Source organism: Urocitellus parryii, chromosome 4 (genome assembly GCF_045843805.1).
Source record: "Urocitellus parryii isolate mUroPar1 chromosome 4, mUroPar1.hap1, whole genome shotgun sequence".
Taxonomy (NCBI): domain Eukaryota; kingdom Metazoa; phylum Chordata; class Mammalia; order Rodentia; family Sciuridae; genus Urocitellus; species Urocitellus parryii.
The window spans coordinates 60,879,507-60,951,595 of record NC_135534.1 but is presented as its reverse complement, the minus strand read 5'-3'; the positions used below and the strand labels follow the sequence as shown (position 1 = coordinate 60,951,595).

General features: G+C 38.3%; 7 protein-coding genes and 1 pseudogene across 7 annotated transcripts; 2 read left to right on the top strand and 6 right to left on the bottom strand.

The window, feature by feature from the left end:
• Positions 1-1,113: 1,113 nt before the first annotated feature.
• Positions 1,114-2,058, bottom strand: LOC113191333 (olfactory receptor 51I2-like). The gene has a single exon (XM_026401041.2). It carries the CDS (start codon positions 2,056-2,058, stop codon positions 1,114-1,116), a length of 945 nt encoding a protein of 314 aa, XP_026256826.2.
• Positions 2,059-16,487: 14,429 nt separating this feature from the next.
• Positions 16,488-17,432, bottom strand: LOC113191340 (olfactory receptor 51I2-like). The gene has a single exon (XM_026401051.2). It carries the CDS (start codon positions 17,430-17,432, stop codon positions 16,488-16,490), a length of 945 nt encoding a protein of 314 aa, XP_026256836.2.
• A 9,975-nt stretch (positions 17,433-27,407) lies between these two features.
• LOC144254280 (olfactory receptor 52D1-like) lies at positions 27,408-32,410 on the top strand. Its single transcript, XM_077797288.1, has 3 exons — positions 27,408-28,333; positions 31,086-31,177; positions 32,376-32,410. The coding sequence occupies exons 1-3, from the start codon at positions 27,408-27,410 to the stop codon at positions 32,408-32,410; spliced, it is 1,053 nt and encodes a 350-aa protein (XP_077653414.1).
• Positions 32,411-33,712: 1,302 nt separating this feature from the next.
• On the bottom strand, positions 33,713-34,657 carry LOC113191346 (olfactory receptor 51I2-like). The gene has a single exon (XM_026401057.2). The coding sequence runs from the start codon at positions 34,655-34,657 to the stop codon at positions 33,713-33,715; it is 945 nt and encodes a 314-aa protein (XP_026256842.2).
• Positions 34,658-44,808: 10,151 nt separating this feature from the next.
• On the bottom strand, positions 44,809-45,756 carry LOC113191343 (olfactory receptor 51I2-like). The gene has a single exon (XM_026401053.2). The coding sequence runs from the start codon at positions 45,754-45,756 to the stop codon at positions 44,809-44,811; it is 948 nt and encodes a 315-aa protein (XP_026256838.1).
• Positions 45,757-55,861: 10,105 nt separating this feature from the next.
• Positions 55,862-56,818, top strand: LOC113191317 (olfactory receptor 52D1). The gene has a single exon (XM_026401009.2). It carries the CDS (start codon positions 55,862-55,864, stop codon positions 56,816-56,818), a length of 957 nt encoding a protein of 318 aa, XP_026256794.1.
• Positions 56,819-63,336: 6,518 nt separating this feature from the next.
• On the bottom strand, positions 63,337-66,752 carry LOC113191243 (olfactory receptor 52D1-like; annotated as a pseudogene).
• A 1,889-nt stretch (positions 66,753-68,641) lies between these two features.
• On the bottom strand, positions 68,642-70,189 carry LOC113191242 (ubiquilin-1-like). Its single transcript, XM_026400918.1, has one exon. It carries the CDS (start codon positions 70,187-70,189, stop codon positions 68,642-68,644), a length of 1,548 nt encoding a protein of 515 aa, XP_026256703.1.
• Positions 70,190-72,089: the final 1,900 nt, after the last annotated feature.

The following is a 72,089-nucleotide window of genomic DNA, read 5'->3' as shown; positions in this document are numbered from 1 at the left end:
TCTTCCCTTTCCATGGCTGCTAGTCCCTTGAACTTCCTGACATTCTTCAGTGGCTCCCCTCTCTGCCCCAGCATGTGCTGAAATCTCAGAGTGAGCTGCTCAACCTAGTACAGAAGCCCATTTTTCCAGGCACGCTGCACTGCCACCTAGTGGATTTGTATTCCACTGATCACCCAACAACTGTGGCTTTCCATTTAGTGTGCTATTTAGTTCCCCAAAGAAAACTGAAACTTTCCTCTACTCATGCAGGAGGGATGACAGTATATGCCTCTTTTAAAAGATATTTTTCATGCTTAAAACTTCTAAATTTCAAAATTAATGTGTCTCATTTTATTTAGTAAATGAGAAAAGAATGTGTATTTCATTTTATAGGATGTAGAAATATTCATATTTCAAAATTTATCCTTTTTTTAAAAGTCCCTCTGTACAAATAATTTTGAAGATTAAAGATATTCAAGACTACTATTCTCTTAACAATTCATCGGTGACCCCTATGGACTCAAGTCACATGCTCCCCAATTATAACATGGTATATATGTATAACTCTATTTTAAATATTTTATTAGTTCATTAGTTGCATATAATTTAGTAATTCATTTTGATATAATCATCTGTGTATGCAATATAATTTGCTACATTTAAGTCCCCAATACTTCTGTTTTCCCTTCACACTATTCCTGATTCCCATCCTTGACTGACTTTCTTCTATTTATTTTTTCTTTTATAATTATCCAAAAAAGTGAAATTCACTGTTATATATGTATAGGTATATATCATACTCTGTTTATACCATTATTTTTTAGATTTATTTGAAAATATAGAGGTTAATACTATAATATTACAAAAGGTTAGAATTAAAGACCCTTTTCCATTAAAAAATGTATTTGTGAAACTTATAAGAATTAATTACAAGATAGAGCAGCCTGAAGTTTTGAGGTATGGCCTGTAATGGAAACATAATAGAGTTTATGGCCAGGTAATATCAGACACCCTATTATCTTTCCATGTTTAGAAGGACATTGACAATCTCCAAAGAATTAGTCTGATAAACACAAACACAGATAACAGAAAGAATCTCCAGTATGCATGGATTTTCTAGAACTATTTCCCCAATCAGAGCTTGGGTATAAAAAACATCTTGTGTAGCCTCTTGCGAATCTCCTTAGTTTTGATGGAATAGATAATTGGATTGAGCATTGGAGGCACAAAGAGATAGACCAAAGACATAAACTTGTGCACATACTCAGGGGCATGCTTCCCATATCGATGAACCATTGATACACTAACCATGGGCACATAGAAGATGAGCACAGCACAGATATGTGATACACATGTGTTAAGTGTCTTGAGCCTCTCTTCCTTGGAGGCAATGGCCAACACAGAGTGCAAAATGAGCACATAGGAGAGAAGAATGAGCACTGAATCTACACTAAAGGTAGAGATGACAACAAACAGGCCATATATGTTGTTGATGGTGGTATCTCCACAGGGCAGGCGGATCATGTCAGGATGCAAGCAGAAGGGGTGGATCAGGACATTGGCCCTGCAGAAGGGCAGCCTCTTCAGGAGGAAGGGAGATGGAAAGACCGTGCAAAAGCTGCGGATGACAATGGATATGCCTATGTAGGCTACACGGGCATCAGTGAGCACTGAGGAATAGCGCAAAGGGTTACAGATGGCCACATAGCGGTCAAAACTCATGGCCAGCAGGATCCCAGATTCTGTCCAGGAGAAAAAATGGATGAAGAACATTTGGGCCAGACAGGCATCAAAAGCAGTCTCTGGAGCATGAAAACACATAGAAGCCAGGACAGTGGGCAGTGTAGAAAAGGACACCCCCAGGTCAGTGACAGACAGAAGGGACAGGAAGTAGTACATTGGCTGGTGCAAGCTCTGCTCCTCCTTGATGATGAAGAGAATCAGGGAGTTGCCTAGGATGGAGACAGCATAAAGCAGCAGGAGGAGGGCGGCCAGCCAGTGCTCCAGGCTTTCCAACTCTGGGAAGCCCATGAGTGTGAAGCTGGTGGTACTTGAGAGGTTAGTCCCCAAACTTCTCATCGTAGTTTCTGAATGCCTTTGAGGGAAATACAACCATAGTGAATTGAGGACACATGGTGGAAAAAGTAACAATCAGAATCAACTAGTGTCTTAGAGAAAAAGGGACAATGACATGTAGATTCCAATACCGTGGACTGTGGGAAAGGTAGAAAGAAGCAAATTGCATTTCAGACCTCTACTCTCTGCAGTATCCCTATGTCTGCCATGGGTTCCAGCTTGTTCTCCAAAGAAATCCTTAGTCTCTTTTTTGAACATTGTCCCTGCTCTCCCTGTGTCTGTACTCTTTACACAGGATCTAATCTTTCCCTAATGATGGAGAATGACTTTTTCTTTCTACTTGTTCCTAGCTATCAGACTCTTCAGTAAACGAGGCACAATGCCTCTTAATACTCTGCACCTAATGACTCCTGCTCTTTCTTCCATATTCTCAGCTGCCTCTCCCCTCTTGTCTGCACACCACCATCACTCCAGGACCTCATCTTCTCTTCGTTGCTTGAGCCTCCCACTCATCCACCGAGTCCATCACCTCATACCCTTCCACTGCTGATTGCTCCCGGTGTTTCTGATCTATGTCACCACATGTTCTTTCTCTCTGTTCAGATGGAAGATTATCAAATTGTAATCTATGTTAGATTTACTTGAGTAGGTTTTTTATGGGTTCTTCTTACACATACATAACGGCAGACATTCTATGCTTGGTATAATTATACAAGCATAGAATGTCTCTTACTCTAGTTACCATCCCATTCTTATGAATGTGCATGATGGTGGGATTCACTGTGTTGTTATCATATATGTGCATGAGGAAATTATGTCAGATTCATTCTACTGTCTTTCCTTTTCCTACCCACCTCCATTTTCCATTGTCTAATCTACTGAACTTGCATTCTTTTCCTCACTCTGCCTCCCTTATTTTGTGTTAGCTTTCTCATACCAGAAAAAAAACATTTGACCTTTAGTTTTCAGGGTCTGGCTTATTTCACTTAGCATAATAGTCTCCAGATCCATATATTTGCTGGCAATTATCACAAATCATTCTTCTTTATGGCTGAGTGATACTCCATTGTGTATAGATACCACATTTTTTTTTTATCCTTTCACCTACTGAATGGCATATAGGTTGGATCCGAAATTTTGTTACTTAAAACCTCTTTCCTCATATCATACCCATACCAATTATATGTTTATGTGTGTTGTTCTCTTCACTCTCCCAAACAATTCCAATAGGAAGCTAAAGTTGATCTTCCTCACTGAAGATCAATTTTCACAACTACAATCAAAGGAAAGAACAGCAATAGCAATCTTATTTTCCTTTTATATCCCCCTAGTAATCACCCATTTTTATGCTGTCTTTCAGAATTAATATCCTCAAGTTATTTTCAACTTATAATGTACATCTATTTATTCATCTGTGTGTCAATGATCCCAAATGTATGATTCTAGTTCAGGCATTTATTCTAGCTATTAATTCATGCATCAATTCTCAATAAATTGTGAGAGCTTACTGTACATTGGTGTCTCAAACATAAAATAGGCAATATTTAACTAATTGCTGTCATACTTGATCGTCTTCAATATTTATCATCTCATAATTTTCTTACCGATCTATCCACCAAGTCCATGTTATAAAAAAAACAACAACATGTTAGGCATGCTTGATCTCTCTTACCCACTCCTACAGAGAAATCTAATCAATCTCTTGTCACTTTTATAGTACATACTTAAACCTGGCTTCTCATCTCCATCTCACTTCCAATGGAAACTCGTCCCTCTGCATCATTAAAACAGGATATTGGCAGAGCCTTCCTTCTTGACCACATGGCTTAAAACCAAACCCCTCTTTCAAATCGATTCTGCACAAAGTAGCCAAGTTACTTGTTTACAAATAATAAATTAAATGATGCTACAGCCCTGCTGAAAACTTTTCAGTGGCTTTACTTACCTTTTGAAGTAACTATTCAAATAACAACCTAAATCAGTACCATTGCTAACAGCAGGAGCAGCAGCCTCAGAGCCAGGAACTCATTACCTGCCAACTTTCCTAATCAGACACCAATGGCTACAGGTAGAGTATGAGTGAAGTAATAGAAGTAAACTTCAGAAAGCACATTCTCTAAAATCAGTTTCTTCTTCAACTCTTTGCACTACAGGGTGTTTATGAATTTGATAATAAGAATGAGGCTTCTGAGTATCGTGGTAAGGAAAGACCTGAATGAAGTTCCTTCCTTACCTCCACAGGGTGGCTCTTGTGAATGGTAGAAGATATGTAGCTAAGGTACTCAACAAGGGGAGACACAGCAAGGACTCCACATACTTTGTACACAGCCCTGCACAGAGCCCTACTGCCAGCCTCATCAGCTCCCTGCTCTGAGCTCTATAAAGCCACCTCTTAAGGGTCCCCTGAGTCTGATAAATCCAGGGCAAAAAGAAGTGGCTGGGGCTCCAGGGAGTAGGAAATATCTTGAGTGGATGATTCTTCTGTGCCCTGTCATTTCTCCCCCTTAGGTGTTTCAAAGAAATTAAGAGTCAAACTGGTTTATCCTAAAGTGATCAACATTATTCAACTCTTCATCTTCAAGAGCTGAGGCCCAGACAGAATTTATTCAGTAAATCATCAACAGAGCTAGTTTGAATCTCCTACCCATGGATTCTCACTGATTCCCAGATTATGGATCTTTTCATTCACCATGCCACGACTCAAATAGATTTCAAGAAGTAAAATCACTTAACCATACAAAATCTCACCATCTTGAGTCAGCAGATGGGGTGGCCATGTTGCTTTGCCTGGAATGTACTAGTTTTAGCACTGAACATCTCACACCAGGGGAAAATCCTCAGACTAGGTACACTGCAACAATTTTTCACCTTATAGTCTGACCTACATCGAAACCCAGCTCCTTCATTAAGAGCATTATTAGTAAAATTGTTTGACATGTTCAAATTTCAAACTCTTCAGTTTTAAATAGAATACCAGTTCCTACACGTATGGGCAAATGTGATTCAACATCACATAAAAAAGTACTTATGGAACAAAACCTATTGCAAAGACTTTCTAACTGTTCATGTGTCAGAGAGCAACTTGAATAAAAGGTAAGAAGTTCTTTTGACTTTCAGGGCTTTCAATTGCCAGACTTATTTTCCAAATACTAATTTAAGGATCATAAAACTAGAATAGCATGCACCATGTTGTTTAACATCCATACTTGGAATGAAGAAATGGAAACAAAAAGGTTTACAAGCTTATTTATGTGCACAGAAAAAGTATTCACAGAGTCATTATTTAATCATAATTATCCTGTTGCAGACCATAGTTATCCCCACTATCCATGCTACCTCTTATCACAAGGACTGTAGAATGAATAGGAGAAAGACAGATATATACTGAGCATCAACCAAGTGCCTGGGTAGGAGCAAACCTTATGAATTTCTTTCATTGTGTCTGAATTATATACTGATTATTCAATAGGCAAGATGAGTAAAAACATTCGAAAATAAAGACTTAATGTATACCCTTTATATCTTAGATTGTACCTAAATTAGTATTTTTTAAAACATCAAAGTTTCCCTTGCAGGAAGTCTAAAACATTTCTGAGCTTCTTTCCACTTGTTCTAGAGTTTAATTTTTAAATGTTTTAAAATTTATATGGAGGAAAACTGAAGCTATTCAGCACTTAGAGCTTCTAAAGTCTTTCATTAGTGTCTGCTGGTAGGTTCTGTGTTTGCATTGTTGTGTGTGTGAATGGTTGTAAATATGTGTATGAAGGTTGGGGAGGGCAAGGAAGTGGCTCCAATTACTTGGAAATAAAACAAAACAAGTCTTTCTTCTTAAATTAATTAGCATACATCACCAGAGGTCATAGCAGAGATTATAAAGAAACCCTTATAAAAATATCATGATTCTGAAATATTTAAGGTTTGAATCATTTAGTCATACTACAAAGATAGGATAGGCAGAACAGTAACCATTGACTGACAACCTGCTACATGACATAAGTTGACTAGAATCTTCACATACATTATTTAATATTCATACAAACCTTAAATCAGGATTTCTACCTGCCGTTTATTGATAAAATTCCTGAGATTCAAGAGATTATAAAAACTTCCATAAGATAAAATCACTGGTAAATCAAGATTCTGATCCATGATGAGAAACTATGGCAGTGCACTGATACCACAGACTGACACACTCACACACACCACACACGCACACACCAATCACCAATTGGAAGAGAGAACCCCATTGAAGGTAGTATGGGACACAGCAGTGATCAAGAGAAACCTTCTCTCCACTCCCACAGTAATCAGCACATCAAGAAAAACAAATAGTATCATGCACTGATGTGCTTCAGAGTTGAGCTTTAGGGTGTTATAAATGAAAACCACTTTAAAGGGAGAAACTTGGAGTAATTTGGAAGTTTAGTGTGGGATTGAGAACTGAAGGATGAATCAGAAATGGCCAAGGGAGAAAGGTGAGAACCTTGTAAATTAATGTTGGACTTATAAACTCTACTTGCAGAAATATTATTATGTCTTCTCAATTCTACCTCCTGGGTGTCTTCCTGATAGTAACTGACTCTTTTGAAGTCTCACAGTTCCTCTCTAGACCATCACATCAACATTTCAACCTTGGATTATAACAACAGCGTCTTGACTCATTTCCCCCACACTACTTAGCCCTCTTCTGATCCATTTTTCACACATTGAAGAAATACTAAATTAAATTTAGTCACATTTTTTCTATTTCCATTATGATAATTTCCAAGCTCCAGTGTCACCTATAGGGCATTGTGACATGGCCCCTACATTCCTTTCCAAATTCATGTTGAGTTTTTTTTTCCCTCTTGCTCTTTCTGTTACAGCCATAATGACTATTTTCAGGTCCTTGAATGTGCAAGGTCCACTGCTACCTGAAGGCCTTCCCCAATGTTGTTCTGGCACCTTGGTAGCTTTTCTTTGTTCTGTCATTTCATCTGATAGATATTGGCCTCAGAGTACCATCTTGCAAAATGACCCACACTTGGGACCTCACTTGACTTTTCACTTTAATGAAACTAGTTCCCTTGTTTGGGCTTCACCAATCCTCAGCTTAACCATTATTGCCCTATGGAGGATTCCCCTCACTCTCTGGCCTAGGTGACGTTATACTGATAGACACTGATCAAGACTGTGCACCCAATTTTTAGTCTTTTGTAGAATGGTGATTAATGGAGTTAGTGAAAATAATAAATTATTTAATGTCTCTCCACTACCTTAATATGTAAACTTTATCAAACGTGGTTTTATGTCTCTCTTATTCTTTAATTTATTCAAAGCTCACAACATGATATTTAGCAAATAGTAGACATACAATTAATAATTATGCCACAACCAGCACCATGATCATGGAAGTATAGCGTTCTTTCCATAGGTTTCTGTAAAATTGGATTTATCATGTGGTAAGATACATGTGATTTGCACACACTTACTTAACCTATGCTTTTCTGTCATTTTATCTAGATAAGTATTGGCCTCGCAGAACTACTTTGCAAAATAATCCACACTTGGGACTTTCCTTGATTTTTTTTTTTTAATGAAACTGGTTTCCAATCCAGAGCCTTTTTTAAAAGTCTGATATAAATTCCTTGACTCACTTTTATACCTTAGTTAATCTAAGCCAATGTGCACTAGCAAAATCTTGGCCCCTGAAGTCTGTATTACAGATGCATTTTCTGGGATACCACAAACAGTAAACACCACATCTTCTCTTTCTTCACTGTAACTCTATTTTCCCAATAATAACATCCACACATTCTTAATGAGAGCTTCGTGAGGTGATTAACTATATTGATTCATTTAAACATCACAAATACCTTTTTAAAAGGATGTTATCATTGTCTACATTGTTCATCTAAGGATACCAAGGTACAATGAGTTAAGTCGCTTTTCCACAGTCACAAAACGTGACAACTAACATTTAAAACCTAAGTACTATTTTTTTAAATGACAAAAGATTAGCAGATAACTAATTTTTCATTTATATACTGAAATATGTATAAATAAATCTAATTATATGATTTAGTGTAAAATAGAGTGGCCTGGAATTCAGAACACATGAATTAAGTTTAGAGGAGTGGGAATGAAGGGCAGGTGGAGGTTAGGAAAAGGAAAAAAAGTGGAATGAATCTGACATAATTTCTTTTTTTTTTGAATTTTTAATATTTATTTATTTTTTTTTTTTTAGTTTTCAGCAGACACAACATCTTTGTTTGTATGTGGTGCTGAGGATCGAACCCGGGCCACACGCATGCCAGGCGAGTGCGCTACTGCTTGAGCCACATCCCCAGCCAGAATCTGACATAATTTCTTATGTACATATATGAATCCCATTATTGTATATACCCACAAGAATGGGTCCTAATTAACATAATATGTATTATATGCTTGTATAATTATATCAAAATGGATTCTGTCATTTATAGATTTCAAGTTTAAGGAATCAATTTTTTAAAAAATAAGGTACTCTTAATTAGTATATTGAATGGTTAAAACTGCCAGTTCAGAGGTTAGTGTCAAAGGCTTCTTTATTCTCCAAGGATTCTTTTTCTGTCTAATGAGTGATCTGGCATATCATGATACTCAACAAATAGTTTCAGAATGAATGGATGAGCTCCTTTGTGATTTGGCATCTTGTAGGTGTCCAGCCTAAAGGAAGGCCATTAGTGTGAGACTTGTCTGGCTGTAGAGTTCAACAAGAGGACAGAAAAGAATTTCAAGTGTTTCCTCAGTGGGGTTATATTGCTATCTATCCTAACTGGCTATCTAATGTTCGGTTCACAAAATCTGACTATTCCAATAATTTAAGAAAACGGCAAAGAAAGCACACAAACACACAGAAGTACCTTTTCAAAATCTGTGACAGGGCTGGGGATGTGGCTCAAAGGGCTGGGGGTGGGGATGTGGCTCAGGCAGTAGCACGCTCGCCTGGCATGCGTGCGGCCCGGGTTCGATCCTCAGCACCACATACCAACAAAGATGTTGTGTCCGTCAAGAACTAAGGAAAAAATAAATAAATGTTAAAAAAAAAAATCTGTGACAGCTCTCTGAACTTAAGGGTCCTGGAAAGAGAGAGAGCTGCTGGAATTCTGTATACTTATATAGAGGACACACAGGGGGAGGTTCCATAGAATATTCTATCCCAAAAAGGGCAAAGGAGTAGGATTACAAAGGAACAGGTGAGTATAACTCAACCCCACTGGGTGACACCTACTCCTGAAGCCATGATTCATTTTCCCAGCAGAGGTAAAGCCCAAGTTATTGCAGGGTGCAACAATTGTTCAGTATCTCTTGCTCAAGACTTAAGGGTATGTATTTCCAGAGCAGCTCCTGACAGTGTTACCAACTCCAGCTTAGACTAGTCTTGGTCTGGGAGTCAGACTGTGTTAGTTCACCTCCTGCTTCTCCAACTATGGGCTGTGTTATTCTGAGCAAGTCCTTCAATCCATTCTGTGGCCTCATGACTTTACCTGTAACAGGATTAATAGTTCTGCCTATCTCATAGGCCTACTGATATGAGCTACAGATTATTTTTAAATAATAAGATAAATAAGAAAATAACCTATTAAATTCATCTGACACATACACAAAGCCACTGGGAAAATGAGGGGGTGTTGATCAAAGAGTATGAAGTTTCAGTTACATAGAAGAATGGTTGCTAGAGATCTACTATACTACACAGTGCCTCTATTACCAGAACTATTCGGAGACTTCAAACTTTACCAAGGGGATAGACTTTTTTGTTTGTTTGGGTCTGAGACTCTAACCCAGGATCCTGCACCTAGCAAACGAGTGCTCTGCCACTGGTCTACACTAGAGCCTTAGAAAGGTATACATTGTGTAGTGTTTTTATCTTCAAAAGATAAAAATAAAGAGGATAGAGGGAAATGCAGAGGTGAATCATTATTTTCTAGCTACAAACAATGAGTAAAGAGTCACTACTTGGGAATTACCCTTTGCAGGAGAAGAAGATTGTTGTTGAGCAAGCAGCAAATAAGCATGAATATCAGAACAAAGATTGGTATCATAGTTCTGTCACACTAAGGGTAGGCAGGTACAGATTTTGCTCATACTTAAAAAAGTGTTTTTCCCTTTTCTTTCATTACACATGGAAGGCTAGTTCATCAAATATATGTGAGAAAATAAAGGCATTGAATTATCTCTTTTTTAATTATTTAATTCTGTTCATTGATCTGATTTGTACATATGTAATTCTGACATCAGTTAACAACATCTAAACACTTAATATTTCACTCAAATTTGCATAAGTCTTTAATACTATTCAATGCAAACTACAGTCACTAGCTAATAGTTCCTATACTCTCTATAGGAATGTGTCAGTCACCAAAGAACTGGTACATGGCAAGTTTAGATGACAAACAGGTCTCAACTCATAGAAATTCAAAAATCAGAAATGGATATGAGACAACCTCTATCTTACCTAACTTACTGCCAAGCATGTTGCTCGGGAAATTCTCCCTAAGGTTTTTCATCATTGTCCTCTATTCAACTCCAGTTCTAAATCAGTGTGGAGATTTTTTGTTGGGGTGGGGAAGTAATTCTTGTGGTAAAAAACATTCCCTCCCAAAGAGTTTTACTCTGTAAGTATCATAACATCTCATTCATTTATGTATTCACTCAATAATATGCACAGAAACCTACAGTATACCAAAGATGGTACCAAGACTCATGATTATGGGATTTAGTCATGAGTGATTTTGAGAAAAAAACACCGGAAGTGATATGGGAGAAATATGTTATATTAACATCCCCTAGGATTGTTTACTGAATAGATATTCCCTTTTTTTCTTTTTAATTGCATTTACAAGTATTAATTGTACATAGTAAAGGAGCTCAGAATAGTATTTCAATAAATGCATAAAGTCTTCATTAAACAAATCCAGCTTCTCTTTTTCTAACCTCTCCTTCACAAACTCTAATAATCACTTTTCTACATTCAAGTCAAAATTTTTTTTATTCCACATATAAGAGAGAACAGGTAACACTTGTCTTCTGTATAGAATGCCTGCAGTGCGATGGAATGGGATGTGAAGTAAATGTTCTCTTGAATTGGCTGCCAAAGCAAAGTCTGAGAACCACCAGGCTACATGTTTAAAGCAAATACTAGATGGGGGAAATAAGTCTTTACTTGGAGATTTATATTTTGCCAGTGAAAGACAGATAACAAACAATACTGGTTGAAAATCCACTTTATTTTTTTTTCAACTTTTTTCCACATTTCACATATGAGAGAGAACACGTAGTCCTCAGTGCACTGAGCTGCATTCCCAGCCATTTTTATTTTTTATTTTGAGACAGGGTCTCAGAAAATTTATGAGGTTGGTTTTGATCTTGCGACCCTCCTGCTTCAGCCTCTGAGTTGCTGGATTGCAGGCATGCATTACCATGCCCAGCTCTTTATTAGTCTTAACAGCCAAGTTCAATATCTCTAAGATGAATTCTTCAGTAAATGTTGAACAAGTTAAACTTGACAAATTGCCAAGTAGCTTTTTCTGTAATTGACACAATATGAAATCAAAATATATTCTGTGATTTTTAACACAAAAGTTTGAGAACTAGCAATTTTGTAAACAAATTTCTGAGAATATAGAAAAGTTAAGTATAATAAATCTAAAACTCAAATAAATAAATAAATTATTGTTGAACAGACATATTCAAAACCTTATGTAGGAGATGGGAAATATTTCACACATCAATTATTCAACACAGAATGATTATTTATGATTACATTCAACAGGAAATACCACTCAACATTTACAAACTAAACATCTATAAAAATACTTCCACAAATAATATATAAATAAAAGTTTGTGACAATAAAGGGTGAAAGAGTTACTAAATATAATTCAGACTATTTGATTTGACCTTATATTTAAACAAATATCATTTTATTTTTGAGAAATTATTTAATGAAAACTCTCAGGCTTTGTACATACAAAAATGTTGTAAACAAATTTGACATGTATCATTTATTTTAAAGTCAATACATTTCATAAAATACTGTTTTACCACTTAATTTATCTCAGAAAGAAAAAGCTTTTTTTAACAAGTCTCTTATCTAGGGAAATCGCTTATATTTACTAAGCAGCAGCAAAACAAAATAAGTATATGTTTATATAAATGATCCCAATATCTTTCAGTGTTACGAGAGTACTCGTTCTTGCTATCCACATACCTTATGATGTGATTCTATTGTATGGTTGAGATTGAGATGCATTTTTTTAAAGCCTAAAAAAATACTGAACTCACTAACATGGTTTATAATTTCAGATACAGATACTGAAATGTTAGAATATAAAAAGCATCTTGAAAATGAGATTGTAGATTCCTAATGTCAGCATATCTCTGAGAGTCATGGATTCATTTTGTCCTTGATGATTTTCTTCCATTTTGCTTCCATTTTTTTTTTTTTTTTGCCCATACAAAAATAAGCTGGGTTGTGGCTCAGTAGTCAAGCACTTGCCTAGCATGTGTAAGACACTGGATTCTATTCTCAGCACTGCATATAAATAAGCTAATAAAATAAAGCTCCATCAACATGTAAAAAAATAAGAAGAAAGAAAGAAAGAAAGAAAGAAAGAAAGAAAGAAAGAAAGAAAGAAAGAAAGAAAGAAAGAAAGAAAGAAAAGAACAGATTGAGGTTATGGCTTAGTGGTAGAGTACTTGCACAGCATGGACAAGTTCCTGGGTTCATTCCTAGCACTACCCACATTCCAACCCAATTTTAGCTGTTCCTATAAATAAAGAAAGAATGATATTCCAAGGTCACTGGGAGGATGCTCCAGAGAAGAAGAGATGGCAGAATAGCTCCTCCAGTGACTTTGCTGTTGCTTCCTTTCTGTAGTTGGGCAAACAGCTCAAAGTTCCAACTGTCTCTGTTTTACCACTTAATTTATCTCAGAAAGAAAAAGCTTTTTTTAACAAGTCTCTTATCTAGGAAAATTGCTTATATTTACTAAGCAATTTACTAAATTGCTTATATTTACTAAGCTTGACACTGTGAGTCAAGCTGAGTCTGTTCGTGAGGATGTTCTGCCCTCTCCAGTTCCAACCTAGAACACCACAGACTTTGCTTCAAAGTTGTGCTCTCAGATTGAGAACTGTATTGAGTTGCTGCACTTCCTGTTCCTGCTTTATTTGAGCTATTTCCCTTATATCCTCAGAAACTTTTTTGTCTTTCACTCATATGAACTTTATTTATTTATTTTCCTTCAGGTTAAGGCTCTATCCTTTTGGAAGAGCTCATTTGCTGTATATTTCCGAGATTCTTCAATGCTTAACCATGACAGCACTGCTTGATCCTCTCATTTCTGTAAGCAATTGAGCCTGAAAGTATCATTCCCAGTCCCCAACCAATCTCAAAACCATCCACTCAGATTTTGGCTTGGGATTTAGGTCTCCCCAACTGGGGACAGTGTTCTTAGGGTTTCCCTATTTCATAGTTATGTTGAAGGTCTCATATGTAGGTTTTTATTTTGTTTTGTTTTGTTTTCTGGTTTCTCAGTTCAGCAAACAAGAGGATCTACTGTAAATTCAAGTTTTTACTGCTCTTACGTTTGATCAGGTAATTTTATCATGTTACTTGGTGGATATGATCTGATCTTTTAGGAAAGTTATCTGACTTCTCCCACCCCAGCCCCTGATTCTGGGAACTGAATTCAGGGCATCCTACAAGTTATCCTGCTGCAGTCCGGCTGCAGCAAAATAACTGTCCTACAATAAACGGCTCCCACTCCTGCTGTATCAATCTACACAAGTTGCTCGTCACCCCCCGGTTATTTTGCTGCAGCCGGACTTCGGCATTATCCAAGTGCTGTACAACTAAGCCACATCCCTAGGCTTTCGTGTTCTTAAGAGCAAAAATACAGTTAAAGAGATGTCAATTTACAAAGGCACCAAAAATGTACACTGGAGAAAAGATAGCCTCTTCAACAAATAGTGCTGGGAAAACTTGAAATCCACATGTAACAAAATGAAATTAAACTTCTATCTCTCACCATACACAAAACTCAATTCAAAGTGGATCAAGAACCTAGGAATTAAACCATAGACCTTGTACTTAATGAAAGAAAAAGTAGGCCCAAATCTCCATCATGTGGGATTAGGCCCCAGTATTCTTAATAAAACTCCTACAGTGCAAGAATTAAAATTAAAAATCAATAAATGGGATGGATTCAAACTAAAAAACTTCATCTCAGCAAAAGAAACAATCAGTGAGGTGAATAGAGAGCCTACAGAATGGGAGAAAATCTTTACCACAAGCATATCAGCTAGAGCACTAATCTTCAGAATATATAAAGCACTCAAAAAGCTTGACACCAAAAAACCAAATAACCCAATCAAAAAATGGGCCAAGGACCTGAACAGACACTTCTCAGAAGAGGATATACAATCAATCAACAAACATATGAAAAAATGTTCAACATCTCTAACAATTAGAGAAATGCAAATCAAAATTACTCTAAGATTTCATCTCACTACAGTCAGAATGGCAGCTATCAAGAATGCAACAATAAGTGTTGGCGAGGATGTGGGGGAAAAGGAACACTCATACATTGCTAGTGGGATTGTAAATTGGTGTAGCCAACATAGAAAGCAGTATGGAGATTCCTTAGAAAACTTGGAATGAAACCACCATTTGACCCAGCTATCCCACTCCTTGGTTTATACTCAAAGGACTTAAAAACAGCATACCACAGGGACACAGCCATATCAATGTTTATAGCAGCACAATTCACAATAGCAAAATTGTGGAACCAACACAGATGCCCTTCAGTAGATGAATGAATAGGGAAACTTTGGTATATATATATATATATATATATATATATATATATATATATATATATATATATATATATGCAATGGAACATTACTAACATTAAAAGAGAATAAAATCATGGCATTTTCAGGTAAATGGCCATTCATGGAGAATATAGAGCTAAATGAAGCAAACCAATGCCAAAAAAAAAAAAACAAAGGCTGAATGTTTTCTTTGATATGAGGATGCTGACTCATAATGGCGATGGGGTAGGGAGCTTGGAAGGAATGAAGGAACTTTAAGATAGGGCAAAAGGGAGGGAGGGGGAGGGAGGGGGTAAGGGGGTAGGAATGATGGTGGGATGAGTTAGACATCATTACCCTAAGTACATGTAGGAAGACACGAATGGTGTGAAAATACTTTGTGCCCAATCAGTGAATTGAAAAATTGTGCTATGTGTAATATGAAATGAATTGTATTCTGCCATCATGTATAACAAATTAGAATAAATAATTCAGTTAAAAGAGAGAGAGAGAGAGAGAGAGAGAGAGAGAGAGAGAGAGAGAGAGATGTTGATTTAAAGATTGAATTTTTGCCTAAACTCTGCTTTTTCGAATTGTCCCTCAGAGTTGAGTTTTGCCATGGTCTGTCTACTGCCCGGTGAACACCCCACCACAGCAGTAGCTCACTTCTCCCAAGGGTCCACATGCCTGTGTGGTGTGGGCTGTTTCATTAGCATGTATTTCAGACAATTCTTCCCTTTCCACAGCTGCTCTTTGTGAATTTCCTGACATCCTTCAACTTCTCCCCTCTCTGTCCCAGGATGTGCTGAAATCTCTGGGCTGGGTTGCTCAACCTAGGAAGGAAGCCCATGTTCCAGAAGACTGCCAAGCTGCACTGCTACTAGGGACTTGTCCTCCACTGATCACCAACATCTGTTGCTTTCCGTTTAGTGTGCCAGGTAGCTCCTCAGGGAAAGCTGAATTGTCTCTCTGCTCATGCGAGGATGAGAGCATATGCCTTTATCCTAAGATATTTCTCATTGTTTAAAACTTCTAAATGTCAGGTTTCATGTGGCTTATGTTACATGGTAATTGTGACAAGAATGTGTGCTGCATTTTAATGGATATATGAGTACTCATATTTCAAAATCGTAAGCTTGGTTTTAAAAAAGTCATTTATATCTATAATTTTAAGTTTAAAGATATTCAAAACTATTATTCTCTTAACAATTTGTGGGTGAAACATATGATCTCAAATCACATAGTCCCCAATTATAACATGGTATATATGCATACATTATTTTTTTAGATTTAATTGAAAGCATAGGGTTACTAAGATATTAAAACTAAGGATCTAATTCAAAACCCTCTTCCTGTTGAATCTCAAGAAAAAGTATTTGTGGCAACTTAGGATACTTTTTCCATCCTAGGGCAGCCTGATATTATAGACTGTATTTAAACTACAACCGGTAACAACAGCCAGGAACAAAATTGTCATTCCATGTTTAGAAGGAGATTGAAAGACTCCAAAGAATTAGCCTGATGAACTCAAACAGTAGCAATAGCAAGAATCTCTAACGTGCTTGATTTTCCAGAACCTTTCCCCCTAATCAGAGCTTGGGTACAAAAAACATCTTGTGTAGTCTCTTACGAATCTCCTTAGTCTTGATGGAATAGATAATTGGGTTGAGCATTGGAGGCACAAAGAGATAGACCAAGGACATGAACTTGTGCACATACTCAGGGGCATGCTTCCCAAATCGATGGACCATTGATACACTAACCATGGGCACATAGAAGATGAGCACAGCACAGATATGTGCTACACATGTGTTAAGTGTCTTGAGCCTCTCTTCCTTGGAGGCAATGACCAGCACAGAGTGCAAAATGAGCACATAGGAGAGGAGGATGAGCACTGAATCTACACCAAAGGCAGAGATGACAATGAACAGGCCATACATGCTGTTGATGGTGGTATCTCCACAGGGCAGGCGGATCATGTCAGGGTGCAAGCAGTACGAATGGATCAGAACATTGACCTTACAGAAGGGCAGCCTCTTCAGGAGGAAAGGAAGTGGAAAGACCATGCAAAAGCTGCGGATGATAATGGATATTCCCATTCTGGCTACATGGACATCAGTGAGCACTGAAGAATAGCGCAAAGGGTTACAGATGGCCACATAGCGGTCAAAACTCATGGCCAACAGGATCCCAGATTCTGTCCAAGAGAAAAAATGAATGAAGAACATTTGGGCCAGGCAGGCATCAAAAGCAGTCTCTGGAGCATGAAAACACATAGAAGCCAGGACAGTGGGCAGAGTAGAAAAGGACACCCCCAGGTCAGTGACAGACAGAAGGGACAGGAAGTAGTACATTGGCTGGTGCAAGCTCTGCTCCTCCTTGATGATGAAGAGAATCAGGGTGTTGCCTAGGATGGAGACAGCATAAAGCAGCAGGAGGAGGGCGGCCAGCCAGTGCTCCAGGCTTTCCAACTCTGGGAAGCCCATGAGTATGAAGCTGGTGGTACTTGAGAGGTTAGTCCCCAAACTTCTCATCGTAGTTTCTGAATGCCTTTGAGGGAAATACAACCATAGTGAATTGAGGACACATGGAGGAAAAAATAACAATTAGAATCAGCTAGTGTCTTGGGAAAATGAGGGACAGTGACATGTAGCTTCCAATACCATAGACCATGGGGATGCCAGAAAGAAGGAGATTACATTTCAGACCCTCCACTGTCTGCAGGATCTTTATATCTGTCATGGGCTCCAGCTTGTTCTCCAAAGAAATCCTTAGTCTCCTTTTTCTATATTCTCCTATTTTCTCCCTGCATTTGTCAGAGGATCTAATGTTTCCCCACTTATGAAGAATGACTTTTTCTTTGTACTTATTCCTAGCTATCAGCTTCTTCAGTAAATGAGGCACAATGCCTCAATAATCTGCAGCTAATGATTCGTGCTCTTTCTTCCATCTTCTCAGCTGCTTCTCCTCTCCTGCCTGCACACCGCCATCACTCCAGGACCTCATCTTCTCTTCACTGCTTGCATCTCTTATTCATCCACCAAGTATCCATCACCCCACACTCCTCCACTACTGATTGCTCTTGGTGTTTTCTGCCCTATATGTTCCCAAGTTTGTTCTCACTTTAAGTCAGATTCTCAAACTGCAATGTGTGCTAGATGCACTTGAGGAACTTTCAAAAACCCCTTTCCTCAGACCACACCTATACCAATTAAATGTGAAACTCTGTAGAGAGAACTGAGGAATCAGGTTTCGGTTGTTATTGCTGCTCTCATTCATTATTTATCTCTCAAGCTATTCCAATAGGTAGGCTAAGTTGAGAGTCTGGATAGATCACTCCATTCAACATTCAGATATACCCCTATTCTCTACCAACTTCTTCCTTACTGAAGATCAATTTCAAGAGCTACAATCATAGGAAACAAAAAGTAATAATGAACTTATTACCCTCTCACATCCTTCTGATAATCACCCATTTTATCTAGGCTCTTTCACAAGTAATATTCTCATTTATTTTCTATTCATAGTGTCCACATTATTATTCCTCTGTACATTAATGATCCTAAATTTATATATTTAATCCAGGCATCTCTTCTAGTTATTCATTCATGCATCAATTCTCAATTGTAAGATTTCACTAGTGTCTCAAACATAAAATAGGACATTTAACTTTTTCTTGTCATACTTGATCCTCTTCAATATTTATCATTTCATTAAATTCCTTCCCCATCTACTTATAGGCTTTATGTAAGAAAACTCATAAGACACCCTTGACCTCCGTCACTTCTCCTATTCAGAGCTCTAGTTAATCTATGATCACTTCTCTAATATATAACTCACTTCTTTAAACCAGGATATTCACACAGCCTTCTTTAATGACTACCTGGTTTCAGGCCAACCTTTCTCTGATCTATTCTACACAAAGCAGGCAAATTATTTGTTTGCAAATAATAAGTTAGGGCTGTTTACAAATAATAAGCTAGTTTGAATCTCCTACCCATGGATTCTCACTGATTCCCAGATTATGGATCTTTCCATTCACCATGCTACAACTCAAATAGATTTCAGTGGTAGAGCACCTGCTTTGCATGTGCAAGGCACTGGGTTCGATCCTCAGCAGCACATAAAAATAAATAAAAATACTGTGTCCATCCATAACTAAAAAAATATTTATAATAATAATAATAATAATACCATTTGATTCAAATGTATGAATTGTCAAGATCATTGTACTGTCATGTGTAGCAAATAATAATAATAATAAGTTAAATGATTTTACAGCCCTGTTGAAAACCTTCGAATGGTTTCTTTTACCTTTGGAAATAAAAATTCAAATAAGAATACAAATCTGCACCATGACAGACAGCAGGAGCAACAGATCCAGGAACTTATTAGCTTCCATTTACTCTAATCATTCATTGCTTCTCATGCTTGTAAGGCCCTCTTACATGCACTGACATATATTTTTAATTCATTGCTTTTATCACACTTTAAAATTAGATTGAAACATATTTGGTTGTTTGAATAGTATCTTTCACTCTTAATAAGTTCAAAACTCCCATGATTTTTTGTTTCTTCTCATTTTATCCTCAATGCTTGGGCAAGGATACTGGCATTTAGTACGCTGGACTAGGATTCTGAGATAACTAATTCTACTTTTAATTTTTAAGTATGTGTACTAAATAAACTTTTTAAGAAGAAGACATTATTACCCATGTTTCTAGTGTAATAGGATTCAGATAAGTAAACATCTGATAATAAAGTTTTATCTCACTTTTGCCACATACCAGCTGCTGTGAATTAATTAACTTCCTCATAGCTCATTTTCACATTTATAAAATAGAAAAAGTACAGAATAAAACATTTAAAGTGCATATTTAGATTCCTCTTGCAACATATGAGAAAAAATGAATAAATGGAAACAGAGAAAGGAACAAGAAAGATGAACTTTTAGGATCTAAGATTCAGGTGTAATCCTCAAATTATCTTTCTTCTTTTCAGTTTTCCCATCAAAGTCTCTCTTCTTTTGAATCAGTTTTTTATCTGCTATTTAATTGAAGCATGAGTTAATCATACTGACACATTCACACCTAGCAAAACCTCAGATGCCCTTCTAAGCCAGATCTATGCATCCCAGACTACAGCTTCAAAATAAGGCTGGCATAGTGCAGTTTCAGGCACCAATGGTGATGGGGAGTATGAGTACAGAGATAGAAATTATATGCAGGAAAAAAAACTCTAAAATCACAGCCTCTTCTTCAAATCTTTGTACTCCAGTTGTTTTCAGAATCCAGTGCAATGAATGTGGCTTCTGAGGATCTCTATGAGAGAAGAGCTGAAGTTTCCCCTTACCTCCTCAGAGTAACTGATGAATCTGGGAGAGAGGTAGCTGTGGTGCTCAACAGGGGGAACACCAAAGACTCCACATACTGTGTAAGCAGCTCTGCACAGAGCTCTACTGCCAGCCTCGTCAGCTCCCTGCTCTGAGCTCTATAAAGCCACCTCTTAAGGTCCCCTGGGTCTGATAAATCCAGGGTAAAAAGAGATGGCTGGGGCTCTAGGGAGCATGAAAAAAATATTGAGTGGATGATTCTTCTGTGCCCTGTCATTTCTCCCCCTTAGGTGTTTCAAAGAAATTAAGAGTCAAACTGGTTTATCCTAAAGTGATCAACATTATTCAACTCTTCATCTTCAAGGGCTGAGGCCCAGGCAGAATTTATTCAGTAAATCAACAACAGAGCTAGTTTGAATCTCCTACCCATGGATTCTCACTGATTCCCAGATTATGGATCTTTTCATTCACCATGCCACGACTCAAATAGATTTCAAGAAATAAAATCACTTAACCATACAAAATCTCACCATCTCGAGTCAGCAGATGGGGTGGTCATGATGCTTTGCCTGGAATGCACCAGTTTTAGCACTGAACATCTTACACCAGGGGAAAATCCTCAGAATAGGTACACTGCAACAATTTGTCACCTTATAGTCTGACCTACATCCAAAGCCACTTTCTATGTGAACATAAGTAAGAAAAGTGCTAGATTTTTTAAAAGGGTAGACAAGAATTGCAAGCATTTGCTCAGTGATGTTAGTTACCAGCTCCACCTCAGACTAGTCCTGGCCTTGGGAATCAGACTGTGTTAACTAACGTTCATCTTCTCCTTCCCCACCTATGAACTGTGTTTTCCTGAGCAAGTCCTTCAATCTGTTCTGTGGCCTCACAAATTTACTTATAAAACAAGAATAATAGTTCTGCCTACATCATGGGCTTGCTCATACAAGTTATACATTCTTAAATAACCTTTTAACTTTACCTGACACACACACACACACACACACAAAAAGGCATCAAAAAAGTGAGGATGTGTTGATCAAAGGTTATGAAGTTTTAGTTAAGTAACTAAATAATTCCTAGAGATCTACTTACCAGAAAGTGCCTATAGCTAACAGAATTATTGGAAGACTTCAAAATTTTCTAAGGGAATAGATCTGGGTTTTGTTGGTTTTTTTGTGGTAGTTTTTTGCTTGTTTATTTGTTTTGGTCAGGTCTGGGAATCGAATCCAGGACCTTGCACATGCCAAGCAAGTACTTTGCCACTGATCTACACCAGAGCCCCTAAGAGGGTAAACCTAATGAGGCAGTCATCATTAAAAAAAAAAAAAAAAAGATAGGAGGAAGCTTCTAGACACAGATATGTTTACAGTATAGATTGTAATGTTTTCATGGTTGTATAATTGTTTTCAAACTCATTAAGTTTTATACATTAAGCATGTTTAGCTTTGTGTATGTCAATTACACCTCAATAAAGTGGTTAAAAACAGTATAATTATTTGTATGAAGATCCTGTTAAAGTTGTAAAATTAGCCTAGAAATTTCAAATCACTTGTGTAGTTAGCCCAGATTAATGAAGAGATCGTATGAGATTAGTAATACTGACATGCCATAGATAAAATATTCTGTTACTTTGTTTCAAACAAATTATATGATTTTATCCTTTTATTACAGGGGAAACATTTCACAAGCACTGCCGTTAGGTGAAGTGGGATGTGAGCACTGAAATGTGATGTGTTTCCAATGTGTACTCAGCCCCTGAGGCCCAGGGGAGGAGGCTCTTGGAGCTCCCATGGGTACTGGCTGGTCCCTCCACAGCCCATGGACACACCTGAAAGAGAATCACTCAACTAGGAACAGGAGGTGCTTGGCCCTTGAGAAGAGTAGAGAGGCACCAGGAGGGCACACAGATCCTCCTGTGATACTTAACTCCTTAGAGCTCCTAGACCATTCTCAGACCCTTTAGCTTTCTCCCCCATCCCTCTCCTTCTGTCTCATTTTACCTTAAACAAAATGTGAATATATTATACAAAAATAGAAAATAGAGCCAAGTAGGAAAATACAACCCTCAAAATCTCACTACCAAAGAACTTCTAGTGACATTTCTGTTAATCTTCCAAAAAAAATGTTTAATAATATCAAATACATTAGTGTTTTTACGAAAAAAAAAAAAGTCTGCATCTACAAATGCTACGCAATCATGGTGATGCCTACATCAATGCAAAGACAGAATGCATCCAAGTCAGCGTAGAGTGGCTAGGCATTAGGGTTCAATTGCAGATACAATAGAAGCTGAAACAGCTCATTTCTCTCACAAATTCTATAACTTTGGTCAAAGATACCATTGAAAAATCACCAAAACAGACTCTTAATTGGTACCTGTACCATGTGCTACAGCACTCAGCCTCTGTGTTAGCAGAATAATTTTTAACAATGTAAATCTTCCTGATGAAATTTCAAAACTGACATTGTTTTTTCTTCAATATCTGAACAATGGCTGAAACATGCATAGTGTTTCAGGAATTAGTTTTAACACATCTATTTCTTCTGTCCTGTTAACTTTTGGGCTGACACATCTACTGTCTTCCTCAAGGCTTAGAAGGAGGAGTGCATGTTCTACAGCCTGAGGTGTGTCCCTGCATGGAGACCAACTCGTGAACATGTTCATTGTCCATTCACATGTGATTGCTGATAAAAAACTTCTGTCATCAGAAAAAGCAAATTCAGTTTTATATTCCTGAATATTGTCGGGTGCATCTCCTCTCCTAGGCAAGAAGGAAAGGGATGATTGCTATTCCTGATTCTGACCAAGAACAAGCTGCTGTAATTATTCATTAAATCACAGCATACCTGCCCAGAGCACGTGCTATGCATCTTTATGTTAGTAATGTGTGATTTGAAATCAGAGTATTTTGGTAGTGTTCAGAAGTTCTGAAATCAAATGCATTGTTAGGCTCTGCTAATAGGAAGCATTAGAGGTAGTTCAGGATTTACTTTTCCTCTTGGGTTTCTGTTGTTGTCATTGTTACTCCTGCAACAATTTTATTCTGGGCATCAGCAGTTAATTCTAATAGAAGCAGCTGTGGTATGTTTTTCTTTTGTTTTGTTTTGCCCTTTCTTTGAACTAGCCTCATAAGATCCCCCAGATATACCAACACCAGCTCTGTGGGATCTATTTGAAAAGCCCTTAAAATCTACCTCTGTGAACACCCTAATTTTAAGGTTCTGAAAAGCAGAAACTCTTCTCTTAGGGCAGAAGCTAATTCTAGCAGTTACCAGCTCTTCTATACAACAGTGTTCCCCGCATGGCAAACACTTTCCACTCTCTGCTAGGTTATTTACATTTTAAAAAAAAAGGGTTCTCAGAGCTTACTTTCAAAAATTAAATGAATATTATTAATTAATCTTTCTTAATAATCTTAATTAACTAATTAATTAAAATTATTGATTAGTTAATATTAACATATTCTACTAATATTGACTTTTTGGATACATAAACTGATTGAAGGAAAAACTAGAACCTTGTTAAGAAATTATCCTCCCTACAAATTAGTTTTAAGCTTAACAACCGATGAAATTTAAAGTGTTCTGTTGCTCTTGTTAATGCCATGTCAATGATATGAGGGAATTTGGCCACAGGGTGGAGGCTGCTCTCTCTTATGGCTTCTTCCAGGTGCATGAAACCTACAGCAGCATAGGAACCCATGCTCAGAAAAGCCATGTGTTTGTTCAATGTTCTTCTGCTATGTTCTTAAAAATCTCAGTAATTTAAAAATGTATTTTCTGAAATGAAGGATAATGGGAGAACAGAACATAATTGTCCAGGGCCATTCCTCTCCACCTATTTTTCATAAAACATTCTTGATGCCATATGTGCATAGAATACCAGAATCTGTACTATATGGGAATTCAGAAACATACCCAATGTTAAAGAAAAAAGGAAAGAAAACAGATTGAAAGGGGAGAAAAAGTTTTAAAAGAGAGAGAGGGGGAAAAAATAAAAATTTTAATTGCCAGGTGTTTATTTTCACTTTTCCCTGTGGAAATTCTCCTTACTCATTTCTTTCTCTATACTTTCTTCTTTATTCCTAAAAATGAACACCATGGATCAAATCCCTAGAGCAGGCTATATGGGTTTTTCATGTGACCATCAGTCAATAAATAAGCACATTTAGCTTGCACCAGGAACAAAGAAGTTGGGAACTCAGAGAAAAACTGAAGATACTTCCAGAGCCTACAGAATTGAGGAAGGACCAGATTACACACTCAGACCTCATCTATCCCCTAGATCACACCCACCCAACCTGCACAAGGACACAGCTTTTCACCCCGAAACAAACCACTGTACACTCCATCTGAACAAACTGTTGTTCCACCACACACTCCCACATCCCTCACACTCACGCACAATAACCCTTCACAGAGCTCCAACCTAAGCCCACGTAACTAGTGAATGTACATCATGCATACAGGTATGTTTATTATTATTACTATTATTATTATTATTATTTGTTCTTTTTAGCTATACATCAAAATAGAGTGTATTTTGACATATTTATACAAACATGGAGTGCATTTTATTATAATTAGGATTCCACTCTCATGGTAGTACACCATGGGGAGGAGAACAGGAATAGGAAAGACAGCTGAATGAATCTGACATAATTTTCTTATGTACATATATGAATGCACCACAGTGAATCTCCACATCATGTATAACCAAAGGTATGTTCTTGAAATTAGGGTCCAAAAAGGAAAGGTCTTAGAGTTAATGTATTTATATCTGGGTAAATCCAAGAGGGAAAACTCAAAAACTCAGACATCATAGTGACCCAAACAGAAAATGGGTGAGAAAATTTAAAGAGAATGCCCCAGAGTGGGATTCCAGCTCAATGTTTTTTTTCCCCCACTCTTCCCTAAAAGACAACCTTGATTGCACCTGAATTTTTCAGAACCACCTTCCACAAATTCTCATAGTATAGCAGGCTCCTGACAATGACCATATGAAATATATCTTTGGAGACAGAAATAAACTGGGAAGAGAATTTGTAGTAACTTAAGCCCTCCACTTTCCACCACTCAAGATTCTTTCCCCTAAGAGTTAGGGTCATCAGAGAAAGTATCTATGCCAGTAAGAGGGCCTTTCTAATTTTATCTGTCACTTTGGAGCCAACTTAATGAATTGATTCCAGAATTAGGTACTGATACAATACAAAGTGCCTTGCAAGAATAACTTGAGAATTCAACTGCAGGCCATATAAATGAATAGTTAAGTGAGGTGCAAACACCAAAGTTAGAATCAGGACACTGATTCTGGCAGTAATAAGATTTGTAATCTGGATTCCATTGCTTCACTTCTCAGAACTCATATTTCCCTTTGATGAGGTAGAGAGGAGAATAATTAATATATTCTGTTCCAACCCAGTATTCTGCTATGGGGCAAAGAGTTAATAAAATGGGGGAAGAAATAGGTTTTAGTGTTCCAACTTTCAATCTTATGTACCTCAACCATAAATTTTGTATGAGATATGTAGGCTAAGTGTTTTTACTTTCAATTTAGAAATAAAATTCAGCATCTCAAAATATAGTAGGATTTATCCAATGCCAAATAGTGAAGAAGTAGGTAAGCTTAGACTGGGATTCCAGAGTCATTGCTCTTTATAAAACTAGGTATACAGATAAGTGACAGATTTTTATCATAGTCATTTGATAATCTTATGTCAAAAACAGAATAGAGATTCAAATTTCCTGACATTCAACAAAAGTTATTTTTAAGTATATAATATGTAACTAAAGAAGAATGTATATAATATTAGCTATCCCTCTACAACAACAACAAAAAAATTTACTCTTCTTGGATGTCTTTACTGTTGGCAACATCAAGACACTCCACTTTCTCCCTATACCTGACTCTATCAGCAATTGGCATATACTGGTGGACTTCCAGGAATATGACCTGGTTTTGCTTAGTATCAGAGTGCTGTCTCCATACTTAACATGTCTGCTAAAGTTCAATTCTCTTGCATAGTGCCAACAGATGTGCTCTGTTAACATTCAATCATGAGATGGGTGTATATATCTTGGTTGCCCAGGATTTTCTGGGAACTTTAAGTAACATAGAAAAAATAATTTGGGGCTGGGGATGTGGCTCAAGCGGTAGCGCGCTCGCCTGGCATGCGTGCGGCCCGGGTTCGATTCTCAGCACCACATACCAACAAAGATGTTGTGTCCGCCGAGAACTAAAAAATAAATATTAAAAATTCTCTCTCTCTCTCTCTCTCCTCTCTCACTCTCTCTTTAAAAAAAAAAGAAAAAAAGAAAAAATAATTTACTTGGCTTAAGATTGGGTAAATGTTTTACAAATATGGGAATTAATTGAATAAAGCAGAACAGCTCTAAGTCTAAAAGCCAATGGTATGTTACTAAGAATTACTAAAATTGATACTTTAGTGCATGCTGATTAAAGCATTTGGATAAAAACAGTGTTGTGGGTAAGGTAGAGGTTATAATTACATAACGATAGCCTTACCTCTAGGATTTTGTGAAGTACAAACAACAAGATGATTAAGAATTAGATTAGAAAAAAGAAAGAATGTAAGAGTCAGAGAAACTAGTCTTCAAGTTCAAAACCATGGATGGAGAATGCAAAGAAAAAAATTTCCCCAGATATCTGAAATGGCATCAGGTGAAGAAAAAGGGGAGATGGAGGAAAAGGGGGGTGGGGGGAGGAGGAGGAGAAGGGAGAAAGAAGAAGAAGAGGAGGAGAAGGAGAAGAAGAGAAAAAGGAGAAGAAGGTAGAAAGAGGAGGAGGAAGAGGGAGAAGAAGAAGAACTCTTAAGTATGTATAGACAAAACACCAGTGAATTATTTGCCGCGTATGATAGAAAGTACCAAATTGAGCAAATGAATAAAAACTTATCCTGGTGCTGTAGCTATAGAACTCAAATACTAATGTTGTAAAAGCAAGAATGATCATAAGGGGGAGGGGACTAAGGATTATATGTGATAGTTTTTCAGTTGCTTTAACTAGTTAATGGAAGTAAATAATTTTCTTAATCTAAATAGATTGTTTCATAGATAGATCTATCTTTTCATATGAATCAACCACATGCCTGTTGTTCCAGGGTAGACATACCATCAACCCTTGGAAGGAACCCTTGATTTGCTAGGAAGGATGTCAGCCTCCAACATCAGTGATAACAGTCTCCCAGACACTCTCGTTCTGACAGGAATCCCAGGGCTGGAGTTTGCCCATATCTGGATTGCAATTCCATTCTGTGCCTTGTACCTGGTAGCATTGCTTGGCAATGCTACCATCATCCTGGTCATTGTGACACACAGTGGCCTACATACACCCATGTACCTCTTCCTTTGTCTTCTCTCACTCACTGACCTGGCTCTCAGCTCCACCACTGTGCCCAAGACACTTGCCATTTTGTGGTTCCATGAAGATGAGATTTCCTTTGCTGGATGCCTGGCCCAGATGTTTTGTGTCCATGCTATCTATGCTCTGGAATCCTCAGTTCTCCTGGCCATGGCCTTTGATCGATATGTGGCTATTTGCAACCCACTGAGGTACACAACCATTCTCAACCATGTTGTCATAGGCAGAATTAGCATTGTTGGTATATTCCGGAGTGTAGCTATTGTCTCCCCCTTCATTTTCCTGCTGAGGCGACTGCCCTACTGTGGCCACCATGTCATGGCTCACACATACTGTGAGCATATGGGCATCGCTCGGCTGGCCTGTGCCAACATCACTGTCAATATTGTCTATGGGCTGACTGTGGCCCTTCTGGCTGTGGGTCTGGATTCCATCCTCATTGCCATCTCCTATGGCTTTATCCTCCATGCTGTCTTTCGTTTGCCATCTCAAGATGCCAGACACAAGGCTCTGAGTACCTGTGGCTCCCATCTTGGTGTCATCCTCGTTTTCTACATCCCTGCCTTCTTCTCCTTCCTCACCCACCGCTTTGGTCACAACCGAGTTCCCAAGCATGTGCACATCTTTCTAGCGAATCTCTATGTGCTGGTGCCTCCTGTACTCAATCCTATTATCTATGGAGCTAGAACCAAGGAGATTCGGAGTCGACTTCTAAGACTGTTTCTCTTGGGGAAGATCTCAACATGAATTCCAGTAGACCTCGGAGATAAGAATAATAAATGGGTAAGACTGCTTGCTAGATGCATTTACATGAATGGAGATCTGTGATATGACAAGACCGGGTTTATGTGGTTGGAAATTCTGGAAGGAAGTGGATTGACCAGATGAAATGGGAGACTGGTTATCACATTGAACATATTATGTTTCCACAGCTCCTTGAAAAATTCTGAATAGCCCATAAAGATGATCATATTTTCACTGCTGTCTCAAAAGTGGCTATGACCTACTAAGGAGCAAATCAGTTTCTGCTTCTAAAATAAGATATAAGAAATTATTCCTATTATGAAACTAATAATTTCTTATGAGTCTAAAAGCCAAAAAAAAAAGTGAAAAAGGTGTTTAGAGTGAATTTGTATCTGAACTCCATCACATAGGGTAGCAGTTAAGGGCAACAAGTGTGAACTCAGAGTTCCTGGATTTGAATTTTTGCTCATCTTCTTACTAAACTTGTGACTCTAGCATGTTGCTAAATGTTTCTATGACTGAGTTTGGACAATTTTTAAGGAAGGATAATAATGATATCAAACTCTTAAAGTTGTGGTGAGGAATACGTTGAGTTATTAAATTTTGAAAACTTAAGTTATCAATCCTTTTTGACCTTTTTGATCAAACTGTAAAAAACTTTTCTGAGACCTTTCTTCAATTGTTCACTCCTCAGGGTTATTGTGATAACTATGTGACATAGCAACTCTACATTCATAAACAGTCTTAAGATATGACCAGTGCTTAATGGAACCACAATTTCTTCATTCTTTCTCCTATCCCCATTCCTCCTCCCATCTTTCATTTTTGAGGTCCCTTTCCTTTTAGCCATGAAGTCATCCCTTTTTTCAGATGCAGGGAAGCTGGCTCTGAATCCAAGTTCTTCTTTTTAATATTCCTTCAGTTCTTTATCACTCTCAGTGCTAAAATATTCAAGTCTACTCATACTCCTGCCAACTGTTCTTTGCATTTTAAATTAACAGCCTGTAATTCAGAGAAACTAATAGTCTAAGGTTATTCCTTTTATATGGATAATATCTCATACTTTTTCTTGCACTTTATCATGGATAATAATATGAAATATGGATCCACATGACCATGAACTTCAGTCTCAGCTTCCTAGTTTACCAGTTGCATGAATTAAACATCAGACCTGTCTCCAGCCCCAGTAAAGTGTTCATTATAGAGTCTGAAACAAAGCAAGCACTCAATACAGAGTGGGGTAGTATTTGGTGAATAATCCTTAAATATACAAAAGCATACTCTATTTCATTATATCTACATGACTTAATCTGTAGCATTTATCTATTTGCTAATTTGTTAATTATCATTTCAAAACCTCAACACAGCAGCATTGTATCTGTGACATACACATAATTAAAATTAGTCTATCAATATTGTTGAAAAAGTGTTATGGATCATATTGGTGTGTGTCATATTCTTTGTTGAATTAACAAAAAAAATGGCATCTGCATCATGCCACTGTGATGAGGAGTAAAAACAAGTCTAGCATAGGTGCTTGGCATGTAGTAGATATTTAGTTATTTCATTTCTATTCATTTACATTATATTGAGACTATTCAGCTGGAGGCACAGCCATAAACCTGTGATGAACTAAGGGAGAGACATTTTACCCAGGAAAGCAAGTGAAGGAAAAATTATTACCATGTCCTCAAGGTGATACCAGAAGAAAAGTGTCAGCTCTGGCTGCAGGGAGCTCCAAGTCCAGGTATAGAGGCAAATCCTTGCACAAAGAGCTGTCCTGGGCCAGGGCCAGTCATGACTTGGCACAGAGGAATTCAGAAGAGAAAGATCAGATGTGTGGCACTCTGAGTGAGATTAGAAGAGAAAGAGGGACAGGACAATGGTTCAGGAAGAAGGCAGCAGAGAGGATACAGGGAGTTCGTGACAGCCTGGTAAGACTAGAATTCTAGGAAAACTCAAAAGAGACATGGCAGTCCTCTAGGAATGACTTGGTATTGAAGCACATGATGATCCAGCGTCAATCATTTGTTACTGAAGTTGGAAGTAATATGAGACTGGTATTTATTTAGAAAAGGCAAGGTTTCCCATAGTGATGTTTTTCTGACCACCACAAACCATCTTCCTGCCATCCTTCCCTACAGAGGCATAGCATGTTGATATGAGAATACTTAGTAGAAATTCACCTTTTGAAAATAGACAGAGGTCACCATTCCTATAGCATGTGCCAGTGACTCAGCCTGTTGTGCATGAGCTGGCCCTGCCAGGGCCTTAAGCATCCAACCCTTCTTCTGCTTCTTTCAGCAGGGCAGAAATGCTACAACCGTCCTTAGAGGCTCAGCTCCTTAGAACTCCCAGGTTACTCTCAGTTGCCTGCCTATCTATCTATCTCTCTGTCTCACATTTTACTTCAAACATAATATGTATGTGTAAAAAAAAACAGAAAGAAGATAAGCAGAAAGTATATCTTGCCAAATTTCACAATAAAAATTTAATAATAAAATTTTTATTAATCCTTCCAAATATAATTTCTACAAAAATGCATCAACATTTAACAATACATTGTATATTGGTGTTTTTAACCTGCTTCCAGAACAAACTCTCTCCATCTATAAACATTATTTGATTGTATTAACAATGATAATTGACAACAAATACATGAAAAAATGTTCAAAATCTCTAGCAATTAGAGAAATGCAAATCAAAACTACTCCAAGATTTCATCTCACTCCAGTCAGAATGGCAGCTATTAAGAATACAAACAACAACAAGTGTTGGCGAGGATGTGGGGGAAAAGGCACACTCATACATTGCTGGTGGGTCTGCAAATGGGTGCAGCCAATATAGAAAGTAATATGAAGATTCCTTAGAAAACTGGGAATGGAACCACCGTTTGACTCAGCTATCCCACTCCTCAGTTTATACCCAAAGGACTTAAAAACAGCATACTACAGTGATGCAGCCACATCAATGTTTATAGCAGCACAATTCACATAGGCTAAATTGTGGAACCAACCTAGATGCCCTTCAGTAGATGAGTGGATAAAGAAAATGTGGTATATATACACAATGGAATATTACTCAGCAATAAAAGAGAATAAAATCATGGAATTTTCAGGTAAATGGATGGAGTTGGAGAATATAATGGTAAGTGAAGTAAGCCAATCCCTCAAAAATAAATTCAAAATATTTTCTCTGATATGAAGATGCTGATTCATAATGGGAATGGAGGGGGCAGTGTGGGAGGAATAGACGAACTTTAGATAGGGCAAAGGTGAGGGAGGGGAAGGGAGGGGGCATAGGATAGGAAAGATGATAGAATTAGACAGACATCATTACCTTAAATACATGTATGTAAACACTAATGGTGGGACTCTTTGTACAACCAGAGACATGAAAAAATGTGCTATATTTGTGTAATATGATTTGAATTGCATTCTGCTGTCATATATAAAAATAGAATAAATTAAATAAAAAAATAAAGGAATAATGGTGATTGATAGGCAAAGATTGAATACATCAAAGTCTAATTAGGGTTGTCAGGATTTTATATGTGCAGATACATATAAAAGAATAAAAGAAATAGCTCATTTCTTGTTCAAGTTCTATAATATTGATTACTGATTTATTTAAAAATCAGGTATATAAAGATGCTTAATCATATGGATAAATTTTGAGATAAGGTGATGCACACCTGTAATCCCAACCGCCCAGGAGACTGAGGCAAAACGATCCCAGGTTCAAAGCCACCCTCAGTGATTTACCAAAGCTACAAGCAACTTGGTGAAACTCTATTTCAAGATTAAAAAAAATAAAAATGTCTGGGGATGTGGCTTCATGGTTAAAGACCCTGGATTTAATCCCTCAGACCAAAAAAAAAAAAGGAAAAATTGTTTTTCTCTAATTTGAGCCAGAAATTATATGGTATTGAACATTCAGAAAATCAACAGAAAATAAAATGATTTTGAGCTAAAATGTATCATTTTTTCACTTCATGTGTTTAAAAATTTATAGGTGATTACAAATTTATTATCACACTTCTTACTTGATAAGTTTCATATTGCAACATTTTGGAAAATAATTTTTTTATTCTAAAATATATGTGCATCATTCTTTATTCCATGTTGTTTCAATGACTTCACAACTTCTACTCTTTATACCTATATTGTCATTAGTGTGTTTAGTCTATAGTATTTTTTGCTGATATATTTTTTTCCATGTAATTTATCAGGTCTATATTTACAAGGTTGTATAGCTTTCCAATACTGTTTATCATTTAATATACTACAAGTTGTAAAATTTCTTAACATTTTGTTGGGAGAATAAGGAAAGGATCTTGTATTGTAATGTTTTAGATGTAAGAGGCAGAATAATTGTTTTATAATTAATTATTTTTTCCTCAATAATCATTAATTTTTCAAATGTTTACAATTTATTATTTTTCCCAAAATATCAATTTAGTCAAGATTTAAATTATTCATAGATCTTTCCTCCATAATTTACAAATACCTCCATACTGTTAATATGTGTGATGTTTTATTTTCATTTGATTTCATCTTCCAGATGTTCATCAGTTTTACAACCTTGTTAAAAAATTAGGTTTTTTTTTAATTGTTTTCTCTTTTCCTTTCATATTAATTTGTAACTTTAAGTATTTTCAATCATTTTCAAAGTGTTTATTTTTTCATAGTGTCTTAAATTGAATATTTTATTTATTTAATTTTATCTTTTTTGTCATAAAGTTATACCCCCATAGTTTTATAAGACCATGAATTTTGGGAGAACATATTGGATTTTACACAATGTACTTTAGTAATTCTACTGTATTATTTTCTTGTTGCTGAATACACAAAGACATACAATTTAAATCATAATATAACCTTTGCCAAATTTTAATATTATTTAAAATCTTGAACATTTAATACAATTTATTTGCAATTACATTTACTTCACATAAATAGTGTATGGTATATTAAATAAATAAATAAATAACTGGCATACATAATTCTATGTGTGTCATCTTATAACATCTCTTAAACATAATCTTTAATTTTGAAAACCCTTTCTGCATTACAAATTGTTTCCAAACTGACACTAATTTCCTGTGTTAAAAGAAGTAAGCTGAACAAAATTTTTCAATAAATTCTGGCCCACTTTACCATGACATGCTTTTGGCTTACTTATGAATGACTGCTAGGCTGTCATCAAACATCTCATGACAGGAATCCCAACAGTAACATACATGACAGAGGCATATTTAAAATTCCTTATCAAAGCAAGTTTTGTAAGCTCAATCTGTGGATATAAGGGGACCTTATCCTCAGGACCTGGATTTTCAGCATGTCTCTTGCTCAAAACTTCCTTCTCAGAAGAATTTTGCAAAGCCTTCGCCGAATCTCTTTGGTTTTAATGGAATAGATGACAGGGTTGAGCATGGGAGGCACAAATAGATAAATAAGGGACATGAGTGTGTGTACATAGGGTGGGGCATGCCTCCCATAGCGAGCAGCCATGGACACGCCAACCTTGGGCACATAGAAGATGAGCACAGCACACATGTGTGACACACACGTGTTGAGTGTCTTCAGTCGTTCCTCCCTGGAGGCAATGGCAAGCACAGAACCCAGTATGAGCACATAGGAGATGAACACTAGTGCAGAATCCAGGCCAAAGGTAGAGATGACAATAAATAGACCAAAGATATTATTGATGGTGACATCACCACAGGGCAGGCGGATCAGATCTGGATGCAGGCAGTAGGCATGGGAGAGCACATTGGCCTTGCAAAAGGGCAGCCTCAATAGAAGCAAAGGCAGAGGGAAAATCATGCAGAAACTGCGGATAATAGCAGACATGCCCATCTGCACCACACGGGCATCAGTGAGCACTGTAGCATAGCGCAGGGGGTGACAGATGGCCACATAGCGGTCAAAGCTCATGACCAGCAGGATCCCAGACTCAATGAAAGAGAAAAAATGAATAAAGAACATTTGAGCCATGCAGGAATTGAAACTGATTTCTCTTATGTGGAAACAAAATGTGGCCAGTACTGTGGGCAGCGTGGAGAAAGACACACCCAGGTCATTAACCGAGAGCAGGGACAGGAAATAGTACATAGGCTGATGCAAGCTCTGCTCCTCCTTGATAATGAAAAGGATCAGGCTATTGCCCACTATTGAGACAGTGTAGAGGAGTCCTAGGAGCAAAATCATCCAGTGCTGGGAGGCCTCCAGCCCTGGGAGTCCTGTCAAGGTGAAAGGAGGCAACCCTGAGCTGTTGTGGGTGTCTCCTCCCATGCTGCACTGCTGCCTAGATGGTAGGGCCCCTGGCCCGCAAAGAAGACAAACACAGTTTATATTCCTTTATACCTGTGTCTAGCACTCTTCCTCACATTAAAACTATAAATCTCTGTTCAATTCATGGGTAACATTTTTTCAAAACAAGAGACAAAACTCTCCTTGTCACTACTTCCTCAATTCTTATGTGTCGCGACCCCTTGCCCGCAAGGAAGACGCAACTCAGGAATCTTCTTTCAGCAGTTTATTCAGGTCCTTGATACTTTTTCTTCTAATTCTCGGATGCCCCTCCCAGCCTTAATAAAGCACCTCAAGCCCCAATGCGAAGCTGCCACGACGCAACTTTCTCATAGGATGTTGAAAAACCATGTGCCAACTCTCCCAAATTAGGAGTTGTTTGTCACAAACCACAGCGGAGCCAGCGCCATCTTGTAATGGCAACCATAGTCTGCAAAAGCGGCAGAAGCGGCTCACCACACTTATGCCCATTCCAGAGTAAACCACTTACTCATTAGACCACAGCTTTTGCCTCTTCCCAATCTTTTTTTATGGTCTTGAGCCTCCACTATCTCTCTATGATTCCCAGTTCCCTAACTCCATAGTTAGTAATTTCCTCCATCCGCTCATCCAGATGAAAGATAAATGCCCCCCAAAATGGATATCCTTGGAGTTGTTCATCAAGATGTGCTGGACTTCCATGTTTCTTCCTTCTGCTTCATTCTTCAATCCATTCAGCATTGCTTTTCTCCCTGAAGGAATTTAATTCACTGAAAGTAATTTTTTACCAATTAATTTCAGAATCAAATCCACTGTGTTTCTTGAAACCATGGAATTCGTATTTACTTCTCTACCACACAGATTTACTTTTCATCTGATTTTCCTCTGATAATGATATTATCATTATGTGTTGGGAGCCAGTGACCGCACCCTGAATATGGCGCTGGTCTCTGCTTCCGCTTCGTTAGCAGTTAGAGTTGTTAGAAGTAAACAACTCCTTGTAAGTCTGTGGGGCTGGGCTCTGGCCTGCTTCTGCTGCGCTGTACCTATTAGACTTTCCCGCGTGGTGCTAATTCATTGGCGGGGCTGGGTACTTAAGCTAGGGCAGACCGACCGCTCGCTCTCTTGTTCCTGTTTTCTCATCATGATTCAAAGGTCCTGAGTAAACTGCTGAAAGAAGAATCCTGTGTCGTGTTTCCCTTGCCAGCGAGGGGTCGCGACAATTATGCCCAAGACTGAGACTTAAAATCCCTGTATCACTTTGCCTCCTCCTTTTCCTTGGCCCACTGCATTAAACAAGATAACAGTTGATGAAAATATTGACCCCAAAGTGCCTCTGTTGGCACCTTTCTTCATTTCCTTCCACACTTCAGGCACAAGATATCACATTATTGTGCCGTAATAACTGCATTCTAATCTATCCCTAGCCTATCTCTAAGTCATCTCTAACCAAAGTGGAACTGATATTTTTTTTTTAAAAAATGCGAAGATGCAATTTTCTTATTAAAACTTTAAATGGTCCCTTCATTGTCCAATGACCAAATTGAAACTCATTAACCTAGAATCAATGAGTCTTTTAATGGTCAGCATTAAATCAATATTTCTCTCCTTTTTCTCAAAATTGTTTTCCTTTTTCTTGAGAATATCCAGATATGTCTACATGCTGTCATTTTAAACCTTAAAACAAGATGGTCCTAGAGTTTCCCTGATTGCAGAAAAATACCTATTCAAAACATCTTCCATGGCTGAGGTCCAGGATGCCCTTCTTTATTAATACTTGGTTGATCAAAACCAGTAGAGGGGAAGCTCCCCACCCCACAGAAGTCAAGAACACAGATCTTATTGTGTACACTTCTCTGTCTATCCTGCATTATAGCCTTGTGAATCTTGTGAATAAAAGCTCCTTACCACCATTTCCAAAAACCCAGCTCTGACTCTTATTTGTGGTTTCAGTCCCTTCTAATGCTGTTCTTAGTGCAAGGGCTTCATCGGGGGTTAGTGAAAATCCAAAGTGGATGGTTATCAAAGGCTTAGGACTGAAGATGGTGCAACTCTGAACTTTGACTCCTACTCTACAGCCTCACCTCCAGCCTTCCATCTGTATTTTTTGCTGCACCTGCATTCAAGGCTCCTCTTTCCATTGTTCTCAGGATGTACTTTTTTTCTTCATGCTGCGTTCTTAGGCCCCCTTCCTCTTACTTATCTGTAAGCTTTTTCCTATGCATTTTTGTTTGCTTCTCTATGTAATTAAAAAGAAAACTCACCTATTTTGGAATCTTTTAGCATTAGTAGAATATTTCCACATAGCTTCTAAACAGCCAGAATCCTGAAGAAAACATAGAATTCACATCAGGGCATCTCCTCCCAAAGCTCAACCTGAAGGGCTATTCCTTTTGAGAGAGTAACATAGAAGGTAGAAAACCTGGTGACTTCAGAGACCAAGAGCAATGGATAGAAAATATAGATGTGGAAAGGTGATGAGAGAGAGAGAGAGAGAGAGAGAGAGAGAGAGAGAGAGAGAGAGAGCATCTACATAAATAAGTAAATTGAAGTAGGGACAGAGTTTTCTTCAGATTGCTATATTTCAGCCCTCAAGATATCTAAAAACAGAATTTCTCAAGACCTGAATTTGGAGTTTCTAACACTTCAATATACCTATCTGAGATAATTCTGTGCAGGGAATTCACTATATCTTACCACTAGGGATTTCTAAGATAAGCATAGGTGGCTTATGATCTGAATTTGGAGCTTCTGAAACTTCAACTTACTTACTTGAGAGGGATCTTGCTTTGACGGGAAGAGCAGTATTGGGGCTCCTGCATGCCCTGCTAATAGCCCACAGTTACATCTGGCAACTGACTGGCCTGAGAAATATATGGCTGCTTCCAGGAAGTCCCTTGTGCAGCTGAAGTTATCAGCTCAGGTGCTCATGGACTTCTGGGAATATAGAACATCAGCAGTGCTCCACACCTCCCTGACTGGCACTTCATGTCCCATGAGCAGGAATGATCTGAACTTTGTAACTAAACCCTCATTTTAGGAATAATTAGAAGTATCTAACTAGATATCTCAATTATATACCTCATTAGTGGCCGAATAATAGTCATATCTTTCTCATCTAATTTAGTTTATGTTCTGCCCACTATACACCTATGATCAAACCCTCTGGAAGTCTGGATAAAAAGAACATTATAAAGAAAACTCAAGCCATATAAATAAATTTCAGCATCTGAATTTACTAGAACATGTAAAATTGACCCCCAGCATGATGAAAACACAGGTATGCCATGCCTGACCAAAACAGAATGTGATTATAGATCAAATCCTTTATTAAAGAGGTATTGAGAATATAGCACTGTGTTGATTTCTTCACAAATGCTTATTAAATACTTAGTAGAGAGACAGCAAGGGTGAAAGGAGCTACTTAATAAAGTTCAGCAACTGATGTGGAATCAAGATTCAACCACTTGCCTTGAGAAGGTAGACCTGAGTTTGAGTTCAGATTCCATCACTGGTCTTAACAAAAACCTCAAAGCCATAGTTTCATTTTTCACCCATAGTTAATAATCTCATGTCCAGAATGATTGGGATGATTAAGAGAGTGACTGTGTGAAAAGCAGGAAGCCCACTGGCTGCCATAAGCATCAGTGGAGGTTGGTAATTGTGTTTCAGTTCCAGAAATTAACTCCTGAGAGTAAAGTGCTGAGATGGACACTAACCTCTGTGTTCAGAATAATAAGAATAAATGCTTGGAGTAGCATGAACAACTGAATTCTAGGAAAACACCAACAGATACAGCTGGAAGGAAGAGTGCAGGCTTACACTTGAAGCAAACCAGTAAGAAAGTTGCTTTAGAAAGACCCTCTCACGTACCCAGTGTTCCTCTGAGACTAACAAGAAGAAAATGCAGGCACTTTTCAAGAATCCCTTTCAGAGATAAACTATAACAACACAGGATTCAGTGACTCCTTAGTTAACTCTTAGATGTTCCCATAGTCACACCAACCTCATGCACCCAGGTGAGGAACCCACCTGAAAGCTGCACAGTACACAGGGATTTGGCAGAGTTCAGTGTCCACTGTTCCTTGTCCGATATCTTTCTCTATAACTTTTCCCACAAACAAAAAAAAAATTAAAAAGAAACAACTTTTCAACTGTCACTGTCCTTAGGTGTGACATCTATGGAATAAGATGTATAAAACACAAGTAAAAATAAATATAAACATGATATTAGTTGTGGGTATATATAGATGAATAGGTATATCAATTCATAGTCTAGCTTGAGGAACTTTTAAGGAAACAATAGTTCAATCAGTGCATTGATGAAGAGACACAGAGAAAATGTTACAGCAGAACAAAGGAAAACATGCAATATTCTAAGGCAGACATAGGAGGTTTCCAGGTCACTCAGCAGTGCTGTCATCTCTTAAAGAGTAAGTGAATGTTACTGAGGTGAATATGGCACACAGAATGCCTCCCCAAACACGCCCATGTTCTGAACTTACGAATATACTATGTTTCAGGAACTTTGAGGACTCTATTAAGATTATGCATCATAAGATGGGGATTGTTCTTTTTCCTTTTGGATGATTCAGGTGGATCTAATTAAATCACAACAAGCCCTTAACAGCACAGAATTTTCAAGGCTAGAGTCACAACAATGAGGCAGATAAGTCAGAAATTCAAAGCGTAAGAGGCACTCATCCATCATTACTTGAAGGACTCTACTGGAAAGCGTAAGAGTAATGTGGGCAAGCCACAGCTGAATCCTTCCCAAGGGAATGGAAACCTCAGCCCTACAGAGCACTGACTTAAACCAACAGCCCAAGTGAGCTTCAAAGCAGATTCTTCCCCAGATTTCTGAATTACAGAAACTATGAGATTTTTGTTGTTGTAAGCTATTAAATGTGTGACCATTTCTTATGACAGCAATACAAAGCAAACACATCAAGCCTTAGGCAGGAGGAAGAGAAAGGCAGAGAACAAAAAAGGATTATTCCTCACAGACTGGAAAACACAAATGCAAGGATCAACCTTGAAAGGGGAATGATCTGTAAACCTTCTATGACTGCCTTAGAATACTGAAAGCTCTTCTTTGTTCTGCCTTAAAATTTTCTGTGTCTCTTGAATCACTGCATTACTTGAACTATTGTTTCCAAAGAATGGGTAGTAAAACATACAAGGCTTCAAAGAAGAAATTAGATATTAGAAATTCACCTATGAAGTCGATGAAGGATGAGAATGGTGGGGTCAAGTGTTCTGAAGAATAGGGACATTTAAACATTGCTTTGAATAGAAGAGAGGACACACACTCAGACTGAGCAATAGGAATTTCAGAGTTCCTATCTAATCACACTGACATTCTTCTTAAATAAAAGGAAAGGTTATAGGAGTAAGTGATCAGAACAAGTGGTGTGGGTGATTTGAGAGGCAAGAGAAAATATGAAATGTAAATATAGAAGCTTCTTAAACAAAATCTAGTGTCCATTACCATTTGGACTACTTAATGAAACCATTGATTTTATCATCTCCTCAAATCTGTCCACCCTTTTAATTCACTACTCTCCTACCAAAAGCTCTTTTCTTGAGAACTTTCATGTAGAGCCGTTTTTTCTTGTTTCTCTCAGTATGAGTTGTCAGGTCTGTTACACAGCTGACACCAGTGGATTTGCCTTACTGCTCTGCTGCATGAAAATCCTGATTCCTGGGTGCAAGGGTGTGGTAAAATCCAGGAATCAGGATATTAGTACAGGAGAGCACATTCTTAGCTCTGTGGTAGAGTACTTGCCTAGCATGCACACGGCCCTGGGTTAGATCCCCAGCACCACAAAATTTTAAAAGCAATCCTGATTCCTTTCTTCTCTTTGTCATACACATTTGTTTGCTGAAGTTTCTTCCAATTCGTGTTCTACTTTAAAAGGTAATTTTTATTTTTGATTGACACATAGCAATTATATCTATTTATGGGGTACTATGTTACATGATAGTGTATATATATATATATATATATATATATATATATATATATATATATATAGTGTAATGATCAAATAAATGTTATTAGCATACATATTACTTTAAGCATTTATCATTTCTTTGGGTAAGAGCATTCAAAATTCTCTCTTCTAGTTATTTTGAAATATACAACGCATTCTTTTTAATTATAATCACCTTATTATGCCATAAGAAACCAGAACGTTTTCCTTCTGTCTCATTTTAACAATGTACCCAGGCACCAGCTTCTCCCCATCCATCACCCATCATCAGGTGATGAATGCTCTGTTCATCCAGGGATTCCACACAGGAATGAGATCAAGGGCTATTTCTCTTTCTGTCACTCCTTTATTTTATTTAATGTAATGTCCTCCAGGCTATTTTCATTGGACACCATTCTTTTTATTCCCATGAAACCCAGTTTTTCTCTCCTTCCCTCAACTCTTTGTAAAGAACCTCCATGCTGCCAGGCACAAGTGTAGCCTATAATCCCAGTAATTTGGGAGGCTGAATAAACAAAACAGCCTTTTTTTCCCAGCATCCTAAGCAGTTTGATCTCAAGTATGAGGCCAGCTCAGCAAATTAGCAAGACCCTGTCTCAAAATAAGAAATGGAAATTGCTAGAGATGAAAAGTAAAGTGCTCCTGGATTCAATCTTCAGTACCAAAAAAAGAACTTCTATGCCATATATTTTGGGCACCACTAAGTGAACTTATTGTACTTGGGGATCTTTAGTTATAAATGACACAAAGTGACAGTTCTGATCCTTTTCATCTTCTTGGGAAATATAGCATATCTTAATCAAGGAACTAATTATGGAGCTTTCCTCACCCAAGACTTGGTGTTCCTAGTCTTTCTTAAAGACACCAGGCACAATTAACATTGCAATTCTAGAAGCATGGACTATGAAACCAATCAAACTCTCTGAGCACTAGAGACTGAGTCAAAGGAAGAGGTTAAAAAAGCCAAGGTGTAGGACCAGAAGTATCTGATGACCTTGATGACAAGGGCCATGTGATGATGAGAATGTCACTATACTCATAGCTCTCATTGACAAACTAGGGAATTAATTTCCAGATGGGAAAATGACAAGTCTGGACAGAGCCATGAGCACTCTAATTAATCAACTGAGAAGATGACAGCTGCCAACAGCAAATATCTGTTGAGCCCCTTTCAAACTAGGAAGATTCCAAAACCAAGAGATGGATTCTGACTGTCATTACTTATGGAATGTGTTGTGGAAAACATTAAATTAGATGTCCCTTCCACTGGAACATAAAAGGGCTAAACCACTGCTTCTGCTTCGGAGTTCTTTGAATTTAAAGGTAAAAGTCAAGGTACTGATAGTGAAATCACATTTTTCACATATTATAGAAATAATTTTATTATGTCATGGTTGTGACAGATTCAACATCATTAAACAGCATCCATCAAAAATATTTATTTAAACACCAATTAAAAGTCATAAACAATGACATCACTCTAGTAAAATGCCATAGGTTAGACCAGATATACATAAGGTATAAGGAATATAAACATCCAAAGTGTGTTTAGCCTGCTTAAAATTACAATTTGGCTGGGGCAGGGGGGCAGGTACCAGGGGTTAAACTCAGGGGCACTCAACCACTGAGCTACATCCTCAGCCCTATTTTGTATTTTATTTAGAGACAGGGTCTCACTGAGTTGCTTAGTGCCTTGCTGTTGCTGAGGCTGGCTTTGAACTCATGATTCTCCTGTCTCAGCATCCTGAGGCGCTTGGATTACAGGCATGCACTACTAGGCCTGGCTATTATTTTGTTTCTATTCATTTATAATGCATATGATATTTAGACTGATCAATAACAAAATTTCACATAAAACTGTACTTCAGTAAAATTAAAATCTATTTTAGAGTAAAACAGTATAGGTCATTATAATCATTAAACCATAAAGAACATACTAGTATGAAAATATGTGCAAATACAATCATTTCCCTGCATTCTATTGGTGTATTACTGTTGTATAAATATAATCATTTTAAATTCATTTCTTAGCTATATTTTTGTGAGTCTGAAGTGTTTCAGGCCTTGTATTAGAGGCTCAAGAGTTAAATAAGATCATGCTCCCTGGACATGAGTTGCTTATACTCTAATAGAGAAGATAAATTAACCAAATCAATATGACTAAATTATATTCTGAGTACAGTGGGAACATAAAACAGGTGATAAGGGGCTGGGGATGTGGCTCAAGCGGTAGCGAGCTCGTCTGGTGTGCGTGCGGCCCAGGTTCGATCCTCAGCACCACATACAGACAATGATGTTGTGTCCGCCGAAAACTAAAAAAAAAATAAATATTAAAAGAAATTCTCTCTCTCTCTCTCTCTCTCTCTCTCCATCATTCTCTCTTAAAAAAAAAGAAACAGGTGATAAACAGTACTACTTAAGGTTAAATTACAGAAAATTCTTAAAATACTAGACAATGGTTTGTGAATGTGATTTTTTTTTAAGCTGGACAGAATGGTCCATTTGTCCTTGCTGAATAAAAATAATATGAGAAAATGGACCAGACACAGGGGTGCACATCTGTAATTCTAGCAACTCTGAAGGCTGAGGCAGGAGAATCACAAGTTTATTCAGCTTGGGAAACTTAGCAAGATCCATTCAAAATTAAAAGATAAAAAGGGCTGGGGATATAGCTTAGTGGAAAAGCAGCCGTGGGTTCAATCTTCAATACCACAAAAAAGATACTACTACTACTATAAATAATAATAATAACAATAATGATAATAATATGAGGAAATAAGCTGAATATTTATATATTAAACAAATTTTAGAGCAATTTACTTTAGTTAACTTCAAAATAAGCCTTTAAAGTAGAAAATTAGAGATTGTTATATCATTTTTTTTAAAGAGAGTGATAGAGGGAGAGAGAGAGAATTTTTTTTAATATTTATTTTCTAGTTTTCGGGGGACACAACATCTTTGTTTGTATGTGGTGCTGAGGATCGAACCTGGGCCACATGCATGCCAGGCGAGTGCGCTACCGCTTGAGCCACATCCCCAGCCCTGTTATATCATTTTATAAATAAAAAATTGACATATAGAGGTTCATTAACTTATAGAGGATCTTACTTCTCATTTATACTGTCTCTGTGGGGGGAATTGTGCAGTCTAGAGAAAGAGGAAACATTCAGAAATGAAACAGCCCTTTGCTTCTCTATCTCCTGAGACGTTTCCCTCTCTCTTTCATATGTCTGCTTTCCCTTGATAGAATCTGAGCTTCCAAGGGTAGCAGTATATAAACTTTCTTCTCTAATTTGAGAAGAGATGTTATATGCATATCTATTAATTTGTTCAATCATTATCTTCTCATTTATTCATTATCACTTACTCAGCTACTTGTTCACTTATTCTTGCATTATTACACAAGCACCATCAAGTATCTAAATGGAGAGTCCTTGGGAGATTTCCTGTGGATGGACAGAGTACAATAAGAAAAGACTGCTACCCTTGGAAGCTCAGATTCTATCAAAGGAAAGCAGACAGATATGAAAGAGAGAGGGAAATGTCTCAGGAGATAGAGAAGCAAAAGGCTGTTGACTTCCTGGAAATGAAGCCAAGTGCCTGCATTCTTCCTGGCCTCCCATGTGAAAAGAAATTCTGGGAATGCTAAAGCCCAATTCTGACTACTTCAATACCAAAGCTGTTAAAGCCACATTTTTTCAAATACCGTGTTGGCAAAGACCCTGGCTGAGGACAGGATCAAAAATCAACTACCCACACTAAACTTACACATTGGAAATATTACATTCCTAGCACATAATCACTCCTATTTGTGCCTGTCTCCTTAAGAGTTATGCAGGCCCATAACCAGAATGTAACTAAAATCTTTAATTTTGTTCCCACCTCCTCTAAAAATCCCTGTGAGGATGCTCAGCATTCTTGTGATTATTTTTCACAAAAGACCATTTTTCTGCCTCTAGAGAATATTGATACAGCAATTTGTGGTTAAAACCCAAGACAGCCCTGGCAGGCACCAGCCTGATGTTTATTTAAAACAGAATTAATCCTAGAACTTGAAGGGCATCGCCCACATTTCCTGATTGTTCTATTCCTACTGTGAATCTGCCTGGCGATTCTCCCATCACCAGATCACCCTATGCTTGTAGATCTGCCAAGGAGTCAGAGCTTGAACCTGAAAAGCATCTTCAACAGTCTGCGGCGTATTTCCTTTGTCTTAATGGAGTAGATGACAGGATTCAGCATGGGAGGCACAAAGAGGTAGAGGATGGACATTAGAATATGGACAGCATGGGGTAATCCAGCCCCAAAGCGATGCACAATGGACACACTGACCATGGGCACATAGAAGATGAGCACAGCCAAGATGTGGGACACACACGTATTGAGGGTCTTAAGGCGCTCCTCCCGAGAGGCAATGGCTAGCACTGATCGCAGGATGAGTACATAGGAGATGAGGATGAGTGCAGAGTCCAGGCCAAAGGTAAGCAGCACAATAGACAGCCCATAATGGCTATTGAGGGAGATATCAGTACATGCCAATTTAATCATATCCACATGAAGGCAGTAAGCATGGGAGAGAACATTCTGGGCATGGCAGAAGGGCAGTCTGTGCAGCAGCAGTGGGAAGACCAGGATGAGGGCAAAGCTGCGGAGAACAGTCCCCAGGCCCATGGCCAGGATTCGGGTATTGGTGAGCACTGCAGCATAGCGCAGCGGGTTGCAGATGGCCACGTAGCGATCGACACTCATAGCCAGAAGGATGCCAGACTCTGTCCAAGAAAAGAGGTGGATGAAAAACATTTGAGCCAAGCAAGCATTAAAGGTGATCACTCGGGCACGGAAGCAGAGGGCAGCCAGCACAGTTGGCAATGTGGACAAGGACACGCCCAAGTCATTGACTGAGAGCAGGGACAAGAAGTAGTACATGGGCTGGTGCAAGCTCTCTTCCTCCTTTACAATGAGGAGGATCAGGCTGTTGCCCACGATAGAGATGGCATAGAATAAAAGGAGAGGAAGAGATAGCCAGGGCTCCATGGCCTCCATCCCTGGAAAACCCGTCAGAATAAAGCTGGGAGCATCAGAGGAATTGATCCTGAAGTTGCCCATGAGAGAATGAAGACATTAGCTATCAGTCAGGTGGATCTTTCAGAGAAACTACACCGTACGTTTAAGATTGTTACTGTTCCTAGAGAGGAAAAAGACAATGCCAGAGTTTATAAATTGCGGTTCCATTCACGAAATTCACTGGTGGCATAGGCAGTTGATTATGAAGTAAAAGCTGTTGAAATAAAGGCTTCTTTTTTAAACCACTTACAGAAGAGTAGATTTCAGGGCAGTTGCCCATCTCATTTGTTTTCACTAGTAGACAATTAGTCATCTGCCTTAGGAACATTCTGTTGGCAAGCTTTCAGACAATTCAAATTTCAGAGCTATGATCATATCTAATGTACTAGAAATGTTAACATTTACAGCCATTCTGCAAGATTGGTGAACAAATGTGCAAAAAAGGGAAAGGAATCACCCCAAGTTTTCTGGTGTCAAAGTTACACAGCAAAAATCTGAATGCTGTAATACTACTTCAATCCCAAGGTCCTTATATATTCCAAGACCCACCATGTCTTTGTAGGATGCCTGGAAAATAAATAGCTCCTAAGAGGCATTGTAGTGTTTCAGTTAAGGGTTTGAGTCCTAGTGTAGCTACATAATACCAATGTTACATTAGGAAGTTTTCTTAAACTATTGCCTTTACTTATAAAATAGGGCAAAAATAGAATTGCTGTATAGACATACAGATATACATATGTTAGAGGAGAGAGAGTGAAAGAGAGAAATTGGACTTATCAAGATAGAAATTGAACATATAAAACCGATTAGTAAGCATTACATATATAGATATTATAATATATATATATTGCTTTTAGTTTATTGTTGCTATTTAAAACAATGTTTATATGGGAAATTTATTATACTTTGTGTTTTCTTTAACAAAAAAAAAGTGTATGTGTTACATAAAAATATTTCAAACCATTTATCTTTACATAGTAGTTAGTGGTACAGCTAACAAAAGTGAAATACAAAGACTTAAGAAAGAAAAATTATAACATTAAAAATATTCCACCCATCACCTTAATTTTCCTATGAACTTATAAAAATGGCATCCTTTCATGCCCTTAGCAGATCATTGTTGCTCCTCTTAGAAAGATTCTCACCCGGGAAAAGGTGAGGAAGATTACCTTACTTAAGCCCAAGAAAGGTTATGAGAAGATGATAAAGATACAATACAAGGCATTCTACATCCTTCCCTCACTCTCTTGTGCACCATGGAATTTCAGGAATAGCATTTGAGGAAGGAACTACGTTTAAGGATACTTCATGCTATTTCTGTGGCATACCACAAAACCTTTGCAATACCCTGTAAAAATGTGGCTTCACCTACCAATTTCATAACTTAGGTATTAGATTCCCTTCTGCCACTCATGAATTATTCTGAATACTTGAGTGTAATTACCTATCCTTGAGTAATTTTTTATAACACTGGCATATTTATTATTTTATATGACCCTCAGGAGAGAAATATATTTTTCTCTGTTTAATCACATTAGTCCTCAGAATGGAATTATCTACTAGGGGTATAAAGGTCTGAGAAAGAGTCCCAAGGACCTAATCCTAAGCAGTAGCATTTAATATAAAGAGGCAGGAAAAAGGAACAAGATAATCCCTGAGAAACCTGTCCCTTGCAATGATCCTCCATCATTATCATGCAATACAAAGTAATAGGCATTGAAGATTTTAGAGAAGATGGTCTCAAGGCCACCCATCTTCTTGAACAACCCACATAAGTCTCATTCCACCAAGTAAAACACTTTTCACCATAAGGAAATTGTCTTAAACTAAAAACCTTCTGCAGCAGAATAAGGATGGATTTAGTATCTCCTTCCTGATGTACCTGGAAATGATGGAGTGCAGCTGAGTGGCCTCTGCTGACAGGGTCCTTTCTGTTTCCTAATATTTTTCCCTATATTCACATGAAGCAAAAAGCGGGGAAAGAGTGAGGAGGAAAATGACAAAAGAGTAAAAGAGTGATAGGAGAACAGGGAAAAGAGAGATGGAAAATGGGCAGAGAGAAAAGGATGAAAAAGATATAGGAAATAAAATGGAGGTGAGAAGGGGCAGGTGAGAAAAGGGAAGCAAGATTGAAGGAGTTTTAGTGAGGTAGATAAATAGAACAGCTACAAGGCCACGCCCCAGCCTGTCTCAGGTGCTCCTGGAGAAGTGGGCTGTGCTGTCGCCAGGCCAGGCCAACGCTGTGGAAGACCCCACACTCATATCACAGTTCATAGGAGCTGACTGTCAACCTCTGAGCAGTGGAAGGGCTGTAGCGAGACCTAATATCCCCTAGACAAAGTCTGCTGGGAATAGGCTCCTCGCAGCAGGATCCCAGTGTTCACCTCCTGCTACCTATTCCCTAAGGTGGTTCAGAACTCTGGGCAAAGACCAAGGCAACACTGCCAGTCTTCCCAGCCAAGCAGGGCGTATCTGCCGCCACACCATGTCTCATGGCTCCTGTCATCATGTAAGCAATCTGTCATTAGGATCCTCTGCCAAATGATACTGGTATATGGTGCCCTTAAACCAGAAGATTCTGGAGGGGTTCAGAAGAGCTGAATTTATATATATCATAAAGTATATTTACAATATAGGGCAATGGTAGACGTTTGGCTATCTCAGTTCTGGTTTAAAGTTGAATAACTCAGAGCTATTAAAGGGACATTTCATGAAAAAAGTATAAAGAGTCAAACAATGATTTTTTCACACTTTCACCTAAAGAACTTGTTTTAAAGTTGTGATTAAAAAATTATCAGGAAGCTATGTTATTATTAAAAAGCTAAATACGTTCAAACGATTGAAGTACTATATTTAGTAATTGCAAGTAAAATGTAAATGTTTCAAACTCACTGTATGCTGCTTAAGGACAAAAAGTTAATGTCATGTGCATTTGTGTTTGTATACTTTTAGAGAAGATGTACACAAGAAAAGATAGTCATTATTCAATTAAAATTATTTTTATCAAGTAATTTCATATATTTTGAAGTTGTATTCAATATGATTTAATCTTGTAAAATGTTTCCTATTTCTTAGTAATATATAGTTTTCTCTTATGTTACATAATAAATAAAAATTAATGTAAAGACTGACAAGTGAATAGGAATATTTCTGATCTTTACATGCTTAATATTTATTCAATCTCAAAATATTATACAAGTATAATGCACACATGTGTACCTAGGTACTACAGGTTGACTGTGCTGCACGTTAAGCTCGTCTTTGGCTCCACCACCCTGTCTGTGCTCTGCTTTCCCATGCTCAGGTGGGATCACACTTTTTCTTTGCCTGCCAATTGCCTGTCAGGTTTTGCCAACAGGAAGCATTAGAGGCAGACTGGAACACTGAAAGAGGCTTAAGGGATCCTATTCATATTTTTTTTTTTTTGTCAGTGTCACCCAAGAATCTGTTTGTTTCCTAAGCAAAGCAGTTAATTCTAATAGAAGCAGTGGCTTCTGCTTACATTTTTATTTGTCCCTTATTTTTCAACAACCTCAACATGTCCCTCAATGTACCAGCATCACCTGACTGGACTATCTCCTTAAAGATCTGTGCATCACCTCTGTGAGACTCCTCCTCGAGTTTCAAATAGCCAGAAACTACTTTCTTGGGACAGTTACTGATTAATTATAGCAACTACTCTTATTTATCCTGCATTATTGAAAAAAAGTCATTCCCAACCAAGTTATTTATGTGGATAATTTCTTGCAGCTTAATTTTTATAAATAAAATTGAGAATAACTGAATGTGAAACTTTCCTCATTCCATTGGTCTTGACTTGTAGACATGTAAAGTAACTTTGGAGAAAAAAAAATCAAAGGCATTCCTATATATCAGCAACAAAACTTCTGAAATGGAAATGAGGAAAACCACTCCATTCACAATATCCTCAAAGACAATAAGATACTTGGGAATCAACCTAACAAAAGAGGTGAAAGATTTATACAATGAAAACTACAGAACCCTAAAGAGAGAAGTAGAAGAAGATCTTAGAAGATGGAAAAATATACCCTGTCCATGGATAGGCAGAACTAACATCATCAAAATGGCGATATTACCCAAAGTTCTCTACAGGTTTAATGCGATGCCAATCAAAATCCCAACGGCATTTCTTGTAGAAATAGATAAAGCAATCAAGAAATTCATATGGAAAAACAAAAGACCCAGAATAGCAAAAGCAATTCTAAGCAGGAAGTGTGAATCTGGAGGTATAGCGATACCAGATTTCAAACTGTACTACAGAGCAATAGTAACAAAAACAGAATGGTACTGGTACCAAAACAGGCAGGTGGACCCATGGTACAGAATAGAGGACACAGAGACCAATCCACAAAATTACAACTTTCTTATATTTGATAAAGGGGCTAAAAGCATGCAATGGAGGAAGGATAGCATCTTCAACAAATGGTGCTGGGAAAACTGGAAATCCATATGCAACAAAATGAAACTGAATCCCTTTCTCTCGCCATGCACAAAAATTAACTCAAAATGGATCAAGGAGCTAGATATCAAATCAGAGACACTGCATCTGATAGAAGAAAAAGTTGGCTACGATCTACATACTGTGGGGTCGGGCTCCAAATTCCTTAATAGGATGCCCATAGCCTAAGAGTTAATAACAAGAATAAACAAATGGGACTTACTTAAACTAAAAAGTTTTTTCTCAGCAAGAGAAACAATAAGAGAGGTAAATAGAGAGCCTACATCCTGGGAACAAATTTTTACCCCTCACACTTCAGATAGAGCCCTAATATCCAGAATATACAAAGAACTCAAAAAATTAAACAATAAGATAACAAATAACCCAATCAAAAAATGGGCCAAGGACCTGAACAGAAACTTCTCAGAGGAGGACATACAATCAATCAACAAGTACATGAAAAAATGCTCACCATCTCTAGCAGTCAGAGAAATGCAAATCAAGATCACCCTAAGACACCATCTTACTCCAGTAAGATTGGCAGCCATAATGAAGTCAAACAACAATAAGTGCTGGCGAGGATGTGGGGAAAAGGGTACACTTGTACATTGCTGGTGGGACTGCAAATTGGTGAGGCCAATTTGGAAAGCAGTATGGAGATTCCTGGGAAAGCTGGGAATGGAACCACCATTTGACCCAGCTATCACCCTTCTCAGACTATTCCCTGAGGATCTTAAAAGAGCGTACTATAGGGATACTGCCACATCAATGATCATAGCAGCACATTTCACAATAGCTAGACTGTGGAACCAACCTAGATGCCCTTCAATAGATGAATGGATTTAAAAAAATGTGGCATTTATACGCAATGGAGTATTATGCAGCACTAAAAAATGACAAAATCATGGAATTTGCAGGTAAATAGATGGCATTAGAGCAGATTATGCTAAGTGAAGCTAGCCAATCCTTTTTTTTTTTTATTGGTCGTTCATAACATTACATAGTTCTTAATACATCATATTACATGGTTTGATTCAAGTGGATTATGAACTCCCGCTTTTACCCCGTATACAAATTGCTGTATCACATCAGTTACCCTTCCATTGATTGACATATTGCCTTTCTAGTGTCTGATGTATTCTGCTGTCTGTCGGATAGCCAATCCTTAAAAAACAAATGCCAAATGTCTTCCTTGATATAAAGAGAGCAACTAAGAACAGAACAGGGAGGAAGAGCATGAGGAAAAGATTAACACTAAACAGAGACGAGTGGGGGGAGAGAAAGGGAGAGAGAAGGGAAAGCATATGGAAATGGTAGGAGACCCTCAATGTTACACAAAATTACATATAAGAGGTTGTGAGGGGAAGGGGGGAAACAAGGGAGAAAATTGAACAACAGCAGATGAGGTAGAGAGGGAAGATGGGAGGGGAGGGGAGGGGGGATAGTAGGGGATAGGAAAGGTAGCAGAATACAACAGTCACTAATATGCCATTATGTAAAAATGTGAATGTGTAACCGATGTGATTCTGCAATTTGTATTTGGGGTAAAAATGGGAGTTCATAACCCACTTGAGTCAAATACATGAAAGATGATATGTCATGAGCTTTGTAATATTTTGAACAACCAATAAAAAAATAAAAATAAAAAAAATTTTAAAAATTCTATAATTTTCATCAAGAAAAATATTTCCAAAAACATATTTAATAATGCATGAAATTTAAAGATTTTAATATTGCTTTTATTGAAGTATCACCATGATAATTGCAATAAAATATTTTTACGTTGAATCCTATTATTTTAGGAAAAAAAATAATTCCAATTTATATACATCTTTTAAAATTTTTTTAGAAGTTGATGGATAATTATTTTATTCATTTATTTATATGTGGTGCTGGGACTTGAACCCAGTGCCTCACACATGCTAGGCAAGTGCTCTACCACTGAGCCATAATCCCAGCCCTCTAATTTATATACATATTTTAAGTATGGGAGTTATCATCGTGAGATATAAAAGTAAAAAATGAATAGGTAGGATAATGAACCAATTCCAAGAAGACAAAGCCATAATATTAAATTTCTGACATTTCAGAAAAACTTTCTCATATATTTTAAATAAATAATGGTAAATGTAATACTTCTAGATGTCCCTTGGTACATTTAAAATAGTGATATTAGAGGTTCATTTTTAAATGTCAAAATTCACAATACACTGAAAATTACATATTTTTTCTAATATTTCTGCTTTTAACAATAACTTCTAGACATCTACACAAAAGTTTTTGAAGGGGCATGTACGCATCTATTTATTTGTTCTAATTCGTTACACATAACAGCAGAATGCATTTCAATTCATAGTACACAATAGAGCACAATTTTTTATTTAAGAAAATGAATAAAAATCTTGAAGAAAACTGGTTTGGATTAATTTGAGAAGAAAATGAATGTTGTAAGAGCAAAGTGCTCTGAAATGAAGGAGAATGAATGAATCCTGAAAGAGGGCTCTGATAGATGTAAAAACCTTCCTGACATTAGATGCTAACTGTCATGAGATACAGTGAAGTGAATTCAGACCAGGCACTGATGTTAATTCCTACAAGGACTGGCTTTGTGGGCACACAACATGGGCAATTGCAATGAGTCATGCTCAGAAAACTCACTTTATTTACTACTCTGCTATCATTGCAAGTAATTATTTTTATCTTGGAACTTGCATTTTGTCCAAATGTGCATAATGCCACCAGTCTGATAGTGCCACACTATGTGTACATGTCCAATACCATTATTTGCTGCACCATTCACATCAGTCTTTCACCATGCCCTTATAGGCACAGAATTCTGGTTGATTCACCCTGAGTGAGAATTCAATGAGGCTCATTAAGGTAAAGATAAAAAGACAGAAAATGGAGTCAAGGAAAGAAGAAATAAGAATGGAGAATAAAACACATAAATTAGATATTTAATTTCCACTTTCATTACAAATGTACCAAAAAGTTTTCCTGGCTCCTTTCTTCTTTTATCAGCTACTTATTTTCTTTCTCTTCCTCAACAGACATACCACAAATCAAATCCCTAGAGAAGGCTACCTGATTTTTCACACCTGATTATTACAGAGGGAAGCAATAAATAATCTCACTTACCAAGACCTTCAACTAAAGGAGGCTGGAATAGAGAGATGAGCTGAAGACATTTAATGAGCTCAGAAAACTGAGAACACCGGTTGCACATTCAGACCCTCCACTCCCTCATACCTCACACATCTAAACCTGCAGACATAGCTGTCACTTGCCTAAACACAACTTTGTATCCAGATACACACCTCCTGCCCAAGCCATCACACAACCATACTCTGCCACACAGCTTCTCACGGATGTCACAGATCTTTACTCAGAACCCCTATCACATCCTTCTACACCTGCAAGTGCACGTCTATTACTAAGGTAAGTGCTTAAAATCAGATTTACAAGCAACTGTTCAGTAAAATAATAATAATAATAATAATAAAGTAATCCAAGAGTTAAGTTACTGTACTGAAATCTAGGACTGAAAAGAGGACCTCAAAAACTCAACCATCATGGAGACAAGATGCTGAGAAAAGTATGGGAGGGAGACCCATTGTGAAAAAGCTCAGTACCTTTTCCCTTGTTTCTCCAAGGAAGAAAAATAAAACCTGCTCTTACCCTAAACTTCCTAGTCCTCCCATCCATAGATGCAGAGAGAGTAGCAGATAAATTGCAACAACCATTTGAAAACATCCTTATGAAGCGAGAGTAGGCCAGGAAGAGAGGACAAGGGAAGATCTAGTGATTTCAGGTCTCCAGACTCTGCCATTCAAGTTTCTTTCCCCCAACAGTCCAAAATCTTCTGGTGTCATCACTGGAAATCTCACTGAAAACAGTAAGGGGCTCCTTAGTTGTCTTCACTTCTTTGAAGTTCAGATAAGAAGTACAGAAAAGTTTTTGGAGTGTTAGAAATCGATATTAATTGAAATGTTTGTGGTTTTTTTTTTTTGGAAGAGGTAGAAATTCAATTATTGGCCATATTAATGAACTGTGGAATAAGAAACGGCTAATTTCAGTTAAGATAAGAGACCTAATTTCAGTTCTGCAAGTAACATGCCTGTGATCTAAATTACATCAGTTCACTTCTCTGGACCTGATCTTCCTGTTAGAAAGGGGTATGAATATTTAAACACTTTAGATTGTAAGGAGATAAAGGACTTGTAGAAGGAGAAGGAGGGGGCAGAGGAATGAGGAGGGGAAGCAGAGGTTTTATTCAGAGAATTCAAATATTTAATACCATGATATTAATCTTTGCTAACCTACAAAATCTTATGAACCTGGTAAGCTGGATGATGTCATTCCTAGTTTGGACATAATAAACTGAGACACAAAAAAAGGCATTAGGATTTTTCCAGTGCTACTTAGTGAGCTGATAGAAAAGAAGAAAATGTCTACAGAATCATGCCCTTTCTAAATTGAATTTTTCCCCAAGAACAGAGAGATTTTTTTCAACGTTACACATCATTCTTGTTACAGAATCTGGACTGAAACTCAGGTTTACTGGCATTCTCTTCAGGGCCGTTTTAAGTAAAAAAAAAATAAAAATAAAAATAAATATTAAGGAGGGAATGTAAATAATTCTAGCTATTTCTCTACAGTCAAAATAAAATTTTTTGTTATATCTTTATGGTTAGTGGGGTAGAAAAGATGGTGGAATGAGACGGATATCATGACCCTAGGTACATGTATGATTGCACAAACGATGTGTCTCTACACCATGTACAACCAGAGAATTAAAACGTTGCACTCCATTTGTGTATAATTAATTAAAATGCATTCTGCTATCATGTGAAGCTAAATAGAACAAGTAAAAAATAAAGATATATAAAAAAATATGCTACCATAAAAAAAAAAAAGATCAGCACATCCTGCTTTCTCCCTCTATCAGTCTCTATTAACACCATTCTAATTTGGCCATATATTCTGTCATTACACTGATGGGCTTGCAGGGTGAGCTGACTTTGATACAGTTGAGCATGTTGTTGCCCAGAAAGCAAAGATGACTTTATCTCACTCTTTCTTCTATTATACCTAAAGGAATGTTTTTATCATTATAGGTATTAAATTAGGAATAGATATTAAATCATATCCAGGTTGTCTAGCGTCTTTTTTTGTTGTAGTTCTTATTTGCTTTTTTGGTATCAGGGTTTTTAACCACTGAGCAATATTCTCAGCCCTTTTTATTTTTTATTTTGAGACAGAGTCTCATTAGATTGCTTATGGCCTTGCTAAGTTGCTGAGACTGGCCTTGAACTTGGGATCCCCCTGCCTCAGCCTCTTGAGTTTCTGAAATTACCACTGCACCACTGCACACAGTTTGTCCAGCTTCTTACAAGGCACTTCAGGAGAAATATAAAAGTAAGCATATGGCATATATCTGGGAAGACAGGTTACAAAGTGAGAAAAAGGGTGAATGCATCGTCAAATCATTGTCAAAAAGTTAAGTTCATGTTGTCCTTCAAAGAAATACTTTTCAGGTGCTTGAACATGTAAAAAAACATTCTCCACAGTCTGATAACTATTATTTCACAGAAAGGTCATAATTTCATGTGAATCAACCACATGCCTCTTGTTCCAGGGTAGACATACCATCAACCCTTGGAAGGAACCCTTGATTTGCTAGGAAGGATGTCAGCCTCCAACATCAGTGATAAGAGTCTCCCAGATACTCTCGTTCTGACAGGGATCCCAGGGCTGGAGTTTGCCCATATCTGGATTGCAATTCCATTCTGTGCTGCATATCTGGTAACACTGCTTGGCAATGCTGCCATCATCCTTGTCATTATGACACACAGTGCCCTGCATGCACCCATGTACCTCTTCCTTTGTCTTCTCTCACTCACTGACTTGACTCTCAGCTCCACCACTGTGCCCAAGACACTTGCCATTTTGTGGCTCCATGCAGGTGAGATTTCCTTTGCTGGATGCCTGGCCCAGATGTTTTGTGTCCATGTTATCTACTCTCTGGAGTCCTCAGTTCTCCTGGCCATGGCCTTTGATCGATATGTAGCTATCTGCAAACCACTGAGATACACAGTTATCCTCAACAATACAGTCATAGGCAGTATTGCACTTGTTAGTATACTCCGTAGTATAGCTTTTGTCTCCCCCTTCATTTTCCTGTTGAGGCGACTGCCCTACTGTGGCCACCATGTCATGGCTCACACATACTGTGAGCATATGGGCATCGCTCGGCTGGCCTGTGCCAACATCACTGTCAATATTGTCTATGGGCTGACTGTGGCCCTTCTGGCTGTGGGTCTGGATTCCATCCTCATTGCCATCTCCTATGGCTTTATCCTCCATGCTGTCTTTCGTTTGCCATCTCAAGATGCCAGACACAAGGCTCTGAGTACCTGTGGCTCCCACCTTGGTGTCATCCTCGTTTTCTACATCCCTGCCTTCTTCTCCTTCCTCACCCACCGCTTTGGTCACAACCGAGTTCCCAAGCATGTGCACATCTTTCTGGCGAATCTCTATGTGCTGGTGCCTCCTGTACTCAATCCCATCATCTATGGAGCTAGAACCAAGGAGATTCGGAGTCGACTTCTAAGACTGTTTCTCTTGGGGAAGATCTCAACATGAATTCTAAGTAGACCTTGGAGATAAGAAAAATAAATGGGTAGGATTACTTGCTAGATGCATTTACATGAATGGAGATCTGTGATATGACAAGACCGGGTTTATGTGGTTGGAAATTCCAGAAGGAAGTGGTTTGACCTGATGAAATGAGAGACTGGTTATCACATTGAACATGTTATGTTTCCACAGCTCCTTAAAGAACTCAAAAAAGCACAGAAAGATGATATTTTTTAATATTGTCTCAAAAGGGGCGGTGACCTAGTAAGGAGCAAGTCAGTTTCTCCTCTTAAGAGACTGGATTTCATGGTAGGAGTAAAAAGCTTAGAGTTCAAAAGCTAAAAAAAAAAAAATGGTGTTTGGGATTAATTTTAATCTGAATTCCACAACTTAGCATAGCAGTTAAGGGTACCTAGTGTGAATTCACAGCACTGAGATTTGAATCTTGGCCTCCTTCTGGTACTAAATTGGTGTCCTTGAACATGATGCCAATTGTTTCTATTGCCTCAGTTTGGTCAACTGTTAAATATGGATAATATTAATATCTAACCATTCACGTTATGTTGAGGAACACATGATAAATGTACATAAGACCGTGCCTTATGTGTAAATGTTCAATAAATAAAATGAAAAAGTCATCTCTAAAAATTATTGGGCAATTTGTTTAATTTATACAAGACTTTTATGTTGTCCCACCTCACAGGGTTATTATAATAACAATACTACATAACACTTCTGTACTATTTAAATAGACTTAAGGTGAGTGCTTAATAGGACCATATTTTCTCCTCCCAGTCACATATTTTGAGGTCTCTTTCCTTTTAACCATGAAGTTTTCCATTTTGTTCAGAATTTAGGGGAGCTGTCCCTGAATTCAAGTTATTTTTTTATATAGTCCTTATGTTTTAGTAATCTCAGTTCTAAAATGAGCAAGTCCACCAATACTTCAACCAACTGATCACAAAAGATGGATCTCACTGGTGTGTGTCGTATTCTTTTGTTGAATTAATAAATAAATGGCATCTTCACTATGCAATTATGAAGAGTATAGAAAATTCATGTCTAGTATGGTGTCTGGTACATATGCTTTGATTCTTACTCATTTGTATTATGCTGAAATAATTCACATGGAGGTACATCCATATAATTATGATAGAGCTAAAGAAGATTTTTGTTTTACCCAGGAAAGAAAGTAGAGAAAAAAATACCACCAAGTCCACAGGTGAGACAAGAAGAGAAGCATCAGCTCTGGCCTCAGGAAACTTCAAGTTCAGCTATACAGGCAAATCCTTGCACAAGAAGCTGTCCTGGGCCAGGGCCAGTCATGTCTTCCCATAGAGGAACTCAGAGGAGAAAGATCAGATATGTGGAGTTCTGAATGAAATTGGAAGAGAAAGAGGGACAGGACTGTGGTGCAGGAAGAAGGCACCAGAGAGGGTACTGACAGAGCTTAAGGCAACCTGGTGAGACTAGAATTCTAGGGGGCTTCAAAATCCAGGCCTATTTTAGAGATATGGGCAGCTCTTAAAAGTTTTATGAATCAATGTTTATGGAAGCACTTGATGAAACAGTATCAGTCACTTGTAATTGAAGTCTGAAGTATCATGTAGCCGGTGTTTAATGAGGAGAGGCAAGGTTTCCCAAGGTGACTCTTCCCCTGACCATGAAAACCCATATTTACATCATCCTTCCCTACAGAAGCATGGTATGTTGTTATGTGAGCACCCCCCCAAAACAATTCATCTTTTGAGGATAGACAAGGGTCACCAGTCCTAGAGCATGTGCCAGTGACTCAGCCTGATGTGTGTGAACTGGCCCTAACAGGGCCTTATGTAGCCCCTCTCTTGGACCACTATGAAATGTGTATGCATGGTTTTGCATATAGTGAAATCTCCTTATAATAATTCCAACTTTGGAATCTTGCTTTATTGAATATGCTTATTTATTTTTGCTGTAATTCTTAGTCTTTCAGTTTGTACTGAAGGAGACCCTAGAACTCAGTTCTAAGAGATTTGGCCCCAGTAAGGCACTGATGTTTTCCTATGAAGTTCTTCCCAGTTCTATAGCCCGTCTCATAGCCAGAATTCAACACACCCCACTACTCCCAAATCTATCTGTCCCTTTTTGGAAAAAAAAAAAAAACATACATAGAAGCACACAGTTACACATGGCCCCATATGCACACAATTTCTTATACAGAGAGAATTTTAAAAGAAAAACAAATCCTTCCCTCTGATCCCTAAGGAAACTCCCCCAATTCTGCCCTCACTTCCTCCCACTCCATATCAACATTATTCTATTTTGTTTTTACATGCTAATGATGATTTTCAGCAGCAAAGGGAAATTCTATTTGTTTTTTTATTACAAACATATAGAATTTTTTTTTCTTTTACTGTGAATTGGATGATTCTCTGAGCTTCTTCTCTCTAAATGAGATTCTAAACTCCCAAGGAGTTGGAAACGTAATTTTTCTCTTCCTCTGTGCCAGGGCATGATATGACATACTTTCTGTTCACTGATTTCAGGCAAAGTGATTGAATCTGATTATGGAAAAACATAAGGCTAAGAACACACTCTGGAATACAAGAGCTGAGGTTCCTACACCTATATCAATAACAAATTCTATGATCTTCAGGAAACTATGAACTTTTTCTACACCTGCTTCTTCAACTTTATAAATTTAGATAATTTATCTTAGTGTTTGAAAGGACAAATGTGGCTGCTATGTCAAGAATAGAGAAAAAGATGGGAGGCAAGGATGGTAGCAAGAAGAATAGAATGCTATTCTAATGACAATGTAAAAGTTATCAATATCAAGATGGCATCACCTAGAGCAAACCCAGTCGGATAGGAGGTTAAGAGGAGGTTAGGGGGGATAGACATCAGCACTACTGTAGATTCCCTGAAAGACTCTTACACACGTTTGCTTGTGATCAAAATTTTTGCCAAGGACACTCCAAATTGTAGCTTGCTACACACATCTATATCTGGTTATATAGAAGATATAGAAGAATACTTGCCTGATACAGTCTCTAGGAAATGAAAAAAAAAATAGACAAGAACTTCAAAATTAGGATGTCAGAAAGATGAGGAGAAACTAGTAAAGGAAACCAATAAGGCAAGGTCTTTGAGAGAAGAATTAATTTTAAAATGTGTGAAGACCAAAAATATAATGCAAAGTGTTTCAAAGAATGAGTGTGACCTACTACTGTGTCAACAGGACTGAGGCTAGTAGGCTGGTGACTAAAGAATGACCGTTGGATTCAGCAATGAATTTGGTTATCCTGAAAAAAGCAGTTACAAACTTTAGAATAATATGGGCAAACAATTATAGTAGGTCTAAAAAAAAAAAGGAGAGAAGGTGGTGTTGGTGGATATTGACAACACTTTGGTAGTTTCTCTTAGTGTAGAGGTGAGCAGAAAAATAGAATAGTAAAGTGATAAGTGAACACAGGACTTTTTTTCTTATTATTGGTAATATGTTCAGGATTGGAAAATGATGGAACATATATTGGGGAATTAACCACTAGAAAAGGAAAAGCTGATGAAGAAGGAAGGAAAGGGATACTGTCCTTGGATAAGGTAAGAAAGAAAGGAATCTAGTATTTTTGTAAAAAAGCTGAATTTATTAGTAATTCTATTCTCAGCAACAAGAAAACAGGCAATACGTTAACACAAAAGAACATAAGTGGGTAGATGTGGAGATAGGAACTTGTGGGTGTTCTATGTTGATGTCTCTTTCTCACTGAAAGGGAAAGTACAGTCTTCTGGCTAATATGAATATACCACAGTGAATCTCACCATCATGTACATCCACAAGACACTAATTAAAAAGAAAAAAAACTATAAGTAAACAGCAGAAAGATCAGTAGAGTAGAGGAAACGGAATGGGGGAAGGAGTAGGGAAGGGAAAGAGAAGTTCTGGGGACTGAATTAGAACAAATTATATTCCATGCTTTTATAATTAGTACAAAATGAATTCTAAGGTTATTTATAACCAAAAAGAATCATTTTTTAAAAGCAGAATAGGAGGGGCTGGTGTTGTGGCATCAATGGTAGGGCGCTTGCCTAGCATATGTGAGGCACTGGGTTCCACTCAGCACCGAATATAGACAAATAAAGTAAAGATCCAACAACGACTTAAAAAACATATTTTAGGGGGCTGGAGATGTGGCTCAGCGGTAGCGCGCTCGCCTGGCATGCGTGCGGCCTGGGTTCGATCCTCAGCACCACATACCAACAAAGATGTTGTGTCTGCTGAAAACTAAAAAATAAATTTTAAAAATTCTCTCTCTCTCTCTCTCTCTCTCTCTCTCTCTCTCTCTCTCTCTCACACACACACACACACACACACACACCTCTCTCTTTAAAAAAAAAAAAAAGAATGGAGAAAGAGAGATATTGTAGTATTGATAATCCAGGAAAAAAGAAAAACATGAGATCACACAGGAAATGCAATGCAAATTGAAAACAGAGGAATCTTTGTTAACAAGCTTTCCTAACTCACATTTATCTGTCAGTTTTTTTGCCTTGCCTCAAGCTGCTGTTTGTAAAGACTCAAAAGTCTTTTTTCTCTGTCATGATCCTTCTGAAAAAATTTACAGATCTTTGTTGAAGATGCTGTATAAGGCAGAATTTGAGAACTACATTCTCTCTGGATGCTTCCAATATAAAGGTGAAATAAACATGTTAATAAACGTGTTCGTTTTTCTCTTATTAAAAAACAAAAACAAAGGATAAATAGCTGCTGGGTTTGTGAATTAGTTCAGCCATAGCTGAACTTAAGGTGGTTTCCCTGGAATGGGAGGGCAAATCCAAAATTGAGAGGAATTAGAGATAGAGTGTGTATAAAAACATTACTAAAACTGATTCCAGGAAGAAGGAATGTCCTGTAGAGAAGGAAGCCAGGACAAGGTGGTTTTGTTTACTTAATGATAGCAAGGGGCAACAACCACTGTGCACCTCTGCTTGCTACACAGACTACCTCAAGGCTAGTACAGCATCGCTGGGGCTTCCTGTGAGCTGAGCACATTACACATCTGTCATCATGGTGCCCAGTACTGCCCCAATAAAGTTCTAGGTCCTAAAACTTTCAAGAAAGGAATGCCCTTGGTCCCCAGGACTAGGAGCCCATTCTGACAGAATAAGCAGCAAGAAGACACCTAGGGACTCAGGAGGGTGGCAGCAACAACAAATGAAGGACCTTCAGTTTTCTTCAAGAATGGTCCCACTTTCCTCTCCCCTTTGCATGTTGGGAGATATTGTAAATGAAATTGGGTTTTTTGTTTTGTTTTGTTTTTGGCCAGGTCTTATGAAATCCAATCTCACTGTTGTAAGGAGCAGGCCTGAAGATACGTTATGGAAAATTAAAGCATGCACTGAGCATCACAGACCTCAGTCATTGTTACCTGCCCATCAAACCTGAGGTGGGGATCGGAAAGCTTTTGGAGCAGAGAAAGGAGTAAATAACTGCCTTTTTATGAATGCATATATGACAAGCACTGCGCTATATATCATTTCTGTTTAACTTAACAGAAATCTTTGCTAATACCCAATAGATGGCATTACCTTCATTTTAAACATGAGGAAACAGACTCAGAAAGTCTGAGACATTTTAGTAACTGACACTTATTAGCCTTTACTATGGTTCAAGTATCTCCTGCTAGGAGATTCACTTACAGTAATCCTATGTAAGGACTGGTAGATAAAGAACAGCCTTCATGACATTCCAACTGTACCCCAAACCCTCAGACCTCCATGCCTTTATTCATACACTTTCCTCTACCTGGAATGTCTTTCTGGCTTATTCACCTGGCAAATGCTTACCCATCTTTTAAGACATTGGTTGAACATTACCTTCCTTTATGAAGTCTTTATTGATAATCTCAAGAAAAATTTATTTTATTCCCTTACTTATAATCTGACTATGCTTGGGACTAACCTTAGCTATGAGTATTGAATTGAGTAAGTTAGTGAATTAATGAACAAATAAAATGAGTTTTTTATGAGAATAGTAGCCTATAAAAACACCCAGTGACAAAAGTGAAGTCCCTCTGTCTCTTGAAGTAATAAATGCTAAAGGGACAGAAGCATGATTTTTAAGGAGAGAGAAAAAAATACAAAAATGCTGAAAGTAGGGGTGGGAACTATTGCTCAATGACTTTGCAACTGTTGTTCTGCTCCTAAAATACATGTCTGTGGGCACCATGTCTGCTCTCTAAAGTCCATGTTACTTCTGAACAAAAGTGAGAATCAGCACTACCCAAAGAGTTAGTGATAGAAACAGTCAGGTGTCAGGATTCCAGATTCCCATAGCCATATTTAAAATGAGTTCACTTTGGGACAATATATTCAACAGACTGCAAAACTGTCAGAGAATTGAGATACTGGGAAAGAAATGAGTTCATGATTGGCCAAGTGATGTGTTCAGTATTAGAAAGCAAGTCTCATGGTTTGCACATAATACTCTTCCCTTACACCCACAAATCTATCGGCCATCCACCACAGTTTCTATACTACTCTCATTATCTCAACTGATGGGTCAAGACCACATCATCCCCAAAGTGAAGCAATCCCAGAAGGATAGTTGACTACAAATCTCCTTGGTTTTAGTCCCATAGATGACAAAATTGAGCACAGAAGTCACTATGCCTCCAGGTTAGTCAGAAAGTTGTATACATGCTAGATGGTGAGTGGAAGTGAAGAAGGAGAAGAAGGCAGGGATGTAGAAAATGAGGGTGACACCAAGGTGGAAGCCACAGGTACTCAGAACCTTGAGTCTGACATCTTAAGATGGAAGGTGAAAGACAGCATGGAGGATAAAGCCATAGGAGATGGCAATGAGGATGGACTCCAGACCCATGGCCAACAGCCACAGTCAGCCCATAGGCAATATTGATAGTGATGTTGGCATAGTCAATGCTCATAAATATGCTCACAGTACATGTAAGGCATATCATGGTAGCCACAGTAGGGAAGATTAAGGATGAGACAACAGATATAGTGTAGAATATACCCCAAAATCCAATTCTGCCTATGGCAGTGTAGTTGAGAATGGTTGTATATCTCCATGGGTTGTTTAATCTCAATTGATAACCATGTATCTATCAAAGGCCATGGCCAGGAAAACCAAGTACTTTGAAGCACAAGATAAAATGGACACAAACCATCTGATCCAGGGATCCACCAAAGGAAATCTCAACTGCATGGAGCCACAAAATGTCCAGCATTTGGGGCCCTGTGGTGGAGCTGAAAGCCAGATCAGTGAGAGAGAATGTAGTGCCACCCCCTTTCTCCACAGAATAGTCTTAAGTGGGCTTCTCCAGAAATTTTTACCATGGCTGGTTTTAGGACTGTCAACAGAAGAGTCTCTACAAAAGAGTTCAATGTAGATAAACTTCCTATTTTTGTGTTGCCCTATTTTACTTGGCCACTGGCTGGGAAGAAATCAGCACTCCAGGGACTGGACAGCCCCTTTCTAGTGTTCCACAAATATAAATCCAGTATATAGTTTGTAGAAATTTGTAAACAAGGCCTCTAGCCTTGAGCTGGGGCTTCACAGATATGGGCTCCATGGTAACTGCTAGCAGGAGGAGGAAAGAAAGGGGACAAGAAATTTTCCCCTTCTCAGGTCCTTGAAGGGTTAACTTGCCCCAGAACAGTGAAAGAAAAAGCTGCTTTTATGTGAACTTCTGTAGACTGTGAACTTCTGAGCCCCTCCCCTTACATGCTGGGTATAATTATTGCGTGTGTATAATGAAGCAGACATTATTATTCTGTGTGTATATATGTGAATGCAAGATCAATGTGATTCTGCAAACTGTATACTCAGAAAAATTAGATATTATGTCCCATCTGATTCAAATGTATGATTGTCAAGGTCATTGTACTGTCATGTGTAACTAATTAAAACAAATTTTAAAAAATAAAATAAAATTCTGAAACTACCTGAACTAGGGGTTCAGGGGATTGATTACAACAAAAGCTGTGCCCTCTAAACCCGCCTGCAGCCAAATAAAACTGTTTCCTGCTATCTTCGGTGCCTTGCTTTGTCTGTCCCTACAACAAGAGAAGGCAAAGAAAGAGGTACATCGGTGCATGAAGGGCACTGTCCATCACAATGACAAAGATGAGGGCAGTATTCCAAGCAGTGCAACAAGATACATGACACAAGAAAGAATGGCAGTGCAGACACAGCAAGGCTCTTACCCTGAGACCTTTGTGATAGCGAAAGTTTCAGAGAGACCATCACTAGTAAAGACTGTCTGGAACCCCGCCTTTCTGTCAGCCAGCACTGTAACTGCTACTTCAAGGAACAAACTAAGCAGCACCCAATTCCATTATTGAAGCACGTTTTCTCTATATGTATAGCTAAAAATGCTTCATAGCTGCTTCCATTTGATTTAATTATCTATTAAAGAACAGATGTTCTTTCACTGTCTCTCCTTTACTGTAACTGTAATATACTTTTTAAACAAAGTTCCCAGTTGAAAGGGGTATGATTATGCATTGTTTTCTACATAGGGCAGGTAGATGCAGACCTCAGGTTGTTAGATTTGTCTTAGTGTTTTAGTCACTATGCTTTGATTCTTGGCTATCCTCCTTCACTTCTATATCTACAAACTTTTAAATGAATTTAGCAGACACCTGTTTCTTGTTCTTTTGAGTAGCTTATCAGATTTGGATAGAATGGACATAATGGGCCAGGCATTCACCATAGGAAATCTCAACCTTTTACAGCATCCTTTTGGCATACTTGCTTTCTATTTGGCCCTCACTCTCTCTACCTTGTGACTTATTTGAAACAATTACTCCAATAGACTCCCACCTCTGATGCAGTAGTTCTGCACTCCAAAAGGCAAAAGTTTAAGGTTTTCCATCAACTCTTTCAAATCCAGGCCATTCTGATATGATCGGATCCTGATCACTTGTTCTGCATCCCACACACTGTTGATCTGAGCACACAGAGGAAGATAGAAGGATAATGCTAAGACATGGGTGGAAAATGAAAACAACACCCTACATCTAACAGGCACTTTACAAGGGTAACTATAATATCCCCAAAGTGAACAGGTTCTGGTTATTTAAGAAAGTTTGCTAGGATTGTTTTTTCCCTGCTCCCGGGCTTTTCTTCAAATGTCTCATAATAGAATATATTTTAAGAACCACTTTCTGAATTTCTCATTTTTCTATTCCCATAATAGCTAACATTTAAGTTTCTAAAGATATTATATTGTGAAAAAAAAAGTCAAATTTTTTTTCCTTTAAAAAAAATCTGGGAAGTCATTTTATCATGATATTTTGTGATTTTCTTTTATTTTTACATTTCTATGATTAAATGTCTGTGTGCAGACTTTTGTCCATGATCGAAATTGCATGTAGTTTTTTGTTATGAAGCTATAGCTGGCACTTCTACTGTTGAGTAGAGATAATTCTCTGTGCCTCTAATTGTGGAAACTTATGACTTATGACTATGGAAACTTATGCAAATGGCTATCAAAGTTTATCTTCTACAGTATTACAACTCTCTGGAGTCCTGTTTTATATCCTTCATGTTATCTACTTTTACTGTAGTTTATGATGCCACAATGTGTCTCAGTGACTGTGTTTTGTTTTGTTTCACAGTGCCTGATAATACAGGTTGATGACTACTAATGTGAGCATTGTAGGTTCATTTAACATATTCTGCCCAGTGTCCTTCCCCTTTTCTAGTATTTTAATCCTACCCCAATACTTGTATTGCAGAAAGGATTTATTTTAGTAGATACCACCGACTCTTATCTTTAAATGTAGTTTTCCTCACAGCTTCTCACCTAGTTTTGTTCTGCTAGAGAGCTAATCAGGTATGCAGGGCCTACATAGTTGCTAATACCTTGAGGGATCTGCAGCCTCTACTCTGGACTGGCACCCTTGGATATGGCACAGGACAGATCTTCTCCATGGTTTCTTCTTGGAGACTAAAATCCAAGCTTTCATTCACCACAGCTGAGAGGATTTTGCAGCTTTGTCATCAAAGTCTACTCCTTAAACTTCTGGTTTGGATTCCTTTATCATCCTGAAGCTACAATGCAATAAACTTAATGGGGAAGAGAATGATTTACAGACATCAGTAAACTGCTCTCCATTAAGGTATAGCAGGGCACAGTACCAAGTAATTCTGCTAAGAATAATGCCAATAATGTCTTCCACCCTACTCAGGGATCTAACTACTGGAACCTACATGATGGTGGAGGAGGAAGAAGCCTACTTCTAGGATCCCAAAGTGCTTTCTTTCTATCATCCTCACTTTGTCCCAGGGACTCTTTCTTCCCTAAGAGAAAACATAGGTAACTGATCTCAGAAATTCAGACCAACAAATTTGAATAACCCATGTACTGGAAAGTAAGGCCCCAGAGATATTTGGGGTACAGTCCCTCACCTCCACAACCTTCAGGCCTTTAGACTCATGGGGCATCAAAACACAGTTGAGTCACAGAGCCTACCTCAAAGATGTGCCTCCTCCCCAGCCCCAAGGGCATGAGACTCAGTTGCTCAACCCAGACTTGCCTGTCTCCTGAAGTACACCCAAAATTTTTAGTCTTTCGTTTCCTCTTAACTTTCCAAGTATGCTTCCTCTCTCCCATATTTCCATTAACTTTTATCCTTCTACATGTTTACCTTTAGTCACTGGTACTCTGAAGAATGATGAGTCACATCACTAATGGATCAAAATTTTTCAGAAAAGGTGGATTGGGGAATTGTTGATGACTTTCACTGAGGTGTAAGAAACAAAGAATTTAGAATAAGGATAGACTGGGAAATCCTGAAATAGACTTGGAAATACTAAGCCAGAAATTCACCTGAGATACTCAGAGAGAAAGCTGGTACACTGGGAAAAGTACCAATATTAAACTAAGACATTTAGGAATCATTATTATAGAAGAGTCAGAGTTGACTATGAAAGTGGCCAAATTCTCTGAAAGAGGAATAAAGAAAGAATTGTTAATAAACACCATTCTGTAAGGGAATGGATTAAAAATATATTAAAGGAAGCATCTTCAGGAAACAAGTACATAGATCAAATTCTAAAACATTTTTGTAATGTGGAAAAATGGAAACGTTTCTTCACTTTAAGTCTCTTACTGGAATGGATGGTGAAACATCAGCATTGGAAAGGATGCTTCTTTGTACAAGAAATTCAGGGGCAAAAAACTCAGAGATCATTTTTAATAACTGATAAGATAGCAAATTTGAGCATTTTGCAGGTTAAAAAAGAAGAAGCCTGCATAGAAAGATAGAATGGTGCTTCAAAAGTAGAGCAGATTTCTGGCATAGGCAGATGCCAAAGGAAGAACTTTAGCAAAGAAGTAAGTTACACTTATTCTGAAATATTGACAGACTGTACCTTGAGACAAGGAAAACAAAGATAAAAGAATAAACAGTTTCAAGAGACCGTAAGGAAATTAATGCCTTCTTGGGATAGCAAAGGCTAGAATTCTAAGTTATTCTGGAGTGGAATAGAGATGACTCAGAATTTCCCCACCTCATGTTCAAAATTTAAAAAGACTCTGAGGTTGGAGAATAGATGAAGTTCCCAAAATCTTAAAACATGACCCACACTTTGCTCCCTTTGCCCACCTACCCTTCAATTTACATCACACGCAAGATCCAAGCAATCTTTTTAATGTAGAACAGGCTTGGGCAGTGAGACAAGAGCTGTCCAAGTATGCTCACAACACAAGCAGGAGGAATTCCCAAAATAAGTGACTTCCCTCCCCCTCCCCTTCCCTCTCCTTTTCTTCCCTCTATCTAGGGTGGTGCAGTGTGGGCATCAGCTGGAAGGACCTGGGCCTATGGCATTCCTAACAGTCTCTCAATGGCAGCGTAGATGTCTCCATCTGTGGCCATCAGGGCCTGCAGGTTGGCGTCATGATTAGCAAAACCCAAGGCCTTCAGCTGCTCAAGTTCTTGATGGTAGCGACCTTCGGTGATAAGGTATGAGGATAATGAGGACTGGGTAGACTGCGAACAGGCATGGACCAATTCATGAAGGAACTGAAGAACTGCCAAGGTGGGTTGCACAGAGTTTTCTCTATGACCCCTATTTTCTGCGACTCCTCTAGCCCCACGTGGCCTAGCTGGGTCCTGTAAGAGTGGACCTAGTGCAGGCACCTCCCTGGACAGTATTTGTAGGCCTTGTTCTATCTGTATCAGTGCCTGAAGTGCTCGCGGGTTGGTGAGAATGGAAAGTATTGGTATCTGATGATGCATGGGACTGCCAGTTGTCATCTGGTGTAGCAGACTTGGTTTCTGCTGTAGGACATACAAGAGTCCACGCAAAATAGAGGGTGAAGGTCTCAGCTGATTGGGTAGAGAATTTTTCTCTATGGACTGCTGGCTATCCTGAGAGGGAGGCTCTTGGCCTGAATGTAAGTCTTGAATACCAGTCCTATGCCCTGAACTGGCCTGATTTGCGGCCATGCCCCTGACCTGGGTAACCACTCCTGTACTGACCTCTTGTTCCAATGGCCTAGCAGGCACAGAAGCAGTAGGAATGGTGGTGGAAGTATCAGAATTGCCATGAGCATTGGTTTCTCCTTTGCAAGACTCTGAACCTGAGATGTGGCCTTTAGAGACAACTAATAGGGCCAGAGTGGAGAGCATGAGCTGCTGGAGATCAGAGCAGATTGGATGCATGGCGTTGTCACCACCTGGCACGGCCTTCAAGGCCTCCAGCCTCTGTTTCCCTGCCTCCAGGAGCTCCTGCTGCTGGGCTCGCTTCTGCAAGGTTTCCAGAGTCTTGAGAGCTGGGTCATGTTTCTGTACTGGCCTTGAGGATTCAGGAACGTGGTTGCCAGGAACGTGGTTTGCTTGTTTCTCATTGTCCAGACCTTGAATTAAAGGGTCTTCCAAGAACTGCAGCACAGACTCTGGTGCAGTCATCAGGAGTTGAGTCAGCTGGCTAAAGAAGTCAGCCAGATCAGGTGAGCTCCGGGCCAGCCGACCAAACCTAGTGAGCATCGAAGCCCCCTCGGAGGCTAGTGGTTCAGAACGATGGGTGCTGTGGCCTGTGGTGCCTGGCATAGCTCCAGGGATGGCTAACCCTTTCAAACGAGTCCTCACCACCAAGTGGACTGTAGTGCCATCCAGGATGCCCCGCTGGCTCAGTATATCTTGATCCCTAAGGATTTTTCCAGTGAAGATGAGTACCAATCGATCAATGTCACAGTGACGGCGTTCAGCGATCTGCTTTTTAAAGTGACGAACACTACTATCTTCTGCCAGCAAAAATTCCTGGCAGTCCCGTGGGGTCTTGACAGACACTCGGATGATACGTGATGACGGCTCCCTACCAGACACCAGCTGGCTGTCCCCTGCTTCTTTCCTAGCCCGTGCCATATTTCCTTGAGACAGAATGCTAGGCCACCTAAGGATACCGTGGGGCACAGACCTGTAGAAGCCTAGATGTGGCACTGAGTACACGTGGGTGCTGGGATCAGTAGATGTCCAGTGATGTCCTTTCACCCACGTCCTGCAGAGGCCACCTCCCCAGTGTAGCCCTGCAGCCACCTGGCTCCCTTAGAGGGGGCGGTTACTCCACTCCTGGACCAGCCTTTGGGGATATGGTGTCAGTGATGAGGTCACAGTTGAAAGGCAGGCATGAATGGGGGAAGGGCAGAGGTCTCTACAACCAGCTTGAGGTTAGGCTCTCTTTATGATTTGATTTTAACAGCAATAGAAAAATAATTAAGTGTCCTTTCTAGAAGTATGTTTCATACCATCCTGTTTCACTACTGAATATTCTACCAGTGGCATTTGGCGAATATGGCTGAATAGGAAAGTCACTGATGTAAGCATTAGCTTAGGAAGTACTAATTCTAGTCACTAAGTTACTATCAACTGACCATGGCCCAGCCAAGGTCTCAAGTCCTTGTTTCTGTATGAATGGAATGGCAATATGTATCATCATCCCACAGAGCCTCACACAGATCAGTAGCTAGCTTGCACCCTGAGGCCTTTCAGGGACGAAGGAATCCATCTACATGTTTCTAACAACACCTCCATGTTCCCCAAAAACTTGTAAGCAAAATTGTTTTCAGAGAAACAAACTGTGATTCCAACTCAGAGGATCAGGACTGAGACAAGAGAAATCTTGGTAAAATAACAGTATCTGGGTCATATGACTTAATTATTAGATTTAAGGTAACATATTTACTACAAAGGATACTTGTCAATTGGGAGGAGACATATTTCAACTGTAAAAGCAGAAAACAGTGAGTCTCTGAGGCACTGTTTGGATCACTCCAGGCAAAGTCAAGTCTAATTCCTGCAGCGACTATTGATGACAGTGAAGATGAATGCATCACATTATCTTAGGTTCGTAGCATTAGCTCTCACTATTATATACTTAACCCTTTTCCTGAATCTTAAATTTTCAGGGACGATAAAATCAAACTTTGGCTGCCTAGAATACTACCTGCAAATTATCTTGCTGGATGTGGGGAACATGAGCATTTAGATCCTTCTACAATCTCATCATTTATCATATATTGATATATATATTCTTAAACAATGATTTGTTTTTGTTTGTTTGTTTGTTTTGATACTGGGAATTGAACTCAGGGGCACTTTACCACTGAGATAAATCCTCAGCACCCCCCTCACACACTTTTTTTTTTCTTTAATTTTGGGCCAGTCTCCCTAAGTTGCTGAGGCTGGTGTCAAACTTGTGATCCTCCTGCCTTAGTCTCCAGAGTCACTAGGATGACAAGTACGTGCTGCAGGCAAACACTGATTTGTTGGAATCAGCATCTCCATTGTCCAATCAATATCAAGATGAGGTAAGTTGTAAGTTCTGAGTTTAAAACGACCACCCACTCAAGAACTTTCTTAGTGCCTCAAGACTCACTGACACCCAGCCAGACTACTGGGCCTCTCCTGATAATTCCCAGACCTCCAAACAGCTTCTAGCATGCCAAGTATTAGAAGCACACCCAGTTCCTTTGAGGATTCTGTTCTGGTTGCCCCCAGAAGAAGCAGGTATTTTAATTAATGGTTCTGACTCTCTCTTAGGAAATACATTAATGTGCAGCTGGGGTTAAAATATCAAGAATCACCTTTTCATATCTGGTGTTTCTAGGGGATTTTCCCCTCATAGACCTGAGGTTAACCAACCCTTGCTCTCCTCTTCTACGGGCTCTATTATCAGGGTTTGAAGAATAGCCAGGAGCAAGTTTTCAGAGGGAAATCAAGGATACTCTTTTGACCCAAATTTAGTTTCAGGTCCCTGTTAGAGATC

What these genes read in the sequence shown, in the direction of transcription:
- LOC113191242 (XM_026400918.1), bottom strand. Translation starts at nt 70,189, where the DNA reads ATGGCACGGGCTAGGAAAGAAGCAGGGGACAGCCAGCTGGTGTCTGGT.
- LOC113191317 (XM_026401009.2), top strand. Translation starts at nt 55,862, where the DNA reads ATGTCAGCCTCCAACATCAGTGATAAGAGTCTCCCAGATACTCTCGTT.
- LOC113191343 (XM_026401053.2), bottom strand. Translation starts at nt 45,756, where the DNA reads ATGGGCAACTTCAGGATCAATTCCTCTGATGCTCCCAGCTTTATTCTG.
- LOC113191340 (XM_026401051.2), bottom strand. Translation starts at nt 17,432, where the DNA reads ATGAGAAGTTTGGGGACTAACCTCTCAAGTACCACCAGCTTCATACTC.
- LOC144254280 (XM_077797288.1), top strand. Translation starts at nt 27,408, where the DNA reads ATGTCAGCCTCCAACATCAGTGATAACAGTCTCCCAGACACTCTCGTT. An exon ending in ATTCGGAGTCGACTTCTAAG is followed by an intron (nt 28,334 to 31,085) that starts ACTGTTTCTCTT and finishes CCAAGATTTCAT; the next exon opens with CTCACTCCAGTCAGAATGGC. An exon ending in GGCACACTCATACATTGCTG is followed by an intron (nt 31,178 to 32,375) that starts GTGGGTCTGCAA and finishes AAAAATTTATAG; the next exon opens with GTGATTACAAATTTATTATC.
- LOC113191346 (XM_026401057.2), bottom strand. Translation starts at nt 34,657, where the DNA reads ATGGGAGGAGACACCCACAACAGCTCAGGGTTGCCTCCTTTCACCTTG.
- LOC113191333 (XM_026401041.2), bottom strand. Translation starts at nt 2,058, where the DNA reads ATGAGAAGTTTGGGGACTAACCTCTCAAGTACCACCAGCTTCACACTC.